Source organism: Rhizophagus irregularis, chromosome 3 (assembly GCF_026210795.1).
Source record: "Rhizophagus irregularis chromosome 3, complete sequence".
Classification (NCBI taxonomy): Eukaryota; Fungi; Glomeromycota; class Glomeromycetes; order Glomerales; family Glomeraceae; genus Rhizophagus; species Rhizophagus irregularis.
In genome coordinates this window covers 1,214,641-1,280,466 of record NC_089431.1, presented here as the reverse complement: position 1 = coordinate 1,280,466, position 65,826 = coordinate 1,214,641, and the positions used below count along the sequence as shown (strand labels likewise).

The 65,826-nt window shown below is 25.1% G+C and overlaps 11 protein-coding genes across 11 annotated transcripts; 1 reads left to right on the top strand and 10 right to left on the bottom strand.

Annotated features, from left to right (window-relative positions):
* Positions 1-125: 125 nt before the first annotated feature.
* Positions 126-2,308, bottom strand: OCT59_020327 (uncharacterized protein; the record flags this gene model as incomplete). Its single annotated transcript, XM_066149115.1, has 8 exons — positions 126-160; positions 233-286; positions 367-403; positions 487-494; positions 604-633; positions 722-1,547; positions 1,640-2,110; positions 2,186-2,308. 8 exons carry the CDS (start codon positions 2,306-2,308, stop codon positions 126-128), a joined length of 1,584 nt encoding a protein of 527 aa, XP_065990061.1.
* Positions 2,309-9,608: 7,300 nt separating this feature from the next.
* On the bottom strand, positions 9,609-12,589 carry OCT59_020326 (uncharacterized protein). Its single transcript, XM_025313519.2, has one exon. It carries the CDS (start codon positions 12,219-12,221, stop codon positions 9,741-9,743), a length of 2,481 nt encoding a protein of 826 aa, XP_025187098.2. The 5' UTR covers positions 12,222-12,589; the 3' UTR covers positions 9,609-9,740.
* Positions 12,590-20,429: 7,840 nt separating this feature from the next.
* Positions 20,430-20,699, bottom strand: OCT59_020325 (uncharacterized protein; the record flags this gene model as incomplete). The annotated part of the gene is made up of 1 exon (XM_066149113.1): positions 20,430-20,699. The coding sequence occupies one exon, from the start codon at positions 20,697-20,699 to the stop codon at positions 20,430-20,432; it is 270 nt and encodes an 89-aa protein (XP_065990060.1).
* A 2,917-nt stretch (positions 20,700-23,616) lies between these two features.
* On the bottom strand, positions 23,617-24,391 carry OCT59_020324 (uncharacterized protein; the record flags this gene model as incomplete). The annotated part of the gene is made up of 2 exons (XM_066149112.1): positions 23,617-24,290; positions 24,385-24,391. 2 exons carry the CDS (start codon positions 24,389-24,391, stop codon positions 23,617-23,619), a joined length of 681 nt encoding a protein of 226 aa, XP_065990059.1.
* Positions 24,392-25,794: 1,403 nt separating this feature from the next.
* Positions 25,795-26,301, bottom strand: OCT59_020323 (uncharacterized protein; the record flags this gene model as incomplete). Its single annotated transcript, XM_025324269.1, has 1 exon — positions 25,795-26,301. One exon carries the CDS (start codon positions 26,299-26,301, stop codon positions 25,795-25,797), a length of 507 nt encoding a protein of 168 aa, XP_025187097.1.
* A 10,039-nt stretch (positions 26,302-36,340) lies between these two features.
* OCT59_020322 (uncharacterized protein) lies at positions 36,341-37,460 on the bottom strand (the record flags this gene model as incomplete). Its single annotated transcript, XM_025333327.2, has 5 exons — positions 36,341-36,675; positions 36,760-36,851; positions 36,956-37,104; positions 37,180-37,273; positions 37,363-37,460. The coding sequence occupies 5 exons, from the start codon at positions 37,458-37,460 to the stop codon at positions 36,341-36,343; spliced, it is 768 nt and encodes a 255-aa protein (XP_025187096.1).
* A 1,040-nt stretch (positions 37,461-38,500) lies between these two features.
* Positions 38,501-40,610, bottom strand: OCT59_020321 (uncharacterized protein; the record flags this gene model as incomplete). Its single annotated transcript, XM_066149111.1, has 5 exons — positions 40,469-40,610; positions 39,903-40,379; positions 38,720-39,815; positions 38,614-38,643; positions 38,501-38,529 (listed from the first exon to the last, which is right to left on the bottom strand). Exons 1-5 carry the CDS (start codon positions 40,514-40,516, stop codon positions 38,501-38,503), a joined length of 1,680 nt encoding a protein of 559 aa, XP_065990058.1. The 5' UTR covers positions 40,517-40,610.
* A 5,444-nt stretch (positions 40,611-46,054) lies between these two features.
* OCT59_020320 (uncharacterized protein) lies at positions 46,055-47,737 on the bottom strand (the record flags this gene model as incomplete). The annotated part of the gene is made up of 7 exons (XM_066149110.1): positions 46,055-46,104; positions 46,195-46,231; positions 46,393-46,513; positions 46,683-47,023; positions 47,112-47,268; positions 47,431-47,576; positions 47,660-47,737. The coding sequence occupies 7 exons, from the start codon at positions 47,735-47,737 to the stop codon at positions 46,055-46,057; spliced, it is 930 nt and encodes a 309-aa protein (XP_065990057.1).
* A 3,604-nt stretch (positions 47,738-51,341) lies between these two features.
* Positions 51,342-53,228, bottom strand: OCT59_020319 (uncharacterized protein; the record flags this gene model as incomplete). Its single annotated transcript, XM_066149109.1, has 7 exons — positions 53,129-53,228; positions 52,898-53,055; positions 52,594-52,750; positions 51,688-52,510; positions 51,586-51,615; positions 51,470-51,505; positions 51,342-51,394 (listed from the first exon to the last, which is right to left on the bottom strand). Exons 1-7 carry the CDS (start codon positions 53,183-53,185, stop codon positions 51,342-51,344), a joined length of 1,314 nt encoding a protein of 437 aa, XP_065990056.1. The 5' UTR covers positions 53,186-53,228.
* A 3,203-nt stretch (positions 53,229-56,431) lies between these two features.
* Positions 56,432-57,421, bottom strand: OCT59_020318 (uncharacterized protein; the record flags this gene model as incomplete). The annotated part of the gene is made up of 4 exons (XM_025313515.2): positions 57,136-57,421; positions 56,932-57,038; positions 56,801-56,826; positions 56,432-56,703 (listed from the first exon to the last, which is right to left on the bottom strand). The coding sequence occupies exons 1-4, from the start codon at positions 57,205-57,207 to the stop codon at positions 56,432-56,434; spliced, it is 477 nt and encodes a 158-aa protein (XP_025187091.1). The 5' UTR covers positions 57,208-57,421.
* Positions 57,422-60,128: 2,707 nt separating this feature from the next.
* On the top strand, positions 60,129-62,413 carry OCT59_020317 (uncharacterized protein; the record flags this gene model as incomplete). The annotated part of the gene is made up of 5 exons (XM_025324268.2): positions 60,129-60,287; positions 60,395-60,877; positions 60,967-61,783; positions 61,902-62,039; positions 62,141-62,413. 4 exons carry the CDS (start codon positions 60,129-60,131, stop codon positions 61,907-61,909), a joined length of 1,467 nt encoding a protein of 488 aa, XP_025187090.2. The 3' UTR covers positions 61,910-62,039; positions 62,141-62,413.
* Positions 62,414-65,826: the final 3,413 nt, after the last annotated feature.

Sequence of the window (65,826 nt, the reverse complement as noted above, 5' to 3'; positions counted from 1 at the left end):
AATAAACTTTCTTTTATCAGAATTCTATTTGCCAAGAATTTCGCTTTTAACGTTTATAATCAAAGTTGGTGTGTCTTTTTTAACACAAAAACCCTCCCAATAAATAATATATTTCATAATATATACTATATCATATATTTGTATATTATAAAAATTTTCACTAAGACATATATAATACAAAAGTAAATAAAAATATAAACTAAATATTCTGATTATTTCCGAAAAAACCTACCATGATTTAAGACCATCATCAAATTATCATCATCTTGATTAATTTCATTGAGATCTATTATTAAAATAATTAAATAAAATTAGACGAAAAAACTATTGATAAAATAATAAATCACTCCAAATAAATCATTTTACCTGATTTATTAAATTTTGCAATCAAAACATTCTGAAACTATAAATTAAACAACAATGTAATGTAAAATAAAATATGAATTTATAATTACAAATTAATTGTATGTTATTGCACGAGGCGACGGGGTGTGCTTAATAATGGTATGAAATCATTATATTATAAGCACGATATGCTAAATATTGGTACAACATGTGCATGATGGTCCTATAGGGCCGTGTAATAATAATGGTTATACTTACTTAGATTTTCTGATGCTGATGGAACATCATCTATTATTAAAAAAATTGGATATTTGTTAATATTGTTATTAAAACTTGAATAAAATTTTCATAATTCAAATTAAAATTGAAGATTTACCTGAATTAACTTGAAATAATGATAAATCTGATGAATTTACTGGTTCAGGAAGATTTTTAAAATTTAAAAGTCTACTTGTATAGATTGCTTGAGGATGAGTTTTAATACTTTCAGACTTATTGTCATTCGATCTGTTTTTTAAATTTTTTTCTCTAATTTTATCATCATATTCCCACATTTGAGAACGAATTTCATTTGTTTTCCAATATTTCTTTAATATTTGATACAATTCTTTAGCAGTTGGTCTATTTTCAGCTTTAGCATCCCAACATTTCATAATTAAATCTACAAGAAATTTTGGAATATCTTCAGAAATTTTTGGTCTAAGTCCTTTACATATTTTAACAGCTAAAATATGATCATGAGGAATATCACTAAAAGGAATTTCTTCAGAAAGGTACTCATTCATAATTATTCCAAATGAATAAATATCAGCTGCTTTTGTATATTGACATCCACGTAAAACTTCTGGTGCCATATAAGGTAATACTCCATAAACTCCTTCTTTTTTATCTGATTTCTCTTTATTATTTGCTGGTTGACACATTCCTAAATCACTTATCAACATAGCACCACCATACAATATATTGCCTGAATGAAAGTCTTTATGGACTTTTTCAGCATTATGGATACTTAACAGTCCATTTGCAATTGCTGATAATCTATAAAGTTTTATAGTATCATCGTAATTATTTAAATAGTAATTTCTTAAATTTCCTTCTTCACAATATTTTAAAACCATCATATAATCTTTGGTATTTTGATCTTGAGTTATTCCAAAGCAGAGAACAATACCCTGACAATAAATCTGAAGATGAGATTTGATCTAATAATTAAATTTTTTTAAAAAAAATTTAATAAAAACAATGACAATTTAGATATAATGCACATTAAATTAATTTTTTTTTATTTAATTACCTCATTTATAAAATCAGCACTAATTTCAGAAGAATTATCCAAACTTTTTAATGCAACTGTTTGACCTGCGTTTCGGTACCATTTTTGATTTTCAATATCCCAATAATCAATATATCCTTCAGACCATTCACCTGAGTAAATTTTACCAAAGCCTCCTCTGGTAATATAGGTAACATTTTGAAATTTCTCAAAAGATATCCATTCAAGACAGTTAAAACAGTGTAAAGAATTAAGTTGTGAATATTGTACTATTTCATCAATATCTTTATTTCCACTAGTCCAATTTTTAAAATTTCCCTTAAATCTTTTTGAATTACAAGATTGACACCAATTTTCTCCTGTGCCAGGTTCATTACATTCTCCACATGTACCATATGCTTTTTTTCTTTTTTCTAAGTCTTCCATATAAACTACTTTATCATCAATCTCTTCCGATTTGGTAGTAGAATCAATAGAAGAAATTGCATGAATCTAAATAAGTAATCAAATATATGTGTTAATTAATCATAATATTTATAATAAAGTATAAGTTGAAATAACATTCACCTGATATTCATTAAAATCAACCCTTTTCCATAAATTTCTTGGCTTTTCTTTGGATATTTTATTCAAAATTTCCATACTAGTATTTCTTGGCTTTTTTTTGAATATTTTTTTTAACAATTCCATACTTGTCAATTACGAAATAAATGTGTTAACTACGGTGAATTTAACTATGTGTAGTACTGCTATTTACTTAATAATGAATGAAAATTATTGAAACAAATTTAGTGAACGTTTAGCTCAGAGCTAAATGTATACAAAAATTTGCACAACATGCAATAATTGCATCATGCACATCTGAAGCCACAATGCATACCAATCAGAATCAACAATTTTGTCAGCCGCACATTATTATTGTAAACTATTACCTAATCGAACAACTGGGAAACCATTTAGATAAATAAGGAATCGGTTAAAATTTTGATAACTAATTTCATATTGTAGAGATTTAAAATGTTTTTTTTATTAAATTATATAATTTACAAATTGAAGAATATATGACAACTACATAAGTTTTCATTGGATAATTCAATATTAAAAGTTAAATGTGTACCAATCAATATTTATAATAATAAAAGTAAATTTTATGCTGTCGATTTAATTTGTAATGGATCTAAACTCGTTAGGATTAGGGTAAATGCAATATATTTTCACATGATATGAAATGAGCTTAGACATTTTTTAGTTAAGATCAGTAATACCAATGCCTATTTAATTCAAATAATTCGTTGATCACAATTTCTAAGAAAGTTACATTATTATTCTGTCAGAATGGATGCCAAAAACTCTAAAGTAGCTGTAATATAGGAAAACCGTAATAATTTTCACGTTTGGAAAATGGAATCTTTAACTTAAGACTTGAATGAGCAGGATATGATCGTTCTTTATTTATTTAGTATGCTCTGTAATTACATCTAATGTCATACATGTAATTAAGTGTTTATAATATAAGGTACTATATAACGCCTATGCAACTGAATTCGATGTAATAAGAACGGGCGTAATCCTAATTTCATTTCGGATGTTAAAATACTTTGATTAATAAATAATGTTATGGAATAACATTTACTATCTTTTTCATGATTCCATTGATTGAATGTTACTTGCTTGCTTCATCAATAAATGTAATGTTTTCTAGAAATTAAAATCTTTCAATACCTCGATTCTCGAGAACCTTGATATCATATAAATGACTAATACGATATTATTAAATTTATTGCACAAACTTTTTTAAGGTATTATACATATTATACTTTATTCCAAGTCGGAAGATTGAATTTATTATCATAAAAGTATTTTATTTTGTTAAAGTAACGCTCATTACATATCTTATAATTAATTTTTTTTTCATTTCGTTTAAAAATAATTTTTCGTTTATAAAATTTGATAGTAACGTTTACATAAAAAATATAGCAACCAACAAACATTCTTGTTTTGCTTATAATTAGTTAATTTTGATCCAGTATGAATAGCGTGATCTATAATTAATTAAATACTTTACTTTCGTCATTAAACTGGTTAATAATCAAATAAATTGATGCAGAAGAATTTTAGAAGATAAATTTCTTTTAATATTCTTAGTTGAACAAAATTTTGATCATATTATTTTTGTTTTCTAAGATCGCGAACATAATATATTCTATGAACTTATTGTATTGGAATGAAATGAAAGAAAATTATAAGATGACAAATGAACCAATATTTTCCGGGGTGATTACTGCGGATACGATTGTAGTTTCTGTTTCATGAAAGAAAATATACTGACGATTTTTTTTAAACTCGTCTCAAAAATAATTTTAGATGGATCTTAGATAACTTGAAAAAAAAAATTATTCTTATTAAACTAAATAATAAATATAAAAATAAATCACTTTTAAATACACTGTATATAAAGTAATAACAAATTTATAATTATTTGTAACTCAAGTAATTTATTTTTATCATGATATCAGAATAGCATTTCACTTTCAAACGTTTGTAATCAAAGTTGAGCGTCTCTTTTTTTAACACAAATCTCCCTTAAATTAAATATAAAATATATTCATGGAGTAAATAAATGATCGATATTGTCGATAATATACACTGTATACTTTATTTAGAACGTGATATTCGATTTATTATTTATCGTCAACTTTAAAAATTAAAGGAGATAATGGTATTCAGTTTAAAAAGTTATAATATTTTAATTGATTACAATTTTAAATATAAATGATGTAATGTTCTTATTTTTTGTTTTTGTGAAAAAAGAATTATTTTAGCCTGAATTAAAAGAGAAATTGTATTTGTTGAATGAGGTTCATTTATTAGTAATTGGCAATAAGCTATGTTAGATTGTACTATTTTCTCAAAGTAAATTCATTATTTAATTTTTAAATGATATCGAGATTTTGTAAGATTCTTATAGTAAATACTTCAATTAAGTAAAATTCAATCGGGTGCAGTGATAAGACAGCGAATATTTTTTGCTACGGTATCGCCATTGCCCGATTGTCACGTGATTATCTCAATATAAGATCACGGGATTGCGAAACAAAATTTTAGTAAAATTTATTTAGTTAAATGGCCTGAAGGATATGTTCCTAGTTTGGATGTTGAGAATCAAAAATAAGTATATTGCAAGTTGCATTAAGAAGTTTGGATAATTCTACAGATATTTTAAATGAGGTAACTAAAATAAAAATAATCTTATATTCAGATTTATTTTGAAAGTATCGTTATTTATATGAGAATAACTCAAGATTCAAATCCCAAAGATTATATGATAGTAGAAATTCGAGAAATTATTACTATTTAAACAATGATATTTATAATATTACCAATTTATTTGGACTGTTAAATATCCATAATGCTGAAAAAGTCCATAAAGATTTTTACTTGGGTATTCCGAAATTAAACAACCCCGAAATAAGCAACCCTGGCCCGCATTATGGCAAATTTGACCAGAATTATGACTACTTTGGCCAGAATTAAGTTCAAAAAATGGTTGTTTAATTTCGGAATGGTACGGTATTTATGCGATATAGGTGTATATATAAGTAGTAATTTAAGAATGGTATCGATCGGGACTTTTCACCGAATCCATCTCGCCAAAGCCATTTCGTCGAAGGGATGTTTCGCCGAAGGGGTATTTCACCGAGGGGACATTTCGCCGAAATACTATTTCACCGAAACCGAATTTCATTTCGCCGAAGCCATTTCACCGAATGGACGTTTTGCCGAATGGACATTTCGCTGAAAAATTATTTATTCCATTTGGCTAATTTGGTTATTGTACTAAACACATAAGGAAATCTTCATCTAGAAAAATTTTGAATTAGATGAAATTTATTAAAATTATCACGTTGTTATAGTACATTATTTTCCCGAAAACATTTAATTTATTGCTTAAAAATTAATATCAGTTACTTAAATGCTAAAGTGATAATATCGATAATATCTTGGAAAAAAAAATATTTCATTTTTATATTTTTATTTTCATTTCGCGTTGAATATTTTTTATACTAGGAAACGGAATCCGTTATTAAGTCAGAAGTGCCATTTAAAGTTTTTTTTGTTGCACAATGTCACGTGAGAAGCAAAAACATCATTCTTGATATGATTTCTTGATAGACGTGTATATTTTTATTATTACATATCAAGAATGACACTTTTGCCGGACGGACATCCAGACATGAACCTTGTATATCAACTTGCGTAGAAATATTTAGTCCCTCGTTATACTTCAGACTAAAAAATGTTAATCGCTACCATTTTCGGTGAAATGTCAATAGAATTCGGTGAAATGGGCGATTCGGTGAAATGGACGATTCGGTGAAATGGATTCGATAAAATGTACTGTACTTTCGGCGAAAAGTCCTTTCGGCGAAACATCTTGTGGTAAAAGAGGAGTTTACCTTATATGGGGTCGTCTAAAGCCATGTCCGCACCGTGGGTGTATGACAAATTTACGTGGGTATACCTTGTATGTCACCAGAAATTTTACGTGGATGTCGATATCAATATACAAAAACAGCAGATATTTATTCATTTGAAATAATTATGAATGAATACCTTTCTAAAGAAATTCTTTTTAATGATATTCCTCATTAGCGTGACCTGCCATAATGTTTGCAACCATTTACAACCTAAGTATCGTAATATTACGCTGCTTGCAACACGCGTATATTTACGGTTTCGTTAGGGTTGCAACCTAGTAGGTTACAACCTAGGTTGCAATTCGAAATGTCGTAATTATTACTTACGACCAGCAACCTTATTCCCCATGATCATATTTGGCTGCAAAATATGTAAAGGACTTGGAGCAAGAATTTCTGTAGATAATCCAAAACTTTTTGTCAGATTTAATTATGAAATGTTGGGACGCTAAAGAACGCTAAAGAAGAAAATAGAACAAATTCTATGGAATTATATGCCGGTATATAAAAAAAATGGAAATAAACACAATATGATGATAAAATTAAAAAATAGATCAAATGAAAATAATTAAAAAAGCATTAAAAATCCTCAAGCAATCTATACAAGTAGAACTTTTTGAATTTCAAAAACCTTCCCAAACCAGTAAAATTCTTCAAATTCATCATCAATTCAAATTATTTCAAGTAAATATTATGACGAAAAAATTGATTTTATTCAAATTTTTAATTTGTATTACTTGTTTTCCTATTAATAGATGCTGTTTTATTAGCATAACTATTAATTACATTATAAAAATTTAAATAGACGATATAAAAAATTTTATTTTATTTATTTATAAATTTATTTAATAATATCCATTTATGAAATATTATTTAATAATAGATTATAGATTTCAATGTTTGTTTAAATCATCTTTATAACGTCACTAAAAATAGTATTCTAATTATTTTTTAGTCATTTCATTTAATTTTCTATATCGTATTTACTATTTTTTTCTTTTTCTAACGGAGTTAAAGCCTGGAAAGGTTACGTGTAACAAAAGATCATAAACAAACGCAACATGACGTTAACGATAATAATATATCGACATTGCATACAGTATATTTATTATGAACGAGTAAAATTCGCGAATGGAATTCCAAATTCCAAACATCATCATGGTCTTTATACATCAATGAAAAAAAAAATTTACATTAGAAAATTCTTTGATGGAATATCCCATTCTAAAATGAGAATAAAAATCTTGGCGTTCTCGGGAAAAGTTTAGAATTGGTTGTACAGTTTATTTATATTAAAAAAAAAAGTTATTTTATTATATTTATTTTTTAATTTTTTTGAATTCAAGTTTCTAAATTCTAAATCAAAAATTCTTTTTTTTTATTTTATACGGATGGATTATACATAGTAAATTATTTTATATGATGATAATTTTTTATTATTTTGCGTAATAAATTATTTTATATAATGATAATTTTTATTATTATACATAATAAATTATTTTATATGATGGCAATTTTTTATTATACATAATAAATTTTTTTACATAATAAATTATTTTGTATGGTGATAATTTTTTTATTATTATACATAATAAAATATTTTATATTAAGATAATTTTATTATTTGGCATATAAAGTAATAAAATAAATTAAATTAAATTAAAATAAATTACGAAAATATCAACTATATCAATTATATAAACTATATCAATTATATCAAATAGTTTCATAATAAATTCTTAAATAAACGATAATTGGTTCAAGTTTCTTTTTTGTTTATTTAATTACCGATTTCCTTTTTTAAATTCAAAAGAGTACATACATGATTTCGATCTTGAGAAAAGAGTAACTTCATCAAGATCGATAGATTTTAATAAATAAAGAAGTATAATGAAATAATTTTTAACCATATTATTTGATGTTTATTGGTTTATAATTAAGGGTCCGATACGAAGATTCAACATTATTATATTCTCATTATCCAATTAATTTTGTATCGTGAATAATTTATCCGGTTAATCGGTTAAAAAATAAAAAATAAAATTCAGTGAGTAAATATAATAAAACATATCGTTTATTGTATACAGGACAGGGTTATACTTTATTTAGAATGCAATTCTGACAATAAAAAATTATTTCATTCTTTTTCGGAGTTTCTAAATAAAAAAAAAAAATTAACTATAAAGGGATAATAATGATGTACAAATTAAGTAAATAAATCGAACAAATTAAAGTTTTTTGCTGATTGTTTACATTCTAAAAATGTAAACGACGTAAACGTGCTTAATATTTTTGTTTTTTTTTTTTTGTAAACTGAAAAAAAAAATTTAAATAGTCTAAAAAAAAAACCATTCGTAATTGGTTGGAAATGAAAAAATTCAACTAAACCATAGGTGATGTAAAACAGGTAAACATGTAATGTGCCGTGTTACCGTGTTACTTTTCACAAAAAGGAAAAAAAGGAAAAAGAAAATAAACTTTTTTCAGTTAAAAAAAATAGAATAAATTCATCCATTTTAATTGGAAAATAAAATATTTTCGTATTTTTGTGAGATTTTTCTAGAAAATAAAAATAAAAATAAAATAAAAATAAAAATATTATTATGTTGACCAAGTAAAAAATTGAAATTACGTGGTAAGACAATAAAATAATATATAATTATATATATATATATATACATAATATATACATAATGTATATATTTTATTATTATTAATTTATTATTATTATTATTTTCATAATATCATTTATTTATTTATATTGTTTGAATAATGTTAGGTTTTTTTTAACAAGTGTATTTTTGTTGATTTCCTATAATAGAAGAATTGAATCAAATTTTTTACTATCACAAAGGATCCTCATGTATAACATCCTGATAGCATACGATGACATATGATAACGTACTTTTTTCTCATAAAGAAATTAATTTAATATTTCTTTTTTTATAAATTATTGTATTTCTCGAAATAATAAATAATACAAACGAATCATTATAAAACGGAATTATCCCCGAAATATATGGGCGTTAATTCACATGGATTATTCATCGAAAGATATTGATAGTCAAAAACTACTACGAAGGATTAAAAAGAAATGTATGTATGATGTAATAGTAATAAAGTATGTAAATGTTAAATAAACAATTTCTTTTTATAGATGAATCAAAATAAAAACAAGAGGACTTTAAAAATATTTTTTAACTTAAATCATTGGATATTTATTTACTTGTTGTATTACATTATAACACGTCTAATAAAATTTACCGAAAAAAAAAAACGCCACTAACACCAACAAATCAGCGTGACAACATCATATCTCATCTGTCAACAATTCAAAAAAGGAAAATTATAATCATAATAAAAAAAAAAATTTATGAACGATTTTTTAATGTTAAAATTAACGTTAAATTAACGTTAAATTAAAGTTTAAATTTCGACGAATAATTTTTATCTTTACGTCAAATTTTAGGTAGAAAAAGGTTAAACATTGTAAAACGCAGATCAAAATTAAAATCTCTATAAATTTTTTTATTTATATTTATCAATTTACATGCAACAAACTTGACAAAAAAAAAAGTGTGTCAAAGAATTACAAATAATTATTATATATATATAAATTTTTTTTTAAAAAAAAAATCATTCAATTATTCATTTGATGAAGTTGGTAATATTTCATAAAACTTTGGTAATGCTTTACTTTTATAATTTACTGACTTTTCAATATCAATACTATTTGATTGATTTAATCTAAATTGCTCCGCAATATTAAATTCTTCTATTTGTGAAATATTATTTTTCCAATCTTCAAGAATTTTGGCTAAATAATCCGCATTAGGTCGATCCTCAGGATTTTGAGACCAACATTTTGTCATTAATTCTATATAACAATTCGGTATACCTTCAGGAATTTTCGGTCTAATCCCATCACAAATATCTCGTAATAAATTTTCATCCCAATTATAATCATGATAAGGAGGTAAAGAAGTTATAATTTCATACATTATCATACCAAAACTATAAATATCTGATTTCATGGTAAATTGATTTCCTTTTAATACTTCAGGAGCTACATAAGGCATAACTCCATATAATAAATTTGAATCATTATTATTATTATTTTGAATTTTTGGTGTACATAAACCTAAATCATCAATAAAAGTATAATCATCATGTATTAATATATTACTTGAATGTAAATCTTTATGAATTAAACCAGATGAATGAATTGATTTTAATGATTTTGTTATATCATTAATCATTGATATACGTTTAATCCATGTAATATTATTAAAATTATTTTTTAAATGATTTTTTAAATTTCCATCTTTAGCATATTCCATTACCATAATAGTATTCTTTGCAAAAGGATCTTTTGATATTCCATAACATCTTAATACATGATTTAATTTTGGTGTACTTTTATGATAAATGTCAAGTTCATTTAAATAATCTTCACTAAGTTCTTTTGAATTAAAAAATACTTTTAATATAACATCATTTTCTCCTGTTCTTTCCCATTTACCATCTTCATTTAAATCTAATATTCTTCCATCAATCCATTTTGCTAAATAAACTATACTATAACCTCCTTCTCCTATTAATTGTAAATCCCTAAATTTTTCAAAAGGTATCCATTCAAGTAATTCACATATATTATTAGAATTTATTTGAGTTTTCTTAATAAATTCATCAATATTATAATCTCCACTTGTCCAATTATCAAAATCTTTTCTAAAAATTGTTGTATAACAAGATTGACACCATAAAATACCTGTACGAGGTTGTTTACATTTTTCACATAATCCATAAAAACAATGATTTGGATCATAAGATTTTTTTATAGTTGGTGGAAATAATTCAGATTTTGAACGTCTAAGAGATCCTTTAGAATGAGTACGTGATAATGATTTTGAACGAAGTGAACTTTTAGAAAGTGAACGTGATACAGATTTTGAACGAGATGATCGAGTTGAACTTTTAGATTGGGAATGTTTTAAAGGTGGGGTAACAGAAATTTTTGAATTATTGAAAGAACGTGGTGAAGGATTAGAAGGAGGTAAATCGGATAAATTATAAAATGTTGATCTCAATGGATAACGAGCGAAAGGCCATGATTCCGATATTTCTGTAGGTGTGGTAGGTGTGGTAACAATGTTTGTAATAGTTTTGATATTATTATTACAATTATTATTGTTATTATTGGGTATTATCAATAATCCTGGTGTAGATGGTTTAGATGATAAAGGAAGTAAAGGAGGTAAAGGAGGAGAAGATGATGATGAAGGTAAAAGAGAAGTAGAATTTGGAGGAGAAGGAGAAGAAGAAGAATGTAAAGAAAGTTTCGGAGAAATAAGAGGGGAAGTTGAAACAGAATAACGTAAAATTTCCAAAGATAAAGTTGGTTCAACATGAGAAACGTTTATAGTTAAAGAGGATTTAGGAGATGAAGTAGTGGTAGTAGTAGTAGAAGTAGAAACAATTTTATCATCAGGTATAGTAGGTAATTCTCTTTCATTAATAGAAGTATGACGAGAAAGTTGAGAATATTCTTCACTTAATTTAGGTAAAAGAGGAACGGATTTACTTCGACAAGGATAATAAAAAGAATAATTATGAGTAGGAGTATGTAAATGAGTTTCATAAGTAGTAAGGGTAGGATTTATATAACCATAATTTTCATCATCTTTAAAATCTTTTGAATCAGTAGTAGTAATTATTATTTCATTACTTACTATTATTTCATTAAAATTATATCTTTTCTTTTTATTATGATTATTATTTAAATTATTATTACCCTTATTATTAAAAGCACCACTAAATATTGAAATCAATTTATTATTATATTTAGTATCATTTTCATCTAATGATGAATCCGATGAAGTTATAGATGCATTATCATCATCTATTGAATTGGTATCATTTTCTCTTTTTTCGTTAGAATTTTTCGGTATTTTTCTAAATATTGATGAAAGACTTCTTTGAAGTATTTGTGGTGTATTAACATTTTCTTGTTGATGTAAATTTGTTGTAGAAGAATATCTTCGTAAAGTTGGAAGTGAAAATTTTCCTTTACCAGAATGTGAATCTACAATAAGAGAATCAAATGACGTCTTTTGTTTTATCATATTATGTATCACTTATTAATGCGGATTATTAATGCGGTGTTTTTTTTTCCTTTTTTTTTAAAAAATAATAAAAAATAAAAAGGGAAAAGAAAAGGAAGGAAAGAAAGTAAGAAAGTAAGAAAGAAAGAAAAAAAAAAGAAAAAAAATACAAAGAAAATGGAAAAGAAAGAATAATGAATAATGAATAATGAATAATGAATAATGAATAATGAATGAAAAAAAAAAAAAAAAATGAATGAATAACGAAATAATTTTTATTTATTAATTTTTTTTATTTTTTTTTTTAAACAAGAAAACAGTTTAAATAAAAAATAATAACCTCATTTATAACCCTGCATACTTTTTTTTTTTTTTTTTTTTTTTTTTTTCTCTGACGATTACTTTTTTTTTGATTCACCGGAATATAAATAAAAGGTTGATTATTTTTTTGATTATTTTGCTTTATTTTGCAGGAAATTTGTTTATCTTTAAGTAAAAAGTAAATCTTGGCGTATCATTAAATGTAGTATAAATTAATAAAAAAAAAAAAAAAGATCCAACCAAATGACTTAATATATAATAATCGAGAAAAGAGTAAAAAAAAAAAATTTTGAAATAAATTTGTTTGGTTACACAAAGAAAATTCCGATATAATTGAATATAATTTTTTTAAATTGTAATAAATTGTATATAATAATTGTTGAGTTACATACGTGATGATTTATTCTAAAAGTAAATAAAAATTTATATAAATAAAAATTTTAAAAATAAAAATATTATATTGTATATGTATATATATATATATATATATATATATTTTCTTTTATTCGATTAATATAAATACAACATAAACATTAATTTAATTTGCATTTATTCAAAAATTACAATATTGTATAATAATAATAATAAATAAATAATGAATGAAAATCAATCCATAAAAAAGGATTGGTACAATAATTTTTGATTTGTTTCCCTAAAATTTTACACAAAGTAACACAAGTTTTCGGCATGCATTTATTCTAATATTCCTCTTTTTAAAAAAAGTTTTAATCTCGATTTCCTTTCTTTCTGATAAAAAATTAAGGAAAAAATTAATTAAATTTGGAAAAATATTTTTAATCCGATTCCGTTAAAAAATTTATACATATATGTAATTTAACTCCATCAAGGTATTTTGAACTCCTTTAAAGGATAACTTATTATAACAAAACTAAAAAATTCATCATCAAGTCTTATTATTATTCGATACCAAAATATTAAAAAAGTATTTGCGAATAGAAACATTTCTTTTACAATTTTAATTTTTTTTAAAAAAAAAGGGAAAGTGTTTCCGTTCTAACTATATTTATTACAAGAAGAAATTCTATTACGTAATCATCATTCGATACGTACATAAATTACTATTCCTTTTTTTAACATTTATTCATAAATAAATAGGTATACATTTTTGAAACAATAAAAAAAAAAAATGATTAATCAATTATGTAGGATAATTAAGGCGTAGCGAAAAAAAAAAAAAATTTTTTTGTTTTTTATTCTCGGATCTACCGTAGGATATTATTCGATATCTTGATTTGTAAAAATTCATATGATCATGTTTATCCGAACTTGTATATTTTTGATAAAGTAGAAAAATTACTGTTTGAAGTTAAATGAATTAAAACCAATGAAAATTAAATAAATTTAACAATTATAAATAATTCTGCAAAGGACGGAAAAAAATATTTATGCCCCATGCAATAATACAATATATATTTCCGTACTGTATATATAATAATATATAATATATATTATATTATATTATATATATATTATATATTATATTTATATTTTAGTATTAGACTATTAGTATTTTAGTATTAGTATTTTTAATATTTTTTTTTTTATCCTTTTGATAACGTCTAAAGATGGATTATTCTTAAATCGAAACTTTTTTTTTTTACTAAAATTCGATACATTCGAGATATATTTATAATTCGTACAAATGTTATGTTTGTGATAAGTTTCAATCCACATGTTAAAATAAAGTTTTTTAATTATGGCCATTATTTTTAACACGCTGGGGACAAAATATGCTGATTACTCTAAATATTCGGAACGGAAGTGATCGGATATTACGAGTTATGAACTATGGAAATCCAGAATCTTTATATTTATTTAATAATAAACAAATTTGGTTCTATTATTTAATAATTCATTGTAAAAAAAATATATTTTTTTTAATTTTGTTTAATTATTATTATTATTATTATTATTCTATTATTATTTTATTATTTTATTATTTTATTATTTTATTATTTTATTATTTTATTATTTTATTATTTTATTATTTTATTATTTTATTATTTTATTATTTTATTATTTTATTATTTTATTATTTTATTATTTTATTATTTTATTATTCAAAGAAAAAAAAACCCTTTTTTCTAAAAAAAATTTCGAATTTCGATTAAGAGAAAAAAAAAAATAAAAATATTTTGTTATGTAAACATAATATTAATTTATAATTTATTATAATTTTTCTAATTAGTCGAATAGAATTTCAAGTGATAATTTATTCTAATACATTTTAATGAAAATATGTTCAATTACACATACACGTTTAGATAAACAAAAAAACAAATATTTACAGGATAGTTACACGGTTTCAAAAAAAGTTTTTCTAAGGGAGTCAAAATCACGTGACTAATTTATTTTTTGCATTTTGATGTACTGGACATTTTTTAAACCACCAACTCCATTGTTTAACATTATCGGCAATTTCCCAATAAAATAATATATGGTATTACAATTAAAATACAGTGCATATTTACGATTACATTTAACAGATTAAAATGTTTCAAATTTTTTCGATCATTATTACAAGTTAAATAAAATTACCCGACTTGCCGTGGGTTAATTTTTCTTACTGAAATTTAGTCATGTGTTACAACAATTAACTAACTGAAGATTATTATTACAATTGAATTTGAACGGTGCCTGCATACTCTTAAAGTACCGTGACACATTATTTCATTTAATACAAGGAATACAAGGGTTTCGCTACGAAATCAAAAATTTCATTTGCCCGATTCAATACAATACCGACCATAATAATCCTGAATTATCCTGACAATTGTTATTCCAACAAATTCTTTCAATTTCAATTTCATAAAAACTTCATTATTTTATTAGAAACATCTCATAATACAACATAAACTTTGGACTTTTTGTAATAATATAGCTAATTCAATTATTTCAGACCTAAAATATTTATTTGGTAGTCAGGATAATTGTATGTCGGATAATTATATGTCAGGTAATGTACTTTCGGGATTATTTTTGTCGACTCGGGATTTTTGATTTTTTGATCAAATAAAAAATAAATAATGTTAACTATTCTAGACGCCATGTTTAAAACATCAATTTTTTGCGGTATCACATAGTTACGTTAATAAGCTTTGCTTACTGATATCATAATCCGGTATGATAATATGATAATCCATTTACTAATCATACCGTATCGGTCGTGTATATATTATTAGTATGGTACAAAATTATACCGTACTCTGATTATATTAAGTCTAGTAGCAAATTAAATCTAAAAAAATGAGCCGTTTATAAATATAAAAATAAAAAGGGTAATAAAAAGATCCCGAAATATATGTATAAAGGTTGGGAAGGCAGTAAATCGGCCAGTATTATGATAATTTCGGTCAGTATCCATAAAAAGTAATGACTTTCCAAAGATTTTCATGATTTTTTTTTGCAGCTCGAACATCTTTTTAATTAATAATTATCTGTTATATTAATTAGGATATTACTGTAGATTATTAATTATTAAATTGACATCATACCCATTCGTACTTGTACATTTTTGTTCTTTTATACTCTCGTTAGTGGAAGAAATTAAAAAAGTATTAAAATGAAAGAGTTTGTTCCCAATCTGCGTATATTCGTCATCCGCCTATCCGTATTCGTTTATTCCGTTTATCCGTATTACTCGTATTACTAGTATTCGATCCGTGTACCCAAAGATATCTGAAAATATCCGAAAGATTAATCTGACGGATATTATAAAAACGTATACCCGTCACTGATGGATGATCCATGTAAATCAAAACTATATCAAGTTATATATTATTAATTAAGGATTTTAATAACAATAAATGAGTTTATTGTTACAATAATGAATTTATTAATGCAAATAAATATATACTGTACAAATTAAATTTAATAATGTTAATTTTTTTATATATGCAAAGCATTTGTTTAAAAAGATCTGAAGTGATATCAGGCCCAAATAGCTGAGGCGGTATTTCCTGAAGTAATCTTCTTGACTCATTCTTTAACTTGCCTAAATTTTCTTTTGAAATATTATCTTATATAATATATATATTTATATATCTGATGACAAACGGAGTTTTGACTGTTTCGTTCCTTTAATTGAAAATGACGTTTATATGATTTGTATTATATTAGATGTGTGGCACTGTCCCTGTAAAAAATCTGATCTGTGTTTTATCTTTTCATGTTTTTTCCGTGAATGTATCATTTTAATGGAATTTATAGCCTTAAATCATGGAAATTTTCATCTCGCTAACACGGATATCCGTAAATGTATCATTTTCACAGAATTTTTATGGAAGACACGGAGAAATAATGGAAATATTCGGATAAAAATTTTTTATAGGGTGTGGCTTTAACTATTCTGTACTTTGAGAAAAAAAAGCATATTAAGATTAAGAACATGAGTTTATTAGTAAAGTTACGAGACCATTTTGTGTGTTAATAATAAAATACCAAAAAAAAATAATCAGACCTCAAATAATTTATCAGTAAATGTAAAAAAAACTTCGTAATTTTGTAAAGATAGTTTGAAGAAGCTAATAAGTGCGAAAATATTTGAGAAATTGTTCGATCTGTGTACCTATGAAATTTCGTCTATCAAATTTAGACTCTAAAATATTAACTATATAAAATCTTAGGTGACTTGATATAGTTTTGATTTACATAGTTAACGACGCACCCCAATGATCCGCGCGTAGCGGATAGACGGATTGCATCTATATAGAGTTTTTTTGCGCAAGGAGGACTCTGAATTTGAGAAGGAGAAACTTGAAAATAATTTGCAAAGCAAAGGGTTAACAAACTAATAGCTAATTGTTAAAATTACATGATTGATAAATAATAAACATATTTATAATAAAATAAGTAAATCAATTAATTTTTTGGTATATCTACTGTATATAATTATTTGATACTATATCATAGGATTATACTTATCTATATACTCGTTGTGGGTTACCTTTAAATATGAAAGATTTTAGAAAGTTCGATAGTTCGATTAACCATAAAAATTTTTCCATCGTCTATAATTATTTTAAGAATTATCAAATAATAAGTAAGTTTTCTGAGGTTGAAAATCGACCGAAAAAACTGAAAAACAAATTAACCAAGGGTCTTATTAACCCGATAAATTAATTGGCTAATATTTTTTAAAAAAAAATATTTTTTTTTTAATCGAATTGTACTAATTCATATATATCTAGTTGTGGAGAAAGTCTTATTAATCGATTTTGTATTTTATTTTATTTTATTTATAACGAAGGATCGTATAATACATTTAGTGAAGAAAACTAAAATAAAACATATATAAAAATTATTAATTTATAATTAATGAACAGGGTCATAGCTATAAATCTAAAATCAGATTGTAACGAAAAGAATTAACGGGGAAAAAATAAAAATCAACAAAGCGTAAAAAATTATTCGACGTCCAACTAATAAATGTTGAAGAGGATTAGTGAAGAGTAAAAAGCCTTATTAAAAAATTAATAAAAATTTGGGTTTGAATGACGTGCGTGATATAAATTTAGCATTGAAGTCATTAGCGTCATTAGCGTCATTGTAATTTAAAAGGACGATCTCGTGATCGATATTCACAATTGCTGGGCTTTATGTCATCCGCATTATATAATTTGACCAGAATTATGGTTTAATCGATTGACCAATTTTTTGAGATAGGGTTAATTAATTATCGTTAATCGGATCCAAACCATTCATACTGCTAGATCATGACTTGATAATAATTAGATTAAATATATTTAATAAAAAACTTATGAAGATATTTTGATATTGCTTAACATTAATAATTCTAATGTAATATTTTTTAAAATTACAGATATATTCTGATTTTTTCTTTAACAATTTTGATTTTCATTATCTAAGCCAAATAATTTTTGTTATTGTAACTCGATAATACTATAATAATTTCTAATCCTATACATAGCTCTTTAAGCTTATTTGAATAAATCCTTATAATTTTGGATCGAAAAAAAATTAGATCATTCAAACATTATTTAAATACTATTTTACATATTATTTAATTCTATTGTAAAAATAATGAGCTCCAAAATTTATGGTTTATTGTACTAGTAATCAAATAAAGAACGTTGTGCTGTATTCTTCGGTTTTTTTGATTTTTTCTTTGGGGTTTTTTTTGGTTTCTTTTCCTTTGGTTGGGATTTTTTTATTTTCTTTATACTTTTACTTTGTGATTTCATTTTTGATACGATTTTGGTTATTCAATTATCTTCTCATTTATTTTATCTTTTGTTTCGGTTCTTATATATTTTTATTTCTGATTTCATTTAATCTCATTTAATTTTATCTTTGGTTTATTATGCATGTTGCCGAAATAATTTTTTAATTTCGGTTCCAATTTCGGCTTTGTGGCATAACTCCAAAGTGTACAAAAGTAGCCAGCTGAAACTTGGCAGAAATTTTTGCCAGAACCTAGAGAATATAGAGGAATTCTCAGATAATTTCGGTCTTATTGGCAACAATTTCAGCTAAGCTTATTTACCTTCGTCCCTTTATATGTCCGAAATATACACAAACCTGGCTGAAATTGTTGTCAATAAAGTCGAAATTATTTAAGAACTTCTCTACACTCTCTGAAATCCAGTGAAATCTTCTGACAAATTTCAGATGATTACGTTTACACACTGTGGAGTTATGCCACAAAGCCGAAATTGGTCCGAAATTAAAAAATTATTTTGGCGACATGTATACTTTGGTTCATTATAATTTCGATTATTTTTAACTTTAATGATAGTATCAAGGGTTATCATATGAACCATATATATATATGATGTAGCGTGATTATAGATTTTTCCATTCACAATAAATGTATTCGTAAAAGTTTATTTTTATATGCAGATCAAATTAAAAATTTTGGGATCTGGACAAGTCCATTTCACCGAAACCCATTTCGCCGAAGCAATTTCACTGAAGGGATGTTTCACCGAAGTACCATTTCACTGAAATGCCATTTCCCGAATGGACATTTTACCGAATGGCCATTTTACCAAAGGATATTTCGCCAAAGCCATTTTGACGAAGGGAGAAGATATGAAATTTTTCAGTTTCCCTTTTTCTTTTTATAAGACAAACGAATTATTTACACATTACAAGTTGCATTTGTTTATTTTCTTTGTATTGATTAAGGAATTATGTTGATCACTAATATTTTCAACAAAATGTTCTTCGACAAAATGAACGATTCAGGGAAAAGGATTCGGCGAAATGTCTATTCGGTAAAACGTCCATTCGACGAAATATCTCTTCAGTGAAACTTCCCTCATGTGAAATGACCTCGGCAAAATAGGTATCAGCGAAATAGACTTCGGCGTAACCAAAAATTTTATACACGTGATTTATTATGGTGAAATCACCTGTCTGGGTGATTTTCACCCGGAGAGCAAATTAGCAAGATTCAATTGTAATTTGTAATGTTAGCATAAATTATTGACGAATACTAAAAATCAATTGATATTGTAGTTTTCAGAAGGCAACAATTTCACTAATTAGTGATAAGATCTTAAAAATTATTAATAAGCGAAATTTTCATTATATATTTCATTTATTTGTAAAGAGCCAAAGATACATAGTAAAGTGGGTATTGATTTATTTATCACATTTTGTAAAAAACGATTATTATACCTACTTTAATTAATTTTTATTTTAAAATAATAAATTTATAAGTCTGATATTTTAAAATTACCACTCCACTAAATAATTAATCCCGAGTAAATTTATAAAAACTTATCCATGAGCCATAATGTCTTAGCACTTTAATATCATACAACTGAAATTTCGCCACTTCATCTTTCAATGAAGCCAATTCCTTATAGTCATAGTTTTCATCATCTGAACTTTCAAAGGAATCCATAATAGCCAAATACTTCACTCTTTTCTTTTCCTAATATATTCTTTTATATAAGGTAAAATATCTTGTCCTTCTAAATTATTGATCAACAATTTCTTAATAAAAGTATCTTGTGAATTTTTCAAGAATACTTCAAAATCACTCTTTTTAATGTGAAGAATCAAATCTAAATATTCTAATTTAAAAGGAAGGACTTGTCCTAAATTTTGTAATACAATTGAACTAAATTCAATATAATTTTCACAACTCGATATACTGATTGTAAGATAATTAAGACTTTGCTTCATATTTTCAATCAGATCGAATAATAAATAAATAATCTGATCTATAAATTTACTTAAGTAAAGTGATTTAATATCTTTACAATATTTTACCAAATTTAGATAAATGTTGATGAGTTCCACTGATCTAATAGATGAAAATTCTTTTTAATCATGATTATAGATAGATAATGTCCTATGACTCATTATAAATAACTGATATTTTACCAATTGTTTTGTTGACAATTCCAGAAAAAATTTACCCTATATTTTATTTTTAATTGATACAAAACTGGTGGTAAAATACTTTAATCAAAAAGAATTTTTTATTTTAAATTAATCATCTTCAGAAATCACTACTGTATTAGTCATCATTAAGCTAACTCATATTACTAGTTTAAGGATAAATAACTATAAATTAATTGATGTAATAGATGTGACTCATGCATGATCTAAATTTTTTTTTATGAATCATAATAAGTTACTCTATTTTATTATTAGCTACTATGTATTCAAAAGGTTTTTAAAAATATATATATACCCTTAAACTTTTTCAAGGAAAAATTAAAATTCAAACTTCAAATCAAATTTATTTTCAACTTTTCAAGCAACAAATTTTCAAATCAAATTTTTCAAATTTACTTTCAAGTCAAGCAACAAATTTTCTTCAAATTTTAAATTTCTTCTAAATTCTAATAATACAAAATGTCTTTCCAAATGTGTCCAAATTTCATTAATACTCCTTTTAATAACATTCCTATTGATCAATGCTTTCCTTCTCATCTCCAAACTGGACCATTTACATTTCAATACTTGCCATTTTTCATTACTTACTTATACATTCTTTTGCTTTTTTAATTATATATACAAACCTTCTCAACCATATACTTGTTTTATTCTTTATTATGATAAAATATATAATTCAAATATTCTTTTACCTTTCCCTAAATTTCTCTTTCTCAAATCTTTCTCTTCTCCTCCTATCAAATCTCTCTCTTTTCAAATCTTTCCTTATTTCAAATTTTTCATATTATACTTTATCAATTTTTCTTTCATTTCTTGATTTTATTCTTTATTTTCTTTATTTTATTTATGAGTTTACTCATTATACAATATTATTTCTTTTATCTTTACTTTCTTTTTACAAACATAACATTGAATCAATAGTTAATTTAAAAAATACCCTTAATTCCCAATAGTTTAGACATTATTATTTAATTAAATAATTTTATATTACGTAGCTAGGTCCATTGCTTACCAAATATAGCATGGAGACGTAATCTTTACCCTTTGGTCAACTCGGGAATACTTGGCCATTCTTAGATAGATAATTTTTATAAGGGGATCGTTTGCATCGCCCATGAAGCATTGCACTGTGCTGATTGGTGTCAGAGAGATCCTTTGTCTCGTAAAAATTTACCCTTTTTTGATCATTTGACCATTCTTAGATAGATAAATTTTACAAGGGGATCATTTGCATCGCCCATGAAGCATTGCACCACGCTAATTGGTGTCAGAGAGATCCTATGTCTTGTAAAATTTATTTTTCTTGATCATTTGATCTATCTCATGTGATTTCCTTCTTCACATGTGATATCCTTTATTTCATTCCTTTGTTGAGTTCTTTCCTTAATAACTTATCAACTCAACAATTATCCATCACCGTTGGTTCCACAATTTCTGTGTTCAAGTTCAATTCTTGGAGGTGATTTTCTTACTAATTAGTCTGTCTTCTTTTTTTCCAGTTTCCCATTGGGTTTGTATAATGTCTTCCTATTTGTTAATTAATTTCTCTGATTATTACAAAACAAATGATCACAACAACAAGGTCTGTGCAGCAGCTGAATTTTTTGTGCAAATAATTTTATTTTTTATCAAATCCTAATCCTAATAAAAAAATGTTTATGATGATTATGAAAAGTTAACCATAATGAATAAACCAGAAATTTATTATTTTCAGATTTTTCTTCTACTTTACATACTTTTCTGATTTTTTATGCGAAAAATTTGAAATTATGTCTACATTATATTTATTTATTCTATAGCGAGTTGTTATTTGTTAAATAAAGACGGCATACTTGATTTGTAAATGATAAGCATTATACAATATGTCAGTATGTATTGCATTAATATAATTCGAACTTAATGGAGGTAAAGTTTGAGGAATTCTAGAAATTTTTGAACAATCTATAAACATGAGATTTTAAAGATTGATATTTGTACGTAACCAGATATATTATATTATTTAAATCTGATAAATTTATTAATTTAGAGGTACCTTTACTAGAATTACTTTTAAAACGAGAAGATTTATAATTGGACGAAATCGATATATGGACAACTTGATTAAATGGTGTTTTTCTCAGTATCCTTTTATTCAGCAAGATGTTAAAAAGAAGAATAAGGAGAAATCATGGTTATGGAAAGAGCCCTTCTTAGATTTATCCCTTAATTAGATTTTATAATATAAATTTTGGAAGATTTTCTTTTAAAAGTATAATATTACCTGAAGATTTGATTAATAATGTTCTTACATTTCATATGGCACCAAATAAGAAATTGTTGTTGATATTTACTTTATGTGTGAGAGAGAGAGAACTTTTTGAGAATAATTAAAAGTGAGTTTGAAGTTAAGTAAATTCAAAACTCGCAGATAGACAATTTTTATTACATATGAATTAGTTTTATGTTCTCTCACAAAACTCTTCTGCACTTCAGAAATCTATTTATGCCTATAAATACTAAGACACCACTCCTAAAACGGCTGTTTTTTTTTGTATAATTGATTCAAGTAATATTTCACTTTGAACTTCAAATTCATTCCCAAAATTCTCTAAATAACTGCCACATTTTGTAATAATAATTGAAATGATGAATCATCAATTTGTGATCCCTCGTCTATAATTAAAGATTTTAATTTAAGTGGTCTATTTAAATTAATAATTTATTGAATAAAATTAGTATTTAAGGAATGACAAAAAATGAGATGAACAGATTCTAAAACTTCTAATTGATCAAATATTTTATCTAAATTGATTATGTCTTTAAAATTAACATTACATAATATGATACTAGTATTTAAAGTGTTTGAACAATTATAATCTTTTATTAATAATAATGATTGATAAAGAAAGTCATTACCATTTAAAGAAATTTTTCGAATATAAAAATTTAAATTTTTGTGAATAAAATTTGGATTTTGTAAAATTAATTCTAAAATATTATCTAAGTGAGAATTCCAAGTATAAAAGATCTCAATTTCAAGAGTATGTAAATTTGCTTCATTATCAATAATCAGTTTAAATAATAACATTTGAATTAATCTTTGAAAATTTTCAACCTCACATGAATATCTTTTCTCAGGTTTCAAAGTTTTAACAGCATTTTTGGTCCACTCAGAAATAGGAGGAAGAATCTTCCATGTATTCAAATACTTTATAAGACTAGAATAATTGAAAAGTGTATTTGAAGGAAATAAATTATCCTCAATTCTATATTCATTTAATTCTGTTATTAAATCTCCATTTAAATTATGTAAATAAATTTCAATAAAGTTATAATTTTTTGTAGGATTTGAAAATGGGTTTTCCCATAATAATGGACACCATAATCTGTTAACTAAAATACATGAATATAAAGTTGAAAAATCATTCTTAAAATACTTTAAATATCATATGTTAATTTTTGTAATTCTCCCGAGAATATTTTGAACAAGACATAGTGAGAGTAAAAGAAAAGTATTTGTAAAACTATTGGTGTCAGCCGGATAAATTTAATTAATTGAGCAATACATAAAAAGGTAAGGGCAATGACAGATATTACCTAATATTCTAGGGGAAGGGGGGTAATTGGAAATCTTAGGTTACATATATACTATATAAGGAAATTACATATATAATATATCTTACCTGGGGGAGGGGGGGTAAGCTCTTATAATAAACTGATATTAGGTAATATCTGTCATTGCCCTAACAAGAATGATGTGTAGATCCTTCTTTTTTTGGATAATTCCAGGCGGCATTACGTAATTCTAGCCCTTGAAGAGATAATACAGTAGTAAATGTAGTAAATGTGCTGCCCTCTTATTACCTATTTATATATTGCTCGGTGATTCCAGTAACAATTGTAACGAAATTAATAGCTGATCTGCATGTGATCGATAGAATTTCTATAAGGGCATATGTTTGTTATATAGAGCGAGATTTTTTTTAAAAAAAAGTCTCTCTTTGTATACTAATATTTAGTCGTTATTATTTAATTTTATTTATTCTTTATATGATACTGAGAATGGGTTTATCATCCTATCATCACGTCTATCTTTAGCTTCCTTAAGTTCTTTAAGCTATCTTTTGTCTTAGATGCCTGAATAAGATAAATATCATCTTGAGGGTTATAAGGATGATCAAATGGACTAGGACCTATATCATCAGGCATTTCACCTGAGAAGTTCCTCAATTGTTATACCATCCCATCAACCCAATATACCAAATACACAAACTACAAGAAATCAAAAAACGAAGATAGTCTTGAAAACTGTCTCGAAAAAAAATAGGAAGCGTGCGTGGAGAATATCCTAAGTTATCACTTAAGCGTCTAGACCAGACATATGATCTTATATTTAATACATTTGGACCAATAATATCTCTGAATGTATTTTTTCAAATCTGCAGCAAAATGTCCAGCTGTTGGATCACTATGCATCATAAAAAGTAACAGGTTTTATAACTTTTTCGGATAGTTCTGAAAATTATAATTAAAAAAATTAAAATTCAATTTTATTTTGGTAATTTTACATTTTCAAACGTTTTTACAAATATTTTATTGTCAACTACAAATATACAAATTTATTAACTTTTCGTATGTTAAATTTTTGTAAGAGTAGGCATTGATAAAGATTTTGATAAAAAATAGTTTTACTAATAAAAAAAATATAAAGCAAAATCAATTTAGCCATAACCAGGGTACTATAACAGTATATATATATTTTTAAATAATAGTTAGTTTGGTTTAGTAGGAGGAAATAGGTGAGGTATAAGTGTGAAGGTGAGAAAAGAAGTTGAATTGTGAACTTTTATTTGAATATTTGAATCATCTTGAGATTGTCCCCAAAATGGTTTATTAACTAGGTAATCAGATTAAAGACTGTTTGAACTCTTTCACATTTTTGTTTTATAAGAATTTTAGGAGTCCTATATTCTGCAGTAGCAATAGTAATAGTAGTGAGTGTATTTGCAACAGCTAATCTTTCTTCTCGTTCATAGCATAAAGTGCATAATCTTGGAGAATCCCATGCATTTCCTCTTTTTCTTATATTATCATTTGACACACCACATTTATTACAAATATCTTTTCCCAGGTACCAATCAACTAATTTTTTTTCTGTAGTGGTAATAGTGGGCGTATTTGCAGCAGCTAATCTTTCTTCTTGTCCATAGCATAAAGTGCATAATCTTGAAGCATCCCATGCATTTCCTCTTTTTCTTATATTATCATTTGACACACTACATTGATTACAAATATCTTTTTCCAGAAACCAATCAACTAATTCTTCTTCTGTAATGGTAATAGTAGTGGGTGTATTTAAGGATGTTGATAGTATTGAAGAAGCTGCCGACAGTTCCTTTTTCATGATTATTATTTTAATATTTAATTTCTTTATTAATTTTTTTATAGGTATTATTTCAATGAGTTTAAAAATTTTTTAAAATTCATCAAGATAAATGATTCCTTTATATATAATTCTTTATATCAGCTAATATTAACATTATATTATGATATTAGAAAAAACTTATTTGTATATTTGTTTTACATTATAAAGCATTCAACTTGTTTAAAAGAATACATACATCTGTCATAATTAAATTAATTATAATATAATTTTATTAATGGTTCACACACATTAAATTATTTCCTAGTTAATTAGTTATATACAAAGTTTTAAAGATTCATTAAATCATGTGATATTGATATTTACATATTATTGTAATTGATTATAATAAAAATAAAATGGCGCAGCCGTTTTATCCTAATATTAAGTATATACGTCAAATTATTAGTCATCTTTTGTAAAACTTTAAATGAACTTTTACCAATATTTATTTAATTATATGATAATACCATTAAAAACGTTAAGAAATTATATTTGAAACACTAAATCTTTGCAAAATGTAAAAGTTAATCTACTTATTTTGTATTTCAAAAGAATAATACTAATAAAATAAAATTTCTACGTATAAATGATGATTCTATACAGAATTAGGGAGATTTTATTGATGGTTTCAAAGATATGAGTATAAGTATTAGTTATATCCTGGCTAATTAGGAATAAGTAAAATTTTACTAGGATCGGATAAATGATCAGCCGATAGGCTGATCATGTTCCGATTCTAAAGTAAAATTTTACTATTCCAATTAGCCAGGATATAATTGATTTATCCCCTGCCATTTACACAATATTAAAAATTTGTTTTATTGTAGTATATCACGTGTTAATCAGTAATTATAAAATATAGTTTATTGTTGCATCCTAATTTCTTTCACCCGCTATTTTCTATTTTTCCATTTTAAAAAATGAGTCAAAATTTTAAAAAAGCTTCAGAACTATTACACTCAAAAAATAATATTGACGTTACAGATAAATTAAAAGAAAATTTTACTCATTTGCAGAATGTAAATATTTCTAATATACACGAAATTTCAAAGCCATCTATTCCCAAAGAATCATATGAACGTCCTTCTTTAAAAACTCTACAAAGATATGTCACTAAAGCAAAACCTGAAAATACCAAGAAAAATACTAGATTATGGTTCTCCAGATTTGAGGAATTTGTGAATGACACACAACCAGATATTGATTTATTAACTCTTTATGATAAGAAGGTTATTGCAATGTTGTTATGCGAATTTATTGTAATTATTAAAACAAGAGAAAAAAAGGATTATAAAGCAAATTCTCTATACAATGGAATTTGTGCCATAAATAGATGTTACCAAGAATTGTTTAAAGATAAAGAGCCATTTAACATACATGAAGACTTTGAATTTGGGGCAGTTCGTGATACATTACATACTAGAATGATTGAGCTTGAAGATATTAACAATGGTAAATATAATGGTGCTGATGCTCTTACAGATGATGAAATGGTCAAGATCTTTGAGCATCCTAACATGTCAAATGAAACGCCAGATGGATTACTTAAAAGAGTTTTTCTATGGGTAGGATGTTGTACAGCGCAAAGAGGAGGGTCGTATTATAATCTTATGGCTGAACATTTTAAGGAACGTGATGATGGAGGCTTTGATATTATTACAATTCATGATAAAACCCATCAGGGGGGCTATTATCATCGACCAACCTCTAATCAAACACCTACACATATTATTCCTCCAGATGAATCTAAAGAATGTGGCGCATGTTATGATATTAAAAAATATCTTAATTTACGACCAAAAAATGCTGAAAAAAATTTTTTTCTTCATGTTAATAAAGATCCTGAAGGTAATATTATTTTTATTGAGATATGTTATTAATGTAATTAATTTTTAATTGCTTATTAATCTATACTATTAGATATTAAACTGGGAAAGTGGTATTCTTCACAGCATATGGGTCGAGATAAACTATCCAGAATGCTAAAAGAAATTTGCACCATTACTAGTATTGATTGTACAAATAGAAGAGTCGTAAATCATTCCTTACGAAAACGTACTGCCCAAAAATTAAATGATGAAGGGTTGGATCCTCAGGCTATTATGAATGTAACATTGCATAAATCTTTAGCAGGGTTAAATTCGTAAGTATCTTATTTTTCCAATTCATAATAATTTTTTATTTATTTAACTTTTATAATCACACTGTATTTTTAGGTATCGTTCACAAAATGAAATTCAAAAATTAGAAGTTGCGAAACTAACACTTCCAGGCGTACACAAGGTATTTTTCTTTTTCTAATATATTTATAATTTCTTTTTTAATTTACATAATATTTATTATATTAATAGGATACAGAAAAGGTTAGCGACAATATTGCAGGGTATGTCCACGAAGACAGTGATGAAGAAAATATAAATAAAGTTGACTCTAATAATGAATTTCACTCATCTTCAAGAAAAACACTCTCTGAAATTCAAAATATTTCAATTCCTCTGAAACGTAAAGATAAAAACTTAGAATTGGCTGAAAATTTTAAGCTTAAATTCATTAAATGTGCTAATATTACCATTAATATTACAAAAGAATAATTTTTATTATAATTTGTTATTTTAATAAATAACTTGTTATTGTAGCATAAATAATAGTATAATAATCAATAGTATAAAATAGTAGCTAATTTTAGTGCAAAATCTCCTAGGAACGGATAAATAAATACATATAAAATTTGCTACCCAGTAGGTATAACTATATTTGCATAAACGTGTAAATGGTGTCGATCAGGGGATAACTTGTATTATACCACGTTTCCTAATAGTCGTCAAGGATAAGCATGGTTATTTCACGAATCAGCCTCAATCTCATGCTTCCCGTAAAATAACTATTACTTATAATAAATCCAATCAATCAATAATATTAATGTCTTTTTTGTTGTGCAAGGAAGTTTTCAATATTATAATAATTATGTTAAATGTAAGGAAATCAGAATGCCAATTTTTTTAAAAGCCTATATAAACGAAAAACAATTGATCAATTTTCTTAAATATCAGGCAATCTTAAGAGAATCGATTACATAATGTTATTAAATTGTGGCAAACTTGGAATATTTCTTTATAAAATAGTTAATAAAAATAATTTTCCATTATTATCCGATCTTATTCAACTTTCAAGTCAACATACCAAAAAATTTCTGAGACGGTCCCGCAAAGCAAAAATTTATCCCGTGATTTTACCGATGGCCTGTCATCAAAAATTTTTCCAGGCAAGACCGCAACCAGAAAACTATATTGAAGCGGATCGATATGTCATGATGTGTTAAGTAAGTAATTAATTGTAGTGATGTGATATAATGGAGGTAATAATGGTGGTGTTACAGTGCGGTGTGGTGGTGGTGCGAATATTTATTTTAATTTTTATAATAAAATAAAAATATCTGAATATACTGGCTATAATGTGCTTAATATGTTTATTTTATTTAAATTGATGTCATCTAAAAGTCGAATAATTTCCAATTAGAACATTATTACATTATTACATTATTTTATTTCCATTTTTTTTTATGAAATAAGAAAATGACTGGAAGATTTTTGAAATTTCTGGAAATAGAATTTTTTAATTCATAATTTGGATAAGCCACTGAAACAGTGAATATGAATCTAGAATTATTAAGAACGTCAAAATTTCATTTCGGCTTTCGTTAACAAAAAAAAAAAAAGACTAAATAATTTTTTATTAATTAATAATAATTTCGTGATTCAAAGTAGTTGGCTTTATTTAAAATCTCTAATAATTAAAAAAAAATATGTAAATTTACATTTATAAAATGAAAAATAATAAGGTATAGTGCTTACCAATGAAGCTACTGATATTTTTATAATTACCAATATTTTATAATAACCTAATTCATTAACATCCACACCCGAATTTAGAAAAGCATCCATGAGAACAAGAACCATCATCACCATCTTGAAAAATAAATTATTATTTTTTTAAAAAAAGAAAGAAAAATTGAACAGTAATAAAATAATAAGCTTTATTTAATTATTAACCTCCAGAAACTGACGCTAGGACTGAAATGGTTACGATCACGAAAATACTAGTAAAAAGAGCTTTGACATTCATTATTTTTAAAAAGTTTGAGATGTTGTAAAGGATTATATTTCGATTTATTCAATTTGTTTTATTGAAATATGAAAATTTTGGAATATTTTACAAAATATACTACTGTGATTATATATTCAACGAATATCATTGTGATTGTGGCAGTGTACAGAGTACTTACATAATGAATTAGATCGTCCGTAAATAAGCCACATTTATTTAGCATTGTCAGGCTTACATTATTTATATACGTGGCATAATGAATGTTCTATTCTTTACTAAGCCATACATTCTAAATATCAACGTTTTGGTGTTATCATCACAATAATTCATACCACGTTTTGATAATTAATTAATAATTATTCAAGTTCTGATTTTTCCAATAAATTGAAGATCGCCACGTTAGCCACTGCAAGTTGTATATAACTAAGCCATTCACAATTTATTATGATATAACTTAATTACCTTCTTGAATGGTTAAGAGTCAACCAATAAAAAATTTTACGTTTATTCAGCCTACATAAGATTACATTATTTATATACGTGGCATAATTTTCTCTTATTATAAAATTTATAATCAAATTATATTAAAAGTTTTTAAATTAATAGCTTTGTAAAGGCTTTTGGAGTTAAATTACGTAGAGATGTTTTACATGCAAATAATGTACCTAGCGGAAATAATTAAGATATCGGATTAATAGCATTCTTTAATTCACAACCATTAGATCATCAAGATGATAATTCTGAGAAACAAAAATCAGCTGGTATAATTTGTAATTTAAAGAAATTATAGGTGACATCCTCCCATAATACTGCTGTAATATGAAAAACTTCACGTCTTCTAAAGAATAAATGTATTGTTTTCATTCAGAAGACATTATAACAAATGTATAAATTGAATGTCTTAACGGTAATTAACATTATGTACTGTATTTAATTATTATCACTTTAAATAGGATTTACAAAAAAAATTTAAGCTTCATACCTTTAATGTTTCACTCAAAAAAAATTCATAGATGCTCATTACGCATTGTTGCTTGTTTCTTTACCTTCAATTATATTGTATATTTAAACTTTATAATTCAAATCAATATATGAGTTTTTTTGATCTCACAAAAATAATTGAACATTGTTAATACACTTATGAAAACTGAAAAAATTTTAATTCATACATTGCAAAATTACCTGCATTTATTAATTCAAAACTATGGCCCCTACTCTCGCCATATTCTGTCACTTCCAAAAATCAAAATTTGAAGTTTCCAACCCCTAATCCTTCGAAATACAATAATAAATAATACATTCCTTAACATTATAAAATTAAATATTTCCTGGATGCTGCCCCAATCATAAGCCAGGTATCAAACGAATAATAGGCAAAATAAAATAAAAAAAGAATAATCAGAAACTGGACAATTCTGCTCTATTAAAGAAAAGGATCCATTTAAACCATGTCCTCGGGAGTTAATCTATGCTTTCTAAAATACTTGGTAACCTAGAAGAAAAATGCGAGGAATAATAAATTTAGTATATACATAAATCAATACTTTTTTTGTCATACTCTTACTCCAGTCTTTAAGGAATATCCAGTTAGGAAGCAAGAAATCAGCTGCCTATAAAAGCAAATATGATGAATTAAGTAAATTAGTTAATTTTAAATATAAATATTAAAATTAATACATACACAATCCAAAAGGTAATCTGAAATTTTATTATACATCACATTAAGTGCAATCAGATTAAACCTTCTGAAAAAACATCCAGCTGACTCAGGATATTCTTGAAAAATCCAAATGAAAAGGGAAGGTACCATGTGATTTCCCTTTCCATTAGTTCTTTCAAGTTTCTTATAGAGCAGAAATCCGAATAGTTATTGTATAATTTCTTGATATAAATAACTATTCGTTGTCCAGTTTCCGATTTATAAAAATCTAGAACTAAATGATAAAGAGTAACTAGTGTACTTTTGGATATAGTGAGTGAGTTTATTTTTGAAAGTATACTAATAAATTAATAAAAGATTTTTTTATAACAATAGATTGTGTTAGTGAGATTTATAAAAAAATTTAATGAGATTTTTTTTAATAATAGTTTGGTATAAAAAAATTTTCTATGATTTTTTTTTAATAACAATATATTGGTAATAAACAATTAACTTATTAACTGAAGTTAATAATTGTTTTTAGTAAGATTTTTTTTATAGTTCACAGTAACACTAATATTACTGATAAGTAATATAAATAAAACAATAGATTACATTTAATAAGGTTAATAAAAAAATTTTCCAAGATTTTTTTAATGGTATAGTACAATAGATAGATATAATAAAATTTTCTGAGATTTATATTAATAACAATAGGTATGCTAAATTTTTGGTGATTATTTTTTTTTAATAACAATAATAGATTGGTATCATAGTACAATGGATGGTATAGTACAATGGATTGATTTAATAAAATTTTTTGTGTTTTTTTTTAATAACAATAGATTGGTAATAGACAATAAAAAATGTTGCAAAAACATTAAAAACTGAACTGATAATGAATTGGCAAATCATATTGGTTTTCAATAATTACTAGTCGCAGTAATAATTGTCTATTACCAATCTATTGTTATTAAAAAAAAGTCACCAAAAATTTTATCATACCTATTGTTGTTAAAATAAATCCCAAGAAATTTTATACCTAGTATCTTTTGTACTATACCAATTAATTTGTCATAAAAAATTCCAGAAACTGATCTATTGTATTAATAAAAAATCTTAGAAAATTCTTTATATCTATCCATTATAAGTTATAACATACCAATCTGTTGTTATCAAAAAATTTTTTATATTGATCTAATGACTATTGTTAAAAAAAAGTTCAGAAAATATATTTATATCAATCTATTATTAAAAAAAAAAATTCAGAAAATTTTTTTATATCTATTCATTGTACTATACCAATCTATTGTTAAAAAAATCTCAAATTTTTTTTATATATCTTAATCTATTTTATAAAAGTTTATTAAGTTATCTATTACCTATTAGTAGTATTAGTATTACTGGAAAAAATTTTACTAAAAAACAATTATTAACTTAATAAGTTAATGATTGTTATTACCAATTTATTGTTATTAAAAAAATCACAAAAATCTTATTAAATAAATCTATTGTACTATGATACCAATCTATTGTTTAATATTAAAAAAAAATCACCAAAAATGTTATCATACCTATTGTTATTAAAATAAATTCCAGAAAATTTTATTATATCTATCTATTGTACTATACCATTATATTATTAAAAAAAAAATCCTAGAAAATTTTTTTATACCAAACTATTATTAAAAAAAAGTCTCATTAAATTTTTTTATAAATCTCACTAAACACAATCTATTGTTTATAAAAAAATCTTTTATTAATTTATTAGTATACTTTTACAAAAGTACACTATTTTTTTTGATTTTTAGCTAACAAAAACGTCAAGTATGACGTTTTTAGCTAATAAAAATCATTTTCCCTTGATTTTTAATAACAAAACCGTCAAGTCTGACGTTTTTAGCTAATAAAAATCAATTTCCCTTGATTTTTAATAACAAAAACGTCAAGTCTGACGTTCTTAGCTAATAAAAATCATTTTCCCTTGATTTTTAATAACAAAAACGTCAAGTCTGACGTTCTTAGCTAATAAAAATCATTTTTCCTTGATTTTTAATAACAAAAACGTCAAGTCTGACGTTCTTAGCTAATAAAAATCATTTTTCCTTGATTTTTAATAACAAAAACGTCAAGTCTGACGTTCTTAGCTAATAAAAATCATTTTTCCTTGATTTTTAATAACAAAAACGTCAAGTCTGACGTTCTTAGCTAATAAAAATCATTTTTCCTTGATTTTTAATAACAAAAACGTCAAGTCTGATGTTCTTAGCTAATAAAAATCAAATTTTCTTGATTTTTAATAACAAAAACGTCAAGTCTGACGTTCTTAGCTAATAAAAATCATTTTTCCTTGATTTTTAATAACAAAAACGTCAAGTCTGACGTTCTTAGCTAATAAAAATCATTTTTCCTTGATTTTTAATAACAAAAACGTCAAGTCTGATGTTCTTAGCTAATAAAAATCAAATTTTCTTGATTTTTAATAACAAAAACGTCAAGTCTGACGTTCTTAGCTAATAAAAATCAAATTTTCTTGATTTTTAATAACAAAAACGTCAAGTCTGACGTTCTTAGCTAATAAAAATCAAAAAAAAATCATTTTTTTTGATTTTTTAATCACAAAAACGTCAAGTCTGACGTTCTTAGCTAATAAAAATCAAATTTTCTTGATTTTTAATAAAAAAAACGTCAAGTCTGATGTTCTTAGCTAATAAAAATCAAAAAAAAATCATTTTTTTTGATTTTTTAATCACAAAAACGTCAAGTCTGACGTTTTTGATTGAAAAAATCATTTTTTTTTGATTTTTTAATCACAAAAACGTCAAGTCTGACGTTTTTGATTAAAAAAATCATTTTTTTTTGATTTTTTAATCACAAAAACGTCAAGTCTGACGTTTTTGATTAAAAAAATCATTTTTTTTTTGATTTTTTAATCACAAAAACGTCAAGTCTGACGTTTTTGATTAAAAAAAATCAATTTTTTTTGATTTTTCAATCACAAAAACGTCAAGTCTGACGTTTTGATTAAAAAAAATTAATTTTTTTTTGATTTTTCAATTACAAAAACATCAAATTTTTGACGTTTTTGATTAAAAAAAAAATTTTTTTTTTTTCACATTTTAATAAAAAATGATCAACATACTATTTCATGATCTGTCAAATTAACATTCTTTTTGAGCAGCACAGTTAAACTCAGCGCAAAAAGTTTCCATAGTGAATGTTCACTTTCTCTGTACATGTACATGTACTGTACATGTTCATGTTCATGTTCATGTTCATGTTCATGTTCATGTACATGTACAAGTACATAATAATATAAAGATTAACTGGAGACTTTTTTACCAAAAAGGCAATTTTTTTCGTATCCACGGCAACTGTGCATGTGGTGATTTTTAAAAATGGAATGGGAAAATTTTGGCGAAAATCTGGTCAAAATGGGATGATCGACTAAAATTTTTTCCCCTTAAAGATAAAAATTACCAGAAAATCTTATCTTTGGGTTAAAAAGAAAATTAAAGAAATCATAAAAAAGTGATGGCCTTCCAAAGGCCAACACAACCAAAGTACCGAAAAGAAACCCAGTAAGAAACCATACAGTCCTGCTGCATGGTGAAAGGCCTGGGTTGTAATAGAGAGGAAGAATAGTATGTCGATAAGCCATTTTTTTTTATATTGCCAGCAAATAAATAAAAAAGGCTTGAGATTTTTAATTTTCGCATAGATGGGTTATATATGTGTATTATCCTCAAATTCTGATTGGTTAAGCTTATGAAAGTTGGCGTTGGCGTTATAATTACATAATTATTTACAAAACGCGTCAATGATTAATCAATAGTTATTGTAATTATCGAAAATATCACGCGTTTTTAGATAATCTGTTAAAAGTCAGACTAGTCTAGTCAGCCTGTCGTATTTTATCACCTGGCTACTAATTGGTATTTCGCCAGTTATAAACTGGCGGCACTATCATAATTGCACAATGTAAACTCTTTTTTACCATAACAAAATGTGTAGCTTTTTTTGCTTACTCTATTTTCTTATACAATGTATTATGTTTATACAAAATATAAATAATCTTTCGTAATTATAGTGTTCGTGTATATATTGTCAATTGACCGCGAAACGTTAAATTTTATCCCAATTTTTAATATAACGATAGTGCACAATCTTAGACGGATCAGTGATTTAATCCATTTACAATAACTACACTAGATTTCTGAAAAAAAATTTTCTTTCGTATCTTTTTTTTATTCATAAGAAAAAAAATAACCATTATTATTGCGATAATTGTTTTTGGGCCCAAAATCGAACATGAGTAATCACAGGACTGGTTTGTTTGTATTCCTCAATTAGATCTTTTTCTGCCATATTTTTGTATTCTTCTTCGGAAATTCCTATTTCTTTACTTAGGCTTTTAACTGCCAATTCTGATGCATAAAAAGATATACTAATATCTTGCATAACCAAACCAGCTTTACCACCATTGGGACCCATAATGAGATCTTTTTCAATTCGATGAACTTTCCCTATATTTGGTTGTAATTCAAATTTTGAATCTAGATTATATATCAATTTAAAATCAACATTTTGTTTCGAACGAGTTGCCCAAACTGGAATTGATTATGTTCATTTGTAGAAAGTGAGAATTTGGTATCTTATAATTACAATAAAACACGAGATCAGAATATACCTACATGCTTCTGATACTTTACGAAGAATCGGACCTTCGCCATTATTACTATTCCGTCTATCAGATACTTCAATGTATCCTCCTGGTTTCGTTACTCTGTTAAAAAAATATATACAGTATATATACAGTATATTAACAAAATTTGGTATATCTTTATGTGGATAATTTTTCTTTTTTTTTATAAAAAAATAAAGAAATACCTGATGAGCTCAGAAAGAACAAAATCCCATTGGTCTGGTGTTAAAACAAGACCCATATTTTCTAAATGTGTAAAATCAAATTCGTTATCATGAAATGATAATCCTTTAGTTACATTGGCGTCGATGAATTCAAGATTATTTGGTTTTATCTATCAAATTTATATAGGACAAAGGATCAAATTTTCGGTTTTATTTCATAATTAAAAATTTATAAGTTTTATTACCTCTTGTGGATATAATGGTATATTTTCGACTCCAAAAAAATAAGAATTTTCATATTTGTTTGATAAATCTAATAACCATGTACCAGTGCCGCTCCTTAAAAATTAAATAATTATTTAAGTAAATATATGCACCATAAAATTCTTCGAAATATTTGGGAAGTTCATTTGAAAAATATCATTTACCTGGCATCCAAAACTTTACACCCTCCTTTAATTAACTTATCCTCAATTGGGGAAGAAAAATTGTTTTGAAATATATATCTTTTAAGAAAATGATACATATGTAATCTATCAATAGAATCGAAATCATTCGATGATAAATAGCTCAATATCTTTTCATGTCTCTCTTGTTCCGATTCTATTTGGTCAAATTTCGGAATTTTTTTTATTGTTGATCGTTTATTTTTGAAATGTGATTTTAATTCTTAGACGGAACAATCGCATAAAACTTTATTAAATTGAATACTCTATTAAGGATAAAGGACGGTTTCATCTATTTATAGAATGATGATTTAATTGGTATTTATGTATTTTATGTAACTATTTATCAGAATGTTTAACAGGGTTTATTGTTCCACATAACGTGTGTTACAATATTTTATCTTTGCGAAAATATCCAAAAAAAAAAAGAAAAGGTTAATGCGGCTTATGAACAAAGAAATTCCTTGGTATGCCAATGAAATTTTTTGCGATATTTGACATTAAGAAATTTGTCTTCTTATTAATATTTAAAATTCAACAACAAAGGTCAAAGGTTATAAAAATATTGTCACGAACACATACGTACGCATAAATTTAATTAATTAATAAACTTTTTAGGATAAGATAAGATGTAATGAACATTCTATGCATATCATATACATATTGTTTTCTTTGTGACACACACCCTATGAAAAAATATTTATCCGAATGATATTCTACAAAGTCACGTGATTTTGTACGAAATTCGATCTACAATTATAATTGTGAATTTTTTGTCACTTGCAAATTTATTATGTATTTAAAGTATTTATACAAATTACCTTTATCGAAATTATTACTAACACACATCGATCATTCAATTTAACTACAAATACTATTTTATATAATAATTATGTATATAAGTTGATAATTTTTGGTTAAATTCTATATATTTTTATACAATTTTTTAAAAAATAGGTCAAATATCGTATATTTATGCAATTACTGGAAAAACCTACTATAATTTAAGACTCATCATTTAAATTACCTATTTAATTGTGATCTATTATTAAAACAATTAAATGAAATTATTATCAGTAAAATAATAAATAACTTTAAATAAATTATTTTACCTGATTCACTAAATTCTATAATCAAAACATTCTGAAACTATAAATTAAATAACAAAATAATGTTAAAATAAAATATAAATTTATAATTACAAAAAGTATTATTACTAATGATTATACTTACTTAGATTTGTTGATACTGATGGGACATCATCTATTATTAAAAAAAAGTTGATATTGTTAAAACTTGAATAAGATTTTTTCATAACTAATTAAAATGGAAAATTTACCTGAATTAACTTGAAATGATGGTACATCTGAAGAATTTACTGGGTTTGGAAGATTTTTGAAATTTAAAAGTCTACTAGTATAAATTGCTTGTGGATGTGTTTTGAAGTTTTTGGATTTATCTTCATTTGATCTATTTTTGAATTTTTCTTTTCTAATTTTATCACATTCTTTTATTTGAAAATATATTTCACTAATTTGACTATTGTCAGCATTTTCACTATCTTTAACATCTTCACTATCTTTAACATCTTCACTATCGTCACCATTTCTACTATCTTCACCATATTCACTATCTCCACTATATTCACTATCTTCATTATCTTCACTATCTTTACTATCTTTGCTATCTTCACCATCTTCACCATCTTCACCATCTTCACCATCTTCACCATCTTCACCATCTTCATCATCTTCACTATATTCACTATCTTCACTATCTTCACTACCTTCAATCTCTTCAATCTCATCATACCATTTCTTTAATAGTTGATACAATTCTTTAGTGGTTGGTCTATTTTTTATTTCAGCATCCCAACATTTTATTATTAAATCTGCAAGTAACTTTGGTATGTCTTTAGAAATTGTTGGTCTAAGTCCTTTACAAATTTTAATAGCTAAAAAATCATCATGAGGAATATCATTAAAAGGAATTTCTTCAGAAAGAAGTTCGTTCATTATTATTCCAAATGAATAAATATCTGCTGCTTTTGTATATTGGTATCCACGTAAAACTTCTGGTGCCATATATGGTAATACTCCATAAATTCCTTCTTCTTTAACTTTTTGCTTATTTGCTGGTTGACACATTCCTAAATCACTTATATATGGATAAATATTAAATAAAATATTACCTGAATGAAAATCTTTGTGAACTTTTTCAGCATTATGAATATCTAAAAGTCCTCTTGCAATTCGTTGTAATTGATCAATTTTTGATTTATAATTAATATAATTATTTGATTTATTTAAATAATTTCTCAAATTTCCATTTTTACAATAAATTAAAACCATCATATACTCTTTATTATTTGGATCTTGAGTAATTCCATAACATTCAACAATATCATTAAGATAAATTTGAAGATGAGAGTTAATCTAATTATCATTAAAAAAGAAAAATTTTATTAATAAATGAATGCAAATAACAATCTTTATATATAAGACAAAGTAAGTTTAAATTACCTCATTTAAAAAATCTGAACATATATCAGAAGAATTATTCAAACTTTTTAATGCATATTTATCCGAATCTTTGTATCTATACCATTTTTGATTTTCAATATCCCAATGAGAAATAAATCCTTCAGGCCATTCTGCTGAATAAATCTTTCCAAAACCACCTTCTGCAATATAAGTGATATTTTGAAATTTTTCAAAAGGTATCCATTCAAGACATTTATAACAATGTACAGCATTAAGTTGTGATTGTTGTATAAATTCATCAATATCTTTATTTCCACTAGTCCAATTTTTAAAGTTATCCTTAAATCTTTTAGCATTACAAGGTTGACACCAATATTCTCCTGTACCAGGTTCTTTACATTCTCCACATATTCCATATGCTTGTTTTCTTTTTTCTAAATCTTCTATATAAACTACTCTTTCATCTACATTTTCTGATTTAATAGTTGAATCAATAGTAGAAATTGTAACATGCATCTTTTAATAGACAAAAACTTATTAATATTTTTAACTACAAAAATTCAATAAAATAATTATAATTATTAAAAATATTAAATTGCTATTACCTGATATTTATAATTAGTATTCCATAAATTTTTTGGCTTTTCATCCATATTAATTAATTTGAGTTGTGGATTATAATTTTAATTTTAGTTATATAAACAAATAACTACGTTACTCAAAATAAATTCCAGAATTATTATAAACAAAAGAAAAAAATTATTAATTGAACGAAAGTTCAATAAATTGCGTACTTTTGTATTACTTATTCGTATTACTGTTTGTACTACTATTGTATACAAAAATTACTATTTTGTGACAAAGAAAATTCGTAAGCAGCTGCTGATCATCATAAAAAAGAAAGAGAACTAATCTAACCCGAAATGGTTAAAATGATGGAAAATGATGGTTACATAAGAGATCTACATTTTGTAAAATACTTGAAATGCGAAGTATGCGAAGTAAAAATTATTTTTTATCTGAACTTAATTTTTTTTTGGTAATGTACATTTTTTTTCTGTATTTTAAAAAAATAAAATAGTGTCAATCTTACTAATCTTTGATGAGACGTAAAAATTAATAACGAATAAAGTGTAAAGATTATACTCAAATAGTGGCTCTTGTATTAACAAATCCATTTCTATAATTAAAAATATTAACAAATGTTTTTTTAAAAAAAAGACAATCTAACATTCTGAAATTATAAATCACATAATTTGTATTAATTGAATTAAACATTATCTGGAATATTTTTTTTTAGTTAAAAATTGCTTATGATGGACTCGTTAATTTACTATATTCATATATATTCCATACATTATCATAATTTGTAGTCTTCTTTTATATATGTCATTTGTTTACGGTTTTACCAACATATAAAAAAGATCGAATGTACGTCCAAGTCATCCGGAGATTGTAAGAGAATAAGAGTATTACCAATCAATTAATATTTTGTATGATAGATGTGACGGTTGCGAGATTTTTATACACAGCTTTATATTTTTAAGCAAGTAAATTATTTCCAATAAGTATATAGTTTGAATTTTATAAAGCTTTTATCTTATAAATAAAGTAGATTTATTAACATTTTTGTTTAAGGTGAAACTTCTATTTATTCTTTAGTTACTAACCATTAAATTTTCAACTTTCAAAGAAAAGGAAACTTTACTAAATATTAACATTATTTTCATTAATTCTACAACTCCATAATATTAGTATATATTGAACATCGATGTCATACTACTTTGTCATTCAAAACTGATAATAATTAGCTATTATAAAGTATGAACAATACTGTACTTCTTGACTTAATTCTATAAATCTATATAATAAATTAAAAATAAATTAAATTATATGTATTCGAAACTAATAATAATTAAGAGAAATATTCTAATGTTGAGCTGCAATATCAAAGTAAATATATAATAAAAATATTTGGATTTTCTATGTGTAATAATGGGTCGGACTGAAAGATGAGTCATTTACTAAAATTATACGTGCATCTTTTTGTATTTAATTTCCCTGTGCATTTTAAACTTTTTTTCTGAATTCTCTTGTTTATTAACGAAACTTCTTGGTTTTTCTGAATTAACAAAATAATCATGAATAAACGAGACCGAATCCTTTATTATCATCAAATCTAAATAGTAAAGAAAATATAATTAAATTATGGCAAATACTAGTCGCCGCAAGCCACAATATTCCTGGAGCAACTACGATAGCGCTGTAAAAAAAAAAATTGGTGATAAAAAAAGTGGCCAGAGATGGTACAGCTAGAAACTTATGAAGAGTCTATAATGGTGGTGGTATGGACGAGCTCATGGAGAATCTTGAAAAAAAAAATTTTTTTCTTGCTTAAAAGTTCAATCAGAAGACAAATTAAGGAGTTAAAAAACTAACATTTGAATCAAATAATTAGTATTTAAACTTGTTTTTCGACTTTATTTATTATTATTTTTAGAAAGAAGGGAATAGTAGGATGCACATTTATCATGAAACTTAATTAGGCGAAAAAATAATTTTTAATCAATATATTAAATTTTACGAATTTTTTGCTATAGTTCCTTATGTTGCGTGAACGTTATTATGGAGTTTTAATGATTTTGGGTTTCATTAAGATAAATAAAAGCACTATAAAGTAAAGAGTTAAAGAATATTATAGCATACTGTACTTTTATTTATTATGGAAATGTATTCTTTATTAAGAAGTTTTAATGATATTTTAAAATATTTTTATCAACTACTATTTATAATATTATTATTAAAATACATTCAATTACTAGATTAAATTAATGTACTATTACTCGAAAATACTCGTTCAATTATTTATTTTTTTATTGCGTATAAAAAAATCTTTTACTTCACAAGGTCTTACAATGGCTGCATGATCTTTTAGTTATTTAAAAAAAACAGTAATATAATGTAAAATATAACGTAATAATTGGAAAAGTGATCTTGTAATATATACAAATTATACAAATTACTTTTGGAGTTGATAGTTTAATAGACTAATTGTCATCTAATATTTATAAATGTATTTATTACACGTGAAAACTGATTTTAAATGAACGCGACAAAGGACCAAGTTGCCTAAGTACGTTAAGTTAGAATTTTTTATTAAATTCTCAGATCAAATTTATAATACTTATTTTACAAAAATGATTAAAAAAAAAAGTGATATTTTCCTTAATCGCACGTGATTTTTTCCCTTTAACCAATTTAATAAGTTTACTCTATTTTTTTATTATTAGTGTATACAATAAATTTTCAAACTTTATAAATCTAGCCTATTCATCTTACGTTCATATACATTTTATACAAAACAATAACATGGCAATTTCTCACATTACATTGTTTCTTTGGTATTAATTTTGTTACAATAGTATAATATTATAATTCCGGAATAATCTTGTTTTGACGATTCATCTTATTTATAACTTGTAGACTGCATCATATTATTATAAAATAATTTATTAGAAATTTCGAGAGTCGAATAATTTGACAAAATATATCCCTTTTTGAAATTCCATCGTAAAAAATATCTGCCACAAATTCATAAATGGTAAAGTATTCATGTTAATAAATATTGGTAAAGTAAATTCAATACATTCAAATTTGCAATACAATATAAGTTTACTACTAAAATATATTCAGATAATATTAAAGTTATCATGTGCTAAAGCTGTCCCCACTTATACAATACAATTAAGGTAGTCCTTATATAAATCAGCCGCGTTATTCTAATAATTATAAAGAACATGATAGACATCTAAATTGTAACGCATAAAATACGTGAAGCACGGAATGGCTAAGATAAAATTTATAGACATTTCATCTTATTACAAGAGGAGAATAATACCAAATCTTGAATCTTGATAAAATAATTAAATCAAATCAAAAAATACCAATAGTTTATAGTTTATAAAGATGAAAACTTACATATTTTAGGACCTAATGGTAATAAAATTTCAAGATATTATATAGGATTTCATAATAATGAAGTAGCGATAGAAAATTTAAGTTCAATATTAGGGATTTTCAAGAATATAAAGTTATGATAACAAATGAAGAACTTAAATATACTAGTCCAGAATATTTGTTATTAGATTTGGGCTAAAAAAATTAAATAATAAACTGATAATATTTATTATAATATTATAAATAGTAATGGTATTTTTTTATTAAACAAAAAAATTATTATCATTTTATACGTTATTATTATAATAGGGCATAACATATACAGATTGTTGTTCATTACAACTTTTATATATGAAAAAATTTATTTGTTAATTTGGTAGCTTAATTAAATATTTATTCGGCAATATACTATATAAATTTTTTAATAAGACGTATTGAAGAATACTGTTAATCATGTTAATATAATGATCATGTAAAAAAAATAGCATGGTAATGGACCGATGTTAAGTTATTGTGAAATACTAATTTTTACGTTACATTGAATCGGATATTTACGCATCTTATTTCCATTTCGACTTTTTCCCTCTCTTGATACGAATAATTTAACTTTATTTTTCTAAAATACGACAAAACAATTTGATCCGTTCATTTTCATAATTATTATAAAGAATTAAAAAGCCTTAAATATAGGAAGAATGCAAGATACACCATTTATCAGCGTTACTAGTGATGGGAATAGATGCCAAAATTCTAAAATACTTTGTAGTAATATCGTTAATTACCGTTCTTTTATTCTTCAGAACTATAATAAAGGAAAATCTTGTCGTTTTGAAAGTGAAATCTTTAACTTAATATGATAGTTACTTGAATAAATTAAAGAATATGATTATTTATGTAAAGTATTAAGTGAAGATACCATTGTATAACGACTATGTAACTGAATCGTCGCGAAACTTAAATTTTTATCTTTTTTTTGTAAGAAACGTTATCTAACGTTTCTCTTTTTTTAACAGGCGTAATCCCAATTTCATTTCGGATTCTTTAAAAAAGTACGTTATCGTTAATGTCATGACCCGACGTTAAATACTTTAATTAATAAATAATATTATGAGATTATTTATTGTTATTTCCATAGATTGAATGTTACTTGTTTCAACAGATGTAATATTTTCTCGAAAAAAGAATCTTTCAATATCTCAACTCTCAAGTCTCGAGAACCTTGATATCATATAAAATAACTAGTACGATATTATTATATAAATTTTTTTTAAAAGATAAATATTATATATATTATATATTATTCATCTAAGCTGAAAAATTGAATTAATTATTATAAAAATATTTTTATTTTGTGAAAGTGACGCTTATTACATATCTATAATAAAAAGTTTTTTTCGTTTCAATTAAAAATAATTTTTTTCATTTGTAAAATTAAATAGTAACGCTTAATGTTTTTAATATAATAATCATCAAACATTCTTATATTTAGAGACCGTGATTAGCGGGAGCTTTATATAATTCAATTCTCTATTTTCGTCAGTAAACTGGTTAATGATCAAATAAATTTAGCGCTGGAGAATTTTAGTAGATAAAATTCTTAAATTTATTATTTTTTTGCCCTTTAAGATCGTGAACATATATTCTATTAAACTTATTGTATTGGAAAGAAATAAAAGAAAATCATTATGATAAATGAACCAATATTTTTCTGGGGTGATACTGCGGATACGATTGCAGTTTCTGTTTCATGAAAGAAAATATACGATTTTTTTAACCCCACCCCAAAAAAATAATTCTGGATTAATTGAAGTCTTTGATAACTAGTTTTTAAAAAGAATAAAAAAAATTTTTTTATTTAAAAATTTATTCGGATAAAAAAAACTAATAATAAATATAAAAATAAATTACATTTAAAGAAAGATAGTAATAGCAAACTTAAAATTATTTGCTTGTTTGTAAGTTTTCTTAATGTGTTTAATAAGCCTGCTAACTTAAAGGATTTTCTATCGTAATTTTTTTTTTTATCATGATGTCATTCTGCAATCAAAGTTGAGCGTCTAACTATATAAGCTATAAATAATATATATAATAAACTTTTTTAATATATTTTTTTTTTTTTACCTATTCGATCTTACCCATAAAAATTTCCACCAAGACATAATACTAAAGTTTATTTATAAGTACTATCTTTAAATTTATTCTGACTATTCCCGAAAAAACCTACTATAACTAATTTAAGACTCATCATTCAAATTTTCTTCTTCTTGATTAATTTTATTGAGATCTATTATTGGAAATAATTAAATAAAATTAGACGAATTAGGCGAGAAAACTATTAATAAAATAATAAATCACTCCAAATAAATCATTTTACCTGATTCGCTAAATTGAACATCTAAAACATTCCGAAACTATAAATTAAACAATAAAATAACGTTAAATAAAATATAATTTATAATATAAAAAGTATTAATGATTTAATGATTATCTATTATTAAAAAAAAATTGGATACTGTTAAAACTTAAATAAGATTTTTTTCATAATTAAAATTGAAGATTTACCCGAATTAACTTGAAATGATGATAATTCTGACGAATTTACTGGTTCTGGAAGATTTTTGAAATTTAAAAGCCTACTTGTATAGATTGCTTGAGGATGAGTTTTAATACTTTCAGACTTATTTTCATTTGATCTGTTTTTAAAAAATTTTTTCTCTAATTTTTTTATATTCACTCATTTGGGAATAAATTTCATCATCATCGTATTGTGTTTTATTCCATTCTTTTAATATTTGAATAAATATCAGCTGCTTTTATATATTGATATCCACGTAAAACTTCTGGTGCCATATAAGGTAATACTCCATAAACTCCTTCTTCTTTTTTATCTGATTTCCCTCTTTATTATTTGCTGGTTGACACATTCCTAAATCACTTATATACATACCCCCACCTTCCAATATATTGCCTGAATGAAAGTCTTTATGGACTTTTTCAGCATTGTGGATATTTAACAGTCCATTTGCAATTCTTGATAATCTATGAAGTTTTATATTATCATTAGAATTATTTAAATAGAAATTTCTTAAATTTCCATTTTCACAATAATATGAAACCATCATATAATCTTTGGTATTTGGATCTTGAGTTATTCCATAGCAGAAAACAATACTCCAAATATAAATCTGAAGATAAGATTTGATCTAATAATTAAATTTAAAAAAAAAAAATTTAATTTATAATGTCAATTTAAACATAACAATGATAAATTAATTTTTTTTATTTAGTTACCTCATTTAAAAAATCTGTACTAATTTCGGAAGAATTATCCAAGCTTTTTAATGCAACTTTTCGACTTGTGGATCGGATCCATTTTTGATTTTCAATGTCCCAATACCAAATATTTCCTTCAGGCCATTCAGCTGAATAAATTTTACCAAAGCCTCCTCTGGTAATATAAGTGACATTTTGAAATTTCTCATAAGGTATCCATTCAAGACTTGTTCGAGAATGTACAGCATTAAGTTGCGAATGTTGTATTAATTCATCAATATCTTTATTTCCACTAGTCCAATTTATAAAATTTTCCTTAAAAGTCTTTTTGCATTACAATTTTGACACCAAAATTCTCCTCACTACATTCCCACATATACCATATACTTCTTTTCTTTTTTCTATATCGTCCATATAAATTACTCTATAATCAATCTCTCCTGATTTAATGGCAGAATTAATAGAAGAAACAGTAACATGAGTCTAAATAAATGATTAAAAATATATTTTATTTATTATTTAAATCATATTATCTATAATAAATTATAAAGTGAAATTTCATTTACTTGGTATTCATCATCAAATTTAACTGTTTTCCATAAATTTCTTGGCTTTTCTTTGGATGTTTTATTCAAAGTTTCCATACTATTATTTCTTAGCTTTTTTTTGAATATATTTTTGATGATTCTATACTCATCAATTAATACAATATAAATGTGATAACTACAGTAATTTTAGTTATATGTGTAATATTGTTATTTACTTTATAATAAATGAAAATTATCAAAACAAATTTGGTGAACGAAAAGTTATTTAGATCAGAGCTAAATATATACAAAAATATGTACAACCCGTATCATGCACATCTGAGGCTACAATCCATACCTTACCTAATCGAAACATTGTGAACCCATTTAAAATAAGAAATGGTTAATTATTTTTCATAGTGATACGATGTTTTTTACAAATTGAAGTATGTATGACAACTGGTATTACATAATTTTTTTAGAATAGTATAATAGTATTCTATATTGAAAAATTAATGTGTATCAAGCTGTCTTCCAGTTTAAAAAATTTTTTATTTAACAGTTAAACAACTAATTTAGGAAAATAAATAAATAAAATAATTAACATCGCCGGATTATTGTAGAATGCGAATGCAATTGTTATTGCTATTTTACGAAAAAAGTTTACGAATTTTTTTTTTTAAAAAAAAAGAGACCGAAAAATTTGAAAAACAATTTATTTAGATGTTTTGTAAAGAAAGAAATTTTACATTTAATACTTTAATTTAGAAAAACCTTATAAAAAATTTTTATCTCCATGGCTTCCATGGCTTTCGTGAAAATGATACATTCCCGGAAAAAACATGGGGATCAACATTTTTTACGGGGAAAATAATAAAACATAAAAAACTTTTGCATATTTTTAATTTAACCTCAAAAAAATTTGAATGGAAAAAATCATGCTGTTACTGATCGTGACCTGCCAAAGAAAATTATTACCAAAGTTTTTTAGATGTATTTCATTAATACGGTACGAAATCATCTACACTAGGAAACGGGAACCGTTGTAAGTCCGGAGCGAAAAACTAAAATTTGCGATTTTATTGAGTGACGATCACGTGGCGGACAGAGAAATTCACGTGATCGATTTTTTTTTCATAGTGCGTAGACATACATTGTCCTTTGTTATATCAACACTTCGTAGTTTATATTGTTATTGTTGAATCTTAGTAATCGCAAAGTTTAAATAAACAGTAAAATTTAGAAATTTTTATGTTAATGACATTTATTATTCTGCGGAGCACATACTTTGCACAAACCATTTTTCACCATATCTGACAGTAAGTACTAGTAGGCTACGCAAAACTCTGATCGATCATTACGTGTTAGCCTGTTAACGACTTGGAATGATGACAATAGAATAAAATAGTGTTTCACACATTATTAAATTATTTAAAAAAATTAAATCGCTTGTAAAATTCTCTTCCTTAAAATCAAAATTATCGAAGTGAGAAAGTTGTGAATCATATGAGAAATGTAAAAAACCTTACATGGGATTCTGAATAATATAATTTCAATTCATTAACTGTAAATTCTTTTCTTCTCTTAATTAATAGTTTTGTATCATCCGTTCGTTCTCATAATTATAAAGGATTTTATAAGGTTTTTAAGTGTAGTAAGACACTATTTTACCGGCAAATGTTACGCAGTATGGATGGATCAAATTTGTTGAGTATTTAGGATTTAGTATTGATTTTAATTGACCAAAACACGTTGATCGATGATTTGTTCGAGTAAAACTCAGCAAAATTCGATCAATGATTAATCAACTCGTAGTCGATCGAGGTACTTTTATTTAAAATTTTTAAAATTATTAGAATTTTATATTTTTTAGCAAAAGAAGCTTGTTAACTGTTTCCTTTTTTTCTATATATGTATAATTTTTTTTATAATTGAAACATTTTATATTAATTTATTTATTATAGAATAACAAAACCTGGTGGATATGGAAGCATATAGTACATTAGACCAATTTTAAGTAAAATATATGAAAAATAGTACCTTTTCGCAAACTGGAAGAACTTAAAGATCTAATGAATAATAAATATAATCACAAAACTGCAGAACTTAAAAGACCTAAAGTAAGAAACAAGAGGCAAGAAGTGAATCAAAAACAAAAGAATAAGAAGGAAATGTATCTTTGACCACGGAACTGAAGGGCTGAAAACCCTAAAAGAAGGAAAGAAGTTAGTGACGACAAGCAAAAATGAAACAAAAAAAAAGAAAAAAGAAGGAAACGTACCTTTTGCTGCAGAACCGAAGAACCTAAAACTAAAAAGAAAAAAAAAGAAAATTAAAAGCGAATTGTTAAAAATATAAAAATAGAAATAAAAACAAGAAAACATACCCGCTTTTACTAAGGAAAAAATTTTTCAAATGAAAAAGGTACTTTATTCTACGACTTATTTACTCTTGTTTGATAATCTCATCAGACGTTATGATGACACGATATGACAAATAAAAATTCTCACACGACTGATCGATTTTCCATGTTAATGTCCTACGCTTCGCTCTCTAATAAAGAATGAAAAGTTTTAAATGCAGCAAAACATGTTTGATGGACTGATCTAAACTCGGTTAGGATAATTGGATAAATGATATTACATATTTTTTCACATGATATGAAACAAGCTTAATCATTTTGATTAAAATAAGAAACAGTCAGGAGGATATAAAGATGTTGAATTAACTGAAAACAATATAATTCAATTTTCAAGAAGATCTTTTTGGATATAACGTTTGAATTATATGTGTTTGCTACATTTTTTAGGTGCGTTTAAGATTCATGGCTATTTTTATTATAAAATTCGTACACAAATTCTGATAAGGTGGATTAGGATTTCAAAACTGTCAGCGAAATGGCTGTAAAATGATTCTGTCAGTGAAATGGTTGTCAGTGAAAACCATTATTACGTATAAAAAAAGTAAATTTTAAAATAATTTTTATTTAACAATTAAATAAAATCTTAGTCGTATTCCGGTTTGTAGTATATATTTACCTTAAGATTCTTGAAACTAGTGGTATTATATTGCAAAATTTGTTTTAAAATTTTAGAATAATTCCAATTTGTATTAATATTCATGCTATATGCTTTTTACCTTTATCATTATTGTAAGCCATTAGCATATAATTATATCAAAAATTTTAATAGTGTAAAATCTCGTTCCTCTATCAAACGTCTTTATTAATTTAAGGGCAATAATATATTAAATTATGGCATGTTGATCACAAGCGACAAGTACTGCATGTCACGCACGACAAATATATTAATAAAAAAAAGAACCAATTACCATTTTTTTAGGTGCTGTGAATGCATTTGCAGTTGATATTTTTCACAATAAAAAATACGTGATTCAAAAAAAAAATCTAAAAAATTTAATTATATGGCTGGTTTTATGAAATAAAAGATTTTAAGATTTTTGATGAATTCAACTTATATAGTACAAAGAAATTAAAATAGACGTTAACTAATTTTAAGTTTTCTAAAATGTCTAAGATTTTCTATTGTAATTTTTAATAATATATAAATACTATGATATTGGAATTACGTTCATAAATTATTATCTGTCTATGACCTTTTTTAATGCAAAACCCTCAACAAATCTCCAATTCTCACTAAAAAAATAAATATATAAAATCATGGTACTATATATTTATTCAAAAAAAACCAAAAACCATGCATCAATTTAAATCATCAATTATATTATTTTCATCTTGCTCAATTTCAATGAGATCTATTTTAATTAAATAGATAAAATTATAAGAAAATATTAATCATAGTCAAAAATAATAAAAAAAAAATTCTTTACCTAATTCACTTAATTGAACATCCAAACATTCTGATACTATGATACAAATAATAATTATGGCATTAATAAAACACGAAACTATAACAGACAATACTATGATTAATGATTATACTAACTTGGATTTGCTGATACTGATGGAGTAGCATCTAATAATATCATTTAAAAAATTAATCACTAAAATTTTCTGTTTTTATTTTTAAATTAAAATAAAATACTACCTGAATATAATTGAGATGAAGGTTCTGGAAGTTGTCTGAAATTTAAAAGTCTACTAGTATAAATTGCTTGAGAGTGAGATTTAACATTTTCAGACTTCTTATTACTTGATCCGCTTTCCAATTTGTTTTTATTAATTTTATCGTATTCTTTCAATTGAGAATAAATTTCACTATTACGTTTCTTTTTTTCTTCATTCCATTTTATTAATATTTCATACAATTCTTTAGTAGTTGGTCTATTTTCTGCTGTTGCGTCCCAACATTTCATAATTAAATCTGCAAGTAATTTTGGAGTACCTTCAAAAATTTTTGGCCTAAGTCCTTTACATATTTGTATAGCTAAATATTCATCGTGAGGAATACCATTAAAAGGAATTTCTTCAGAAAAATACTCATTCATAATTATTGCAAATGAGTAAATATCTGCAGCTTTTGTATATTGATATCCACGCAAAACTTCTGGTGCCATATAAGGTAATACTCCACAAACTTCTTTTTTGTCTGATTTTCCATTATTATTATATGCTGATTGACACATTCCTAAATCACTTATATATATAGCACGATCATATAATAATAAATTACCCGAATGGAAGTCTTTATGTACTTTACCAGCATTATGGATATCTAACAATCCATTTGCAATTCTAAATAAATCATAAATTTTTTTAATACCTTCTTTATGGTTATTTAAATAGTAATTTCTCAAACTTCCATCTTCACAATATGGTAAAACCATCATATAATCTTTAGTGTTTGGATCTTGAGTTATTCCATAACATTGAAGAATACCCCAAAAATAAATCTGAATATGAGATTTAATCTAACAACAAAAAATTTTTTTTTTTTTCAAAAAAAAATTATTTAATGAATATTAAAATGACGAATAAATTAATTTTTAGTTACCTCATTTAAAAATTCTTTACTAATTCCAGAAGAATTATCCAAACTTTTTAATACAACCTTAGTACTTGTACCTCTTTGCCATTTTTGATTTTCAATATCCCAGCCGGTAATATACCCTTCAGGCCTTTCGGCTAAATAAATTTTACCAAATCCGCCTCTGGTAAAATAAGTAACATTTTGAAAATTTTCAAAAGGTATCCACTCAAGAAATTTTGTATAATATACAGCATTAAGTTGTGAATATTGTATTAAATCATCGATATCTTTATTTCCACTGGTCCAATTTTTAAAATTTTCTTCAAACCTTTTAGCATTACATGCTTGACACCATTTTTTTCCTGTGCCAGGTTCATTACATTCTCCACATATACCGTATGCTTTTTTTCTTTTTTCTAAATCTTCTATATAAACTATTCTACCATCTATCTCTTCTGGTTTAGTAGAAGAAATCGTAACATGCCACTTTTAAATAATGAGGAAAATGTTATTATTTGAATTATGTTATTATTATAAACGATAAGGTAAATGCATTTACCTGATAGCCTTTGGCATTTTCCCACTTTTCTTTGGATGGTTTATTTAATATTTCCATAGTCAAAATGTATTGTTTAATTGGACGGATAGTTGAAATTTTTTTTGACCGTTGATATGAGAATGCACAAATTTATACTTTTTATATTTTTTATAAATAAATATAATGTTTATATGAATTTATACTTTTTATACTTTTTAATAAATGTATTGTTTATATGAGAACGCACAAATTTATACTTTATCTGTTATATAAATAATAAATAATCCCTTAAAAAGGTAAGAATTTTCGGTCTTTTAGTCATCCCGGCATCCCGCCCCGATTCTAAAAATAGATTTTATTTGTCACCACCATCCGGTTTTTTTTTTCGTTAGTCAAAATCCTATTTGTCACATGGTATGTGACGGTCACGTGCTGTGACGTGTTGTGACGTGTTAAATTAGTAAAATCTATTTTTAGAAGTCTTAAATACGGACCTTTCCTTTTTGGATAATGCCAGCTGACATTATGTAATTCTGGCCCTGAAAGTTGCGTAAGAAAAATAAATTGGTAAATGATGTAATGATGCATAAGGTTTGTCCAATCGTAAGTGTGCACCAATCTCACCCCTAATTCGCAGTGACTGATTGATTATATTTTCGTACTATTGATTATTATATATTATGCACAGTATATTTGTTGTATTATTTTAGTTATAGATTTATTTACAAATACTGTTAGTCATGATTAGGTAATTTTATTGATATAGAAATTGTCGGAGTTAACTTGTTTTCCTAAAATGTTTAACGCTTAAATGATAAACAAAAGCAATTTATTTAAGTTTTATCAATAATTCCGCCAATGTTTATTTGGACTAGCTAGCCCAAGATTTTATCGTTTAAGTGTCAACACAAAGATCTTAGAATAAAAAATTATGATAATAATATATTTAATCGATGAATGAGATAAATGAATGTTAATATTAAAAAATTAATAATTTTAAAAAATAATAAGTTAAAACCTTAAAGCACCAATTAAAATTTATCATTCAATATTGTTTTACCTTGCTTAATTAATTTCATTAAGATCAATTGATTAGATGTAGGGATACAACTTTATGGTTACGTCAACTTTTTTAGCGTCAACGTCAGTGGCGTCACATGACTTTTGCCGTAGACTTGGTGAGATGCCTTAGACTTGTAAACTTTTGACATGAAATACTTATAATTATAGGTTTGGTACACATGCGCTTGTGTATTTATTATCATATCGATAAGAAAACAGAATGTCAGCTAACATCTCTTATTAGAAGCAAATGATAAGAATACAGTATAATAGGACCCAGAAATATATATATAGGGGTCAGGTGATGAAAAAAATTTTTTACTATGAGCTGTACGCATTTTTTCAGGGCCGGAATTATGATAATGTCAGTCGGTTACTATAATAGGAAATAATATTCTGACTGAAATTATCAAAAATTATCTAAAAAAGGAAAGATTTTCATGATTTTTTTTAGTTCAAAATACGCAAACTCAAACCTGACTCTTTTATATATATTTCTGGGTCCTAGTATAATGCATAAAAAGTAAATAATAATTTTAAAACTTATTAAAGAATATATATATTTTGATAAGGAAAAGTTCACCCTTAATTAGATTTACAATAAAAACATTGCGGACTTTGAAACTCTAGTATTTTTCTTAGTATGTCAATAAAGGTTTTGAATGTCAGTTTTGATGTTTTTACATTTTTTATTTTTTATGCAATTATTAGTAGTTGGACTATTTCCTATTTTAGCATCTCAACATTTCATAATTAAATCTGCGGAATATCTTCAGAAAGTTTTGCTCTGAGTCCTTTACATATTTTAAACAGCCAAAATATAATCATAAAGAATATCATTAAAAGGAATGTCTTCGAAAAAGTACTCATTCCTAGTATCTCCTATTCCAGGAGTATCAATCAATCTTATACGTTTGTTTTCAGCTGCATAGAATACATAACTATTACATCCTTGAGTTGATGACATAACTATTCAAATATTTGCTGCTTTTGTATATTGATATCCACGTAAAACTTCTGTTGCCATATGAGGTAGTACTCAATAGACTTTCTCAGTTGTTGCGTGAGTTATTATTTCGTAACGGCCGTAACACCTCAAAATAAATTTGACGATTTTAATCTAAAATTAAATAGTATAAAATCAAAATAACAATTTAAATGCAACGTAAGATAATTTAAAAAATTAATTTGCCTAATTTAAAAAGTATTCATTCGAATTTTAAAAGTACGCAGCATCAAGTTATTAAATCATCGATATCTTTATTTCCATTTTGTTCAATTTTTAAAATTGTTCTTAAACCTTTTAGACGCCAATGACTTCCTGTGCCAGTTTTATTACGTTCTCCACGTATAACATATATTTTTTTTTTTCTTTTGCTAAGTCTTCTGTACAACCTATTTTATCATCTATCCTTTCCGATATTATATATTGTAACATACACCTTCTTAAATTAATAAATAAAACAATAATATATTATTATTGTTATAATCAATTTTAAAGTGAATTGAATTTGAGAATTTCGAACGATTTACGGATTTCGGATTTCGGAGTATTTATGTCCGAAGGCAAATCATGTTTGTCACTATACCTAATTTGAAAACTCATTATAAAATCAATTTTTGAATGGCACGCAGCGTCTAAAAAAAAAATCATTCGTTTATATTTAGTTTGTCGATTTTTTATATAACTTTTTTCCGATGCAAGAAAATATTATTTTTACTACGCATCAAAGTGGTAGTATTCAAATATATATACTGTATTTAACTTTAAGCGTTCCCGCATTATCGCGTGATATTTTCCCGGTGAATGTTTATTTCAAGTCTAACAAATAAACAAATGGTTATTGATTTTGTTAATATATGAAACACTGAGTCAAAATTACATTATACATTAAAGTAAGAGTATTTGAAGGGCATTATTTTTACCTTTACACTATATGCGGTACAGTATGCATATACAGTAAGAATTCAAAAAAATCGTATTGCATTTTTTTTAAATGAATGCCTATTAGCTCATCCTAAAATGATTTAGTGTTTAATGGATGAGTTTTAAACATTGCTTGCCATAAGAGATACAAATAATTTCATAAAATTTAAAAATCAGTTAATCCGGATTACTAATTATCATTTTTTTTTGCGATAAAAAATTTTATATATTCTAATGAATCTTATATCTTTTTTTTTTAGGAAAAGATTTATTGAATTTATTATAATCTCAATAATTAAAAACCGGATGATAATAATTTAAAAGAATGAATTTGATTAAACGTCTCTTATAATATTTTTTATATTCATGATGTTTGAAATTCGTTCATAACTTCGTTCCTTATTTTTATTTTTACGTTTTTGAGTTCGTTCTTTACTATTCCAATAATTTTTAATTTGTAATTCTGTTCTTCTACCTTGTTTTCTATTTAATGATAATTTCTTTGCTATTTCTGGCCACTTGTTGCGATATTTCTTATTATAACATGGGTTAGTTTGAAGATCATCAATCTCGCGTTTTTCATCGGCTGTTAGGTCTGATTTATCAACTATTGCGTTGACAAAACGAGTTTGAGTGTTAGTATAGTGTTTTCGCGTAATCAAAAAATAATTCAAGTAAGTTGTTTGTGAAAGCAAGATACAAACTAGTTTGATCCAAATGATTGACATATCTAGTATGTACGACGTTAACGGTAATAGAAAGTTTAGTAAAATTAAATAAAGGGGAAATAAAAATATTTTTTTGTATTTTCGAATGTAATCATTATAAAACTCACCGCTCACGAATACTTTTATAATTACGATTTAAATTACCTGCGATTATTTTCCACTTATCTACTTTATCAGAATGTTGTTCATATAATTCTATAAGTTGAGCATCCTCCTATATAAAATTTATTGAAAAATTAAAATCACGATTAATACCTTTTCTTCGTTCTCCATAAAAAAAAGTATCGAGTTAAAGTAATAAATACATCTACCTCGTTGGTATATGGTCCTGATTTAATAACGTCTCCTTCCGTTCTCGATCTCATTTTTTTGTGAGGTGGCATTTTACAATGAAGTTAAGGATAGTAATATGTATAATGAATAATAAATATTTTTTTTTCCTACAGTATCATAATATATTTATTATATAAATGTTTTCTATGCGAATTTTTTTTTTTTAAAAAAAAAAGAGAAAGACTTTTTCATGAAAGAAAACGGTTAGACCTTTTTAGTTATAATCCATAATATGAAAATGGTAGAAAAAAAGGATTTTAGTACGAAATAAAAATCAAACAAAAGTATTTTTATGAGGGAAACAAATATCTATTTTGTGATTTTCCAAAATGGGAAACTACACAAAGAAACCTAGTGATGAAAGGTTGTGTTACAGATTTCCTTTATTCTTTCATAATGTACGTTAATCAAAATGTACAGTTTTTTTTCAATCAAACACAAATACAGTTAAATCTGGACTCAGGTAAATATAGATATATAGATATAAATATAACGCCCGTTTTTTTATACAAGTTTAAGCAATGCATCATAAAAAGGAAAAGCGGAAAATTGTAAATTTGGTTTTTGTTTATCCGACATTTCCATATTTCCATTTTTACGTTGATTTTTTTGATAAGTTGATTAGGCGTTATTATGGCGTTATGTTTGATTAGGTTAAACTTTTCTTTCTCTTTCATAGGTTACTTTATTAAGAACTGTCGTGTAACATTTAGAAAGTCAGTTAAACTCCGGTATTTTTTTTTTCGTATATAAAAAAAAATGTCTTTAAATAATAAGTTTTGAAATAAGACACTAGCAAAGATGAAGATTATACGTTAGAAAATAAGCCATTTGAAACCCTTTATAAACCAAATTTTTTTTATATTATTTAGATCATAATAATATATCTTATGATATATTATGACTACAATACTTTATAATGATCCTTCATACTCACAAGCCTTGTATGATGACTACTTAATAATTTAATTCTTGAGTATTACAGACCGATTTTTCCTCCATACATAAAAGTAGAAGAATATGTCAACAAAAATGAAAATAAAATTATCGATTTGAGTAAAATGAACGCAGGTAATGGTTTCATAATGTATCGAATATATTTCACTAATTATCTGAAAACAAGAAAATTAATAATACCTATGCAACTACTCTCTCCCTTCGCGGCCCTTTTGTGGAATAGTGAACCTGAAAATGTGAAAGGTTATTATAAAGATCTTTCGGGACAATTAAAAAAAATACATGTCACATCTGAAACAATCAGGTTATAACTTCACTATGAAACAGTTCTCAAAATTAGCAAGTTTTTGCTGGAGTAAACAGCCAATAACCGTGAAAAATTCGTATAGCGAAAAGGTGGGTCAAATAAAGACGGATCAGAGAAAGAAATTGCTGAACAAACAATTAGAACAATCGTTTTATTAACCATGATGATTAATATCAAGTGACTAGGAAATATAATATGTTAACGCGTTAGAGTTATATTGTTTAGATATTTGTATATTTATTTTGTTTATAATAATTTATTTTTGTATTGTGCTCATTTTTTATATTATACGTATTTCCAAAATCAAATGGCACGTGATTTATTAAGTCTTCTTGGATAGTAATGACGTATGCGATTATCAACCATCGTATATAATTACATCAAATGCACATTCCGTACATGCATGACTAAAAATAACTATTTTTTTTTTTAATTGTTTTGAATTGATTCAAAGAAAAATATGCGTCGGAATTACTTTTTATTTCAATTAAATAAATATTATAACCGCAAAAAAAAATTTTGACATTAGTAATATTTATTTGGTATTATTTGTTTGGTAATAAATATTTACAATATTTTGATGTATAAAATGCGGAAAAATTTTGTAAAAAAAAAATTTTTTTTTTTTGCAGCTGTGTTTGTACCCCCGTAGTACCCGTAGTACCCGTACCCGTAGTATAAACAATATTATTATTATTATTATTATTTTATATATCAAGATTTGTTTTTTATTGGTTCCATCATGACACAAGAACAACGAAGGTTATACAGAAACTTAGTAATGTAAATTCTAAAAATCTCAGAATCTGGATTTTAATGAACGGTGAAAAAAAAAAAGTCGGAAATAATCTTATGGGTTTAAATTAAAAATCAAAGTGCATATGAATACCACAAATGAAACTTTTTGGATTGCAAATTCTATGTTATGATTTGTATCACTGTTTCACAACAAAGGTATGACTCTCCGTCTAGATCCGAATTCCGAAAAACCTCCGTAAACAAGCTGCGAGAAAAAAAAATTAGGAGTCACTTTGTCACTTAAAAGAATTCGAAAATTCGAAGGAAAAATCTTCTGATTTATCAAAAAAAAAAATTACTATTATTTTATAAAATAGGAAAGTATAAGCAAAATATTTAAGCTAAGCCCAACGGAAAAAAAAGTATATAATCTGGCTAATGATTAAACAAATTTGAATATATATATATATATATAATTTGATTGATCGTCATGATGCGGATCGATCATCGAAAATATAGAATCTTTGAAGAAAAAAAAACCGACATTCGATTAGCTATTTTTCAATCAAGTGCTTTTTAAGCATACAAAGAAAACATATCGTTAAAGGAGTTTTTCCGAATTTTACGGTAGCCCTCGGAAAATACCGTAACTACTTAATTCACGTGGTATATGGCGCAACATCTATTGACAAACTCCGAGAGTCCGTACTCCGTGCGTATTATTGTTCTTTTATCTATAAAACAACTCTAAATACTTTATAACGAATTTCATTTTTCGAGGTAAATTTATTTTTTTGGATTATCGCCGTTTTCAAAATGATGTACGCAGTTAAATTTGAATAAAAAAAAAAGAAACCCGAAAACCGGACGAAAAACCGGACGAAATATGGACAAAAACCGAATGAAAACCGGGCGAATATTGGTATTCAAATATACAATCACAAATAAACTGCGTACACCATTTTGAAAATGGCGATAAATATACTTTTAAAAAATCGAAAAAGTTCATTAACAACAATTATTAAATCCAATTATAGTATGGAACAATTTAGTATGGAAGTCTCGAAAGAAACGTCCAAAGAAAAACCAAAAAATTCATGGAGATATGTTGATAGTAGTAAATATCAAGTAAAAAATTTTATTCTATTTTTATTTGTTATCGATTATTATTATAATATGTATTTAAAATAATAATGATATATATTTTTTTTCTTTATTTTTTTTTTAAAAAAAAGGTTCATGTCACAATTTCTCCTTCTATTGATCCAACTATTATATTAGAAGAAGAAATTACAAATAAAGGAGTAGTTTACATGGAAGATTTAGAAAAAAGAGAAGAAGTATATGGAATATGTGGAGAATGTAATGAACCTGGAACAGGGAAAAAATGGTGTCAATTTTGTAATTCAAAAAGACTTCAGGAAAATTTTGAAAATTGGACTAGTGAAAATAAAGAGATTGATGAATTATTACAATATTCACAGCTTAATGCTGTATATTACACAAAATGTCTTGAGTGGATACCTTTTGAAAATTTTCAAAATGTTACTTATGTAGACGAAGGAGGATTTGGTAAAATTTATGCGGCTGATTGGCATGATGGTTATATTGAATGTTGGTCTATTGAAAGTCAAAAATGGATAAGGTCTTCAAATAAACGTGTTGTATTAAAAAGTTTGAATCATTCTTTTGATATAAGTACTGAATTTTTAGATGAGGTAATTTAAAAAAAAATACCGTGATAATAATTTTATAATCGTAATATATATATATATATATAATCTAAAATTTTCACTTTTGTTACTAGATAAAGTCTCAACTTCATATTTATTTTGAGAATATTATTTCATATTATGGAATTACTCAAGATCCAAATACCAAAGATTATATGGTGGTTTTAGAATATTGTATGGATGGAAATTTGAGACATTATTATTTAAATCAGCAACCCGAATATAATTCAAAAATTTATGATTTATTGGCAATTGCGAAAGGTCTTATGAATATCCATGATGCTGATAAAGTTCATAAAAATTTTCATCCGGGCAATATATTGTTTAAAAATTATTATCCTTATATAAGTGATGTGGGAATTTGCCAACCAGCAAATAAAGAGCAATCAATTAAAGGACAAATTTATGGGGTTCTTCCTTATACGGCACCAGAAGTTCTACGTAACCATCAATATACAAAAGAATCGGATATTTTTTCATTTGGAGTCATAATGAACGAATTTATATCTGAAGAAATTCCATTTAGTGATATTCCTCACGATTATATTTTGGCCGAGAACATATGTAAAGGATTTAGACCAAAAATTTACAAAGGTACTCCAAAATTATTTGAAGATTTAATTGTAAAATGTTGGGATTCCAAAGCTGAAAATAGACCAACTATTAAAGAATTATATCAAATGTTAAAAGAATGGGACGATGAAAAATTGAATAATGATAGTGAAATTTTTTCTCAAGTAAAGGAATGGAAACAAATTAGAGAAAATGAATATAAAAGTGGATCAAATAAAAATAAGTCTAAAAATATTAGTATTCATTCTCAAGCATTTTATGTTAGTAAACTTTTAGATTTTCAAAATCTTTCAGAACCAATAAATTCTTCAGATTCAGGTAATGTTTAAATTTTATTTAAAATAATGTTTTTAAAATCATACTTCTATATAAATGAAAAAATAGTCAGAATGTCTGTAAGACACTTGCACAATTAATGTATTTATTATATATTAAGTTACTTAGCAATGATAACGAGATAGTGATTATTTAAAGTAAGTAATTATTGTTATTATTATTATGTTTTATTTAACGATATGCTATTGTTCAATTATATAGCTTCAGAAAATTTTGATCATTGAATTAAATGAATAAGGTAAAATCACGTTTTTCTTCCATCTAAAATTTCTTAATGACTATGAAAGTTTTATTGTGGAGTTAAAATCAATAACAAATTGTATCATTATCATAAAAAAGAAGGTTCGTATCTATTTTCTCATAAATCTCGAGAAAATTATTGGAAAGAAAGAGAAATAATATACACGATCATAAATGCTGCATCTGTTGTAGAAACTGATATCTAGCATATTGACATATATATATATATATATCTTTATTTTATTTCGTATATCTAGTATTATAATTTATTTGTATTTATATATTTATTTCATTCTTATATTTATTATATGTTATTTTTTTTTCTTTACAATAAATTAATTACATTTTTGTATTTCTTAGTCTACTAGTTCCAAATATTTATGTAACACTTAAACACGATACTATACTTGTATTTATTATTAAATATACTAATATTCCGATTATTTAATTTATAAAAGTGGGTTTTTTCATTATCTTATGATTATTGAGTGATTATAATTGCAGACGATTACAGGATGATTACAGGACAATATTGTCCAATTTTTGTCTGGTAATAATTTTTTTATTAGATGATCTATAGGGGGGTAGCACAATTTTGAAAAGTGTCTCCTTTTAACGTCTCATTTGCCCTAATAAAAAATTTTTCTGAGAAAAATTCCGACAAATGATCATTTTTTTTTAGTTTTCATTCCAAAAAAATTTCGATGTGATCAATTTTCTAAAATATTTTTTATAGGGTTGTCACGCCACCTTCAAATACAAGATAAATTTTTAAAAAAGAATACGTATATATAATAAGGGAGTCGGGTCGAGTTTTGAGGTGTATTCGAAATCGACCCGAGCGTAAAAGTAATGACCCGGATTCGACTTGATCCAATTATAGTCTGACTCGGATAACCCGGGTTCGACCCATCAGGTTGTATTTAAAATAAAAAAAATTTAACTTTTTAGTTAAAAATATAATAAAAAGATTCGGGTCGCCGGGTCAAAATAAAGGTATAACCCCGACGGGCCAGGACGAGTTCATGCGGGTTACGGGTCATCAAATCGTGCGACTCCAACCCGACCCCTAAATACCCTTTCGGAACACTATAAATATACAATAAATGCAAAGCAAAATAACTAGATTTTTTTAAAACTTGCAAATTTTTAAAATCATCAATCTTCATTCAAAAATAGAGAAACGGGATGTAGTTCACATAAATTCCTTAAATTATAAGTGGAACCTTATTTTGGATTATTACATGAACATGTCGTCAATTTTGAACTTTGGCAGCATATACCGTACGACCGTACGTCTAACTCCCCGAGTAATTTTACCTGCGGGTACTTGTGTTACACTAGATGTAAATCCGGTTAAAATTGGCTAATTTTACCAGAATTAAGAAATTAAAAAATTGGCAAATTACCGTGGTAAGTTATTTGATTCGCACAAAGTTCACATAACGACAGTGATCGTCGTCGACATGTGTGGGATGAAATGACCCAAAGGTATTAACCACAAAGTCCAACCGATTGGTAAAATCCAACAATATGTTTAACTTTTTATAAAAAGGAAATCTATAGTGCAGAACCTCTATACTCAACTACTTATGTATAATAACAATTGATTGATTATAAATTCCTAAAAAAAAATTTTTTTATATTAAATTAAAAAATTTAACCGATAATTTTTATAGATATGACCATTAGCTTTAAAAATTATCGGTTATTTTTTTTCTAAATTAAATTTTGGCTGAGTTTTAGCTGTTTAAAAATCTGTAATTTAAATATATTGATTAAATTTAGTTAAAATTGAGACTAGTTTAAATTTTTGTATTACAAGTTTTTTTAGCCATATTTAATGTACAGATTTTTTTTTTTAATATGCTAAGAAGAAAAAAAATTTTTAAAACTGCAAAAAAAGATTTAATAAATAAGGTTGTTTAAATATAGGTTAATTTAATGTTATAGATTATAATTATATACCATCAAGTGAATATTTAAAAGACAGTTCAGATGAATTTATAAATGAAAAAATTCAAAAACTAAGTAATTTTACTTTAATTTGATCAAAAAATACATATAATAAAATACAAATCTCATCATCATATACCTGATTCATCAGTTTATAATGAAATACAATAAATAAATATATTATATAAATTTTAATATCTAAAATTCTAATTTCTGATTGGTTAATATATGTATCACGTGATGCTTACATAATCTGAAAAATTGAGACTTTTTATTTTATTTTATAAATCAATTCCTTTTAATAAATAGAGTTTAATTTTTTTTATAAAATTAAAATCCAATCATAAAATCAAATTTTATTCAATTTTTTTTAAGTTCCTATTATAGAGGTTCTGCACCGTATAAAAAATATCTAGTGAGAAAATGGATAAGTTGTTCGTTCTTGTCGTGTTTTATATTAAAAATATACAAACAAAAAATTGAGCGTATTATAACATCATTATGTTTTGGTTGATATATATTTAACGAAATTTTTTCTTTCTTACTAATATATATACATATTTAGATTAAGATGAAAATTATCATGATGAAGATTGTCAAAATGCAGAGATAAAAATTTGATCGAATTAACGATGTCTCATTAATATATATCATATAAACGCATATATACATCATTACTATCTATGTAAATTTATGAAAGAAAAAATATTTAATAAAATTATAAAGGATGCCGTTAAATAAAAATGTGAAATATAATAATTCAACATTTATTTACAATCATTATATTTCGAAAAAAATAAAGTTTCTGCGACAAATTGTTATAAACAAAGCAATCTTCAATAGATTAAGTATGAAAGCATCGAATGACAACAACGTAAATAACGGATAACATAAATAAATGTATACATATTTTTAAACAAAATTTTTTAGGTTTAATATATGAAAACTCCTTGTCGACCCTATAAAAAATTTTTCAGAAAAATGATCACTTGTCGGAGTTTCTTCGGAATAAAAACTATCATTTATCGGAGTTTTTTCCAGAATTTTATTTTATAGGGCAAAGTAGGTAAAATTTATTAGCATTTTTTTTTTTGTATATTTTTTTATATTATGAAAATTATCAAAATTTATATTTACATTACATATGCATTTAAATTCATATTTAATTCTTGAAACGCTGACCGATAAATATGTAACAATTATCCAAGTTAAAAAAAAAAATGTATTTATTATAACGAATTTATTATTTATTTATAAAAAAATTAACGAATTAAACATTATTTATTTATAATCCATAATCCAAGATAATGACGAAATCAATTACAAAAATATGGTAGATATGAAAAATGTAAAAAAAAAATTGCAAAAAAAAAAATGCATTTATTATAACGAATTTATTATTTATTTATAAAAAAAACTAACGAATTTAACATTTTTATTTATTTATAATCCATTATTTCTCTATGATAGTACTATGAATGTTACATAAATTTAAATTAATACGCTTTTTTTATATTTAGTTCAAAATAAAAATAAAACATCTCACTATGCAGGAAAAAAAACAAAAACAAGAATGAAAAACAAAATGGAAAATACAATCAACTTTTTTTTTCTATTAAAAAAAAAAAAAAGTTTCCCCAGCCGTGCAATAATAATACTTATAATGATTCGCCTTTTTTGACAAATGTTACACAAATATCATCAGCCATTCATCCCGTACCATAATTTCGAAGATTACGAATTACGACAATGAATTCTGATTTGTGATGATTTATGTAAATAATAAACAAATTACACACATTACCAATATTAGAATTCCAAATAGTCCT

What these genes read in the sequence shown, in the direction of transcription:
- OCT59_020326 (XM_025313519.2), bottom strand. Translation starts at nt 12,221, where the DNA reads ATGATAAAACAAAAGACGTCATTTGATTCTCTTATTGTAGATTCACAT.